At 36.1% G+C, this 72,089-nt stretch overlaps 6 protein-coding genes across 14 annotated transcripts in view; 3 read left to right on the top strand and 3 right to left on the bottom strand.

The window, feature by feature from the left end:
- LOC123309493 overlaps positions 1-8,811 on the top strand; it is a 16,000-nt gene extending 7,189 nt beyond the window's left edge. For all 3 annotated transcript variants that reach the window (XM_044892644.1, XM_044892645.1, XM_044892646.1), the window contains 2 exons: positions 2,860-3,247; positions 8,128-8,811. In XM_044892644.1, the coding sequence (XP_044748579.1) occupies positions 2,860-3,247; positions 8,128-8,504 (765 nt within the window). In that variant the 3' untranslated portion in view covers positions 8,505-8,811. The remainder of the gene's footprint in view (positions 1-2,859; positions 3,248-8,127) is intronic.
- A 7,925-nt stretch (positions 8,812-16,736) lies between these two features.
- Positions 16,737-18,106, top strand: LOC123310101 (anti-sigma-I factor RsgI2-like). Its single transcript, XM_044893483.1, has 2 exons — positions 16,737-17,026; positions 17,296-18,106. Exons 1-2 carry the CDS (start codon positions 17,015-17,017, stop codon positions 18,025-18,027), a joined length of 744 nt encoding a protein of 247 aa, XP_044749418.1. The 5' UTR covers positions 16,737-17,014; the 3' UTR covers positions 18,028-18,106.
- Positions 18,107-32,514: 14,408 nt separating this feature from the next.
- Positions 32,515-37,052, top strand: LOC123309124 (apoptosis-inducing factor 1, mitochondrial). Of its 2 annotated transcripts, XM_044892039.1 has the most exons (12): positions 32,515-32,759; positions 32,811-33,016; positions 33,067-33,143; positions 33,198-33,353; positions 33,411-33,480; positions 33,532-33,671; positions 33,866-33,996; positions 34,056-34,423; positions 35,034-35,152; positions 35,212-35,436; positions 36,180-36,485; positions 36,580-37,052. In XM_044892039.1, exons 2-12 carry the CDS (start codon positions 32,905-32,907, stop codon positions 36,850-36,852), a joined length of 1,977 nt encoding a protein of 658 aa, XP_044747974.1. In that variant the 5' UTR covers positions 32,515-32,759; positions 32,811-32,904; the 3' UTR covers positions 36,853-37,052. The 2 variants fall into 2 exon arrangements, with proteins under 2 accessions (XP_044747974.1, XP_044747973.1); XM_044892038.1 differs by having other exon boundaries at positions 32,515-33,016.
- Positions 37,053-45,016, bottom strand: LOC123309123 (protein broad-minded-like). 5 transcript variants are annotated; one of them, XM_044892035.1, is made up of 9 exons: positions 44,594-45,016; positions 42,548-44,520; positions 42,259-42,440; positions 42,056-42,200; positions 41,784-41,920; positions 40,683-40,850; positions 40,477-40,633; positions 39,406-39,618; positions 37,053-37,173 (listed from the first exon to the last, which is right to left on the bottom strand). In XM_044892035.1, the coding sequence occupies exons 2-9, from the start codon at positions 44,468-44,470 to the stop codon at positions 37,084-37,086; spliced, it is 3,015 nt and encodes a 1,004-aa protein (XP_044747970.1). In that variant the 5' UTR covers positions 44,471-44,520; positions 44,594-45,016; the 3' UTR covers positions 37,053-37,083. The 5 variants fall into 5 exon arrangements, with proteins under 5 accessions (XP_044747970.1, XP_044747972.1, XP_044747971.1 ...); XM_044892037.1 differs by having other exon boundaries at positions 42,548-43,398; positions 44,594-45,007; XM_044892036.1 differs by lacking the exon at positions 44,594-45,016 and having other exon boundaries at positions 42,548-43,398; positions 43,685-43,822.
- Positions 45,017-45,663: 647 nt separating this feature from the next.
- Positions 45,664-67,997, bottom strand: LOC123310200 (lipase 1-like). Of its 2 annotated transcripts, none has more exons than XM_044893634.1 (7): positions 67,841-67,997; positions 63,534-63,853; positions 61,458-61,704; positions 61,098-61,256; positions 60,924-61,011; positions 51,613-51,755; positions 45,664-46,002 (listed from the first exon to the last, which is right to left on the bottom strand). In XM_044893634.1, exons 1-7 carry the CDS (start codon positions 67,937-67,939, stop codon positions 45,856-45,858), a joined length of 1,203 nt encoding a protein of 400 aa, XP_044749569.1. In that variant the 5' UTR covers positions 67,940-67,997; the 3' UTR covers positions 45,664-45,855. The 2 variants fall into 2 exon arrangements, with proteins under 2 accessions (XP_044749569.1, XP_044749570.1); XM_044893635.1 differs by lacking the exon at positions 67,841-67,997 and adding an exon at positions 64,378-64,490.
- A 3,932-nt stretch (positions 67,998-71,929) lies between these two features.
- Positions 71,930-72,089, bottom strand: part of LOC123309608 (lipase 3-like) — a 7,839-nt gene continuing 7,679 nt past the window's right edge. Inside the window, exon 7 of the mRNA XM_044892804.1 lies at positions 71,930-72,089. This exon is cut by the window's right edge and continues 267 nt beyond it. The gene's annotated coding sequence lies outside the window, so the exon portion shown is untranslated.

The raw sequence follows: 72,089 nt of genomic DNA, 5'->3' as shown, positions 1-72,089 counted from the left end.
TCGTTCAGTTTTCTGTATGGACAATCAAGAACTACATCAGCTAAAAATTCCGGCAGAGCTAAATTAGATGAAAATTCGGGACGGATAGAGCTAACAGTTTTATGGCAACTTCAGCAATATTTAATCAAAGGAACGGTGTATTGAAAATACGTAATGTGAAGTGTGAGCATGAATTAAGAAACAGAAATACGTTAATCTGTTCGAGTCTGTTCTTCAAATATCCTTCACAAATATAGTGTAAATTGCGTTTCTGTCAACTGAATATATTGAATATTTCGCCAATCGACTGTGTTTTATTGAAATCATATTGAATTACCTTCCTCACAAATACAATGTGTCAAACAGAAATTATCATGAATAAAAATAGTAAGTACTCCTTCGAATCCTTCGATAGTGTTGAAATATCTGCAGATTCGTTTTCACAACGAAAATTCAAGTGTAAATCACAAATATTCGTCAATACGTCAATAGCTAAGAAAATAGTCCGAATCATTTTTTTTTTTTGAATTCTTTGATGGATCAGGAACACAGAGACTAATCTGTGATCGATATAAACGCGAAACAAAATAAAGCGAGAGAGTATCATTAGATTTTCTTTCATAGAACAAGGATAGAACATGGTGGCGCCGCCACGAAACGAATCTCTTATTTTCGATTTAGTCTAATGTCATTCCATTCAAAAATTGACGAGTGCTTACACCATGTTTTTAGACATCTTAATATGAATCATAATGTGATGCTAGAATGATATTCTGTATGCTCATGACGGAATCGAAAACGAATTGACGTTTATCCTTCAATCAAGCGTTGATTCCCGATCAAGCTTTTTGAAACCGGGGTAAGTCCATTCAGGAATGATTGACATTTCGGGTGGCTATGGAGAGTCAAAAATTTATGTTGGTAGTAGACCATAAGTTAAGATTTTTTGTGTTGCGGAATTCAGGTTCGTATTGTGAATAAATAGTGATCTATATTTTGAATGTTGATTGATATGCTCTGAATTTGAATATTTCTTCTTTCAAATATTTTCTAGGTTATATTTATATACTGAGACTACCGTATTTCCAGGGTGCCATGAATTGGTGTAGTAGTCTACAGAGAAAGTGAGGTTTGGCTCAGTCTTTGCGGCCAAGTGGCGCACCGTGATAAGAATTGAAATAATTTCTCAAAACGAAGCCCCGGTTCCATTTCAGACCCCATCCTCCGGTTGGAATATTTAAACTCTACACTGTACCGATGAGTGGACAATTATTCCGAAAACGGTCTACAGTTGCGTTTCCAGGATTAACTTAAATCTCGACTTAAACCAGAATTGAACAACCGAGCCTCAAATGCTACACTGTACTGATAGTTTGTCTATGGTACTGATGTACATATAAGCCTTCTCTTTCCCGAAGGGGTGGGAGTATAACCCTCCCCCGCACAAAATTTTTCGAATGAAACGAAAAGCAATAAAGACATGTTTGAATGGGGGCGATTTGGAGCCCCAGATATTTTTTTCAATCATAATTTGAAAAAGAGAAATCATCACGTGATAAACGGCCACGCGTCGAAATAATCCGCCAGCATTCCTATATTATAGAAACGATCGCATGCTCTGAGAGTGGTGTAAGTTTTCTCTGGTCATCGATCGTCACATGGGTGACATTTATTCTTCGTCACACAGATGACACTAGTGATGTTCGATGGTTTTCCATTCACATCGAATGGAAAAAATGAAATTGAGAAATGTCAGAAATTCCATCTTCTTCTTACGCAATTTTCTGGTATTTAGGGATCGTTGAAGTGGTCAAAAGTATATTTAAGGATTAATTCGGTCCTTCGTCACAAAACAACTCAACTCCGGTCCAATAAATGACAAACAGTTTTTGCACTCCAAAACGGCAAAAATAGCAGAAATTGAAATTTTTTCCGAAATCATTTTAAGCGACTTCCCGGTCTTGCATCTCGACATATGGGGCACCTACGTAAAGGCAGTGTCATGAACTCGGGAACTCGGGCTTCACCCTAGCTCACTCGAAGCCCTACGAGCTCATTTAGAGCGTTTTACCACCTACCTCTTTTGGTCCTTATTCTTTTATTATGTACATACTGATGATGATAATTTTACTGCTGCAAAATCAGGAAAAACATAAACTCTTCGCCACAGATTGGGGAAACAAAAATGTATCTGAAACTTCCTCAGTTATACGATTTAACGGGGAAGTTCTCCATCTGAACTTGTTTTTGTAATCTAAAGGTCCTTTTGTTCGCATAAAAAGTGTAGCACTTTTCTACACTCGATTTAAGTATTCGTTTGCTGATTGAATTTACACCAGTGTAGAGGAGGTGTAGTTTATCTACATCTCCTTCTGACTATGTGTAGATAAACTACACTTCCTCTATACTGGTGTAAATCAAATCGAGTGCAGAAAAGTGCTACACTTTTATGCAAACGAAAGGACCTTATAATAATTACTCCCTTCAGTGACAGTAACTTTGTTACACATTTTCATTGTGTTCGAAATCAAAGATTATAATCTTTGTTCGAAATTAAGGCCCTTCATTTCGTGGTTTCATCATAGATTCATAGATTAATTGAACAGAGATTTTTAAGTTAATCTATGCATAGATTAACTCTAATCTATGGATTCCATCAAATGGTGAAATGGTGGAGGCCGTCCCTTCATCCTCTTATTCTGAAGATCTTGGATGAGATATTCGATAACACTTTGGACAAGATTATATATAGATCTTGTCATCGAACCTCGAAACTTGCAAAATTTGCAAATTTTCAAGAAAATCAGAATTTTCAAAATTGGTGGAAATTGCCATGAAATATTCCTTTGGTGATCTAATCTCTTAACTTTTTTTTTACAGAATATCGGCATTGCGATCGTATACCTACTACAGATCTGCTCTGCCTTGAGATTCTCCAGGAGACCTTTACCTACTAGCTACCTCCTGTCCAATCAAGATCTTTCATTGAACTATGAAGACACCCTCAACTTCAATTTCCCCACTTACTCTTTTCCTGACCATAATTCGATAGAGAAACCAGTTGAAGAGCCTCAAGAGTATGTGCCACCTCAATCAATGGGATCTGCCACCATTCCCTTGATACCGCCACCAGCTATCCCCGTCAATGCTGCAGCTTCAAATGTTCCCAGCTCTAACGGAGCTGTCTACCTTGGATCTGGATCGATTGGAGTGGTACAGCTGAGCAACGGTGCTTATGCCCTAGGTTCAGGATCACTAGGATACTCTGGTAAATATTTCATTAACCTACGGCTATAAGAGTGGGCGCACACCGAAACGGTCTTCAACGGGACGGTTTTCGAATGTTGTCTTTTGCTGACACACACCCCATGAGACCGAACAGAGCATCGAAGAGGAGGGAGGAAAGATTTGATTCAAGGAATATTACGTCTTTGAAGAGTCGAAGAGTTTTTTGTTTAGTTTTCAAAAAATACAAACAATATATCTTCAGACACACTGTTTGAGAAGTTGTTGGGTTCTATAAATTCTATAAATGAAGTTAGGTCCACGGAGAACACATTATTTAAATTCCTGACAGAAATGAGAAAGCATAAAGGTGCCTTCAGATTACAATGACGTGTTGTGAGTCCAGATCACGTCAAAGTAATCTGTAAGCACCTTAAGGAATAAATTCAGAAATCACACAAATGACGCCGCGTTTGTTCGATTTTTTACTAAACCAAAGAACACCGGATGAATAGACTGGATACCAATTACAGAAAACCTCCGGAGCAAAAACTTTATATTGCATTAGAGTTAGGAAAATTAACTTAACCATTTTTTCTTTTTCATTACATTTATTTATTACTTAAAAAACCCAACACCTACACCTGTAATAGAAATCAAAATAAGTCAGAAGAGTTGTTTAATATTACTAAAGTAGGTACCTCTTGTCGAAAAAGAGATCTTAGATCGGCTTCGTTGTCGAGTCGAAGCGGTCTTTGTGTGCCTTACACACGGAAAAAAATTGTACAGACTCGAGCGTTTCAGATTAAGATATATGTGGTCAATTACATGTATATACCTATTCTCTCAATGTGACAATTTAAGCGTAACGAAAGTGTGTGGAAGGGCGCCAAACTTGTCACGTGTAGTCTCTCGAGCAAGGTGGTTTTTTTTTATTTTGAAGCTTATGATTCAAGAAAAACGGAAAAAATATAATCTGACAGTTTCAGCAAGTCGAAACAATAAAAATTGTCCATAAAGGTCACAAAATCAGTTTTTTTTTATTATCTCCTCTCCACCTCTCCTGGGCATTCATTATAAAAGTTGTATAGCATAACATTTCCTACGAATTTTGTCCGACCAATTTTTTCTGCTATTGAACGTTTTTGAGATATTTGACGATTAATGTACATTAGACTAGGTTTCCACATTGGCCTTGGCCTTTCGCATGTGTGGCTAAGCTCCTAGCCTTTATCACCCTCTAGCTCGAAAACGGTAAAAACATTCTTACCATTTTTAACTCTTCCGAACGGCCAGCCCCACCATAAACTGTCAGATTAACATGAATTAATTATCAGAGAAACGTAGAGCATATACAGTACCTTAATCTGACACTCTCGAGTATGTACACCTGACGATTTTTTTTTACATCTTTGAAAACCTGCAGACGCTTTCCCCACATCTGAAAGTGCATACATCATAGAATCTTTTTTTTTTTGCTTTCTACCATCTAATCTTCAAAATCCACTAGGTCTTCACGACGCTCGAGTAAATCCCGATTCAGCATCAAGAGCTCCCCAACTATTTTCTTGCACGAGTGTTACGAAAGGACCAGTACTTTGGATACAATGACAAATATTCATTTTAGTCACCATGGGAAGAATTTTAAGGACAATTTAGGTTCTTTTATCGGTGTCAGCATGAGGTTTTCGTTAGGATGCGTTGTTCAGAAGTTTATGAGAGAAAAACTCAAGAAAGTCCGACAATTTCGAGGTTTTTGGGCCATCACAAGTTGTGCTCAACCCTTGGAGAGGTACAAACTGAGATCACTCATTTTCAAAACTGTTGCATATTTCCAAACAATTATCCCATTTCTCTTCGAGGTATACTTCCTCATTCTGTTCTAATTTCAATAGTGAATTCAGAGGGAAATCCATAACCAGGGAAGATCACCCCTGGTTGTTGGGTATTAATCTTGCCCTAAACTGCTTGACTTCAGGAACACAAAAACTACACTTTCCACTATTTAAAATTTCGATCGAATTGAAAACTAGTTCACCAAGAATTTGAGCGACAACCTTACAATATAGTTTCTGAAATACTGGTTGCCAACCTTCATATCTTCGGTATTTACTATTTTGTGGATGAATCCTCGAAAAATATCGATTTTTGTTTCAAATCACGCTACTTTTCATGTATAGTTGAGGAGTATATCCTGCACGCTCTACGAGGGGTATCATGCACCAGTTTAGTTCTTCAAATGGTAACCCTAAAATTTTGTGTCCGAAATGGATAAACATCTGGTGGTGATGATTAGGTCATTGCAGGGGTTTTGCCAGAACTTCTTTAGTATAGGGAAATTGTTGAACTTTTTTAATTCGATTTTTCGAGTTTTTATGTACCTATTTTGATGTGAATAACGAACACTTCAGTAAAGATAGTACCATCCAAGAAGATATAGCACCAATTCGTCGGGAAGCTGATGATGTCAGTGGAGGCTTATGTCAAGCTGAGTTGAGAGAACTCTGAAGTTTAGGAAGAGACAAATTGGGTATAAACCTAAGAAATGAATAGATTTCTTGTGGAGGCTAACGACAATAATTTTCTAGTGATGAGAGTATTATGATAATCGGAATATCCGGTGCTTGTCGTTCTCAGGAACCTTGGACATGTTGGTAGATAATGTTCAAGAGTCTGTAAATATAGCCTTTATTGTTAAAACTTTCGGAGTTTATTCGGCCTTTCAGAACACAGTCAGTTCCTAAGAAGTCATAATAAATAAGCAGTGGCGGCGGAAGGCGTAGGCGACGTGGGCGACGGCCTACGGCCTCGCGGCTTGAGGGGCCTCGCGGGCCGAGGAGCCCCTCGCAACAGGTTTATGCAATAAAAACAGTGAACGTGTCTTAATCTGAGGGTTTTGGGTATATCCAGAAAATTGTTCTGCCATTTTCAAGTTCCACCAACATGTTTGTTATGAGACATATTCCTGTAGCAATCTAAACAAGTTAATTTAAAAGTTCCTCTACTTTACAACATTTGCGTACATTTTCAAACAGTATCAAAAAATATTGATTAGAGTCGAAGAGTTGATTAAAGAGAACCGTTTTGATCTTCAAAATTACTTCAGAAAGGAAGGAGTAGCCAAAAGGAAAAGAATGTTCTGTCATGAAAACAGCGATTAACATATACATTCACTCAAGAAACTCTATGAAATAGACCGACTTTTTAAAAAGCGCCTAGTGTAGAGGTACCGAGCAAAGATTATAAGTTTTGGTACCGAGTAATTGCCGGGCTAGGGCCCTCACTGCGAGTCGGTGGTCTGTTGGTTTTTATCAGCGCATCAAAGGTATTTATACGCGACAATTTCGCTCTGCATGAATTGCGCTTTGTTTTAGGTACTGCGAAATTTCGCTCGAAGCGAATAATTTTCGCCCGAATGACTTAACCCTCTAATGCCCAAGTTTTTTTTTCTCTTTTTAAAATTATTTCCGTATAGTTTCAAGTTAGCTTATGTATAATCTACATCGTTCTTCCGCAAATAGTTAACTGATTTACATTAACACCTATTCTCACAAAATGAACCTATACTGAAGGCGGACATGGGCAGTTGAACTAAACTGCTCACAGGGAATAATTTTGTATCCACTTATATGCAACCAGTCTCAAGGCGGAGTTGGGTATTAGAGGGTTAACTGTGGACGCTTACCTTGAGGATCCACTACACCGCTTGAGCTTGACGTCCAACAGCGGGTTTCACAAGACTTTAATTGGGTTATCAACAATTTGACATTAACTCAATTTTCAGAATGAATCCATGAAACCATGAAATTTTTTCATGCTTAAATAGGGATGTTAAAAAAAGCCATTGAGACTCACTAAATTGGCGTATATAGTTCATAATTCTATACGACTATGATATTAGGTACTTTCGTTTGCATAAAAAGTGTAGCACTTTTCTACACTCGAGTTGATTCACACCAGTGTAGAGGGGCTGTATTTTATCTACACCTAGTCAAAAGGAGGTGTAGATAAACTACACCTACTCTACACTGGTGTATATCCAATCAGCAAACGAATACTAAAATCGAGTGTAGAAAAGTGCTATACTTTTTATGCAAACGAAAGGACCTATACTGAATGCACATAACTGAATAAGGCTTAGTTCAGATGATAGCGCGTAAACGCACGATCCACAAACCGCGCGACTAAAGATACAGAGGAGTCAAATATAAATGTTCATATGCGCGTAGACTCCTCTGTATCTTTAGCAGTCCGGTTTCTGGTTCGAATCATCTGAACTAAGCCTTAAGATACAGTGGAGTCTACGCGCGATGTCGCGCGACCATATGAACATTTGTATATGACTCCTCTAAATCTTTAGTCGCGAGGTTTGTGGATCGCGCGTTTACGCACTATCATCTGAACTAAGCCTACTTAATACACTGAGGCCTAGTTCAAAGGATCGCGCGACTCCGGCAACCGTTTACGCGTAATTAATTACGCGCGACCATGTAAACGGTTGACCGAGTTCAACACAATCTTGCACTGTGTATGGATCCGATCACAAGTTGTTGCACGTTCATTTGAACTAGTCTTCAGTAGTTATTTCGAAATTTTTTAACTAAGCATGATCTAGCATCTCAGGTGGGCCATGACTTGATAATTAATTAGTTCAGTTATTAAGTGAGATAGGCTGAAAGTAGAAAATTATATATTTCTTAAATTTCATTTTTTATTATCAGTCGCTTTCTCATGAAAACGTCCTCTGGCGTCACCAGAGAGCCTCGCAAAATGTATCTTGCCCACATCAAATTAAGGTCTTGCGCCGCCACTGTAAATAAGTATCTTATACCAGGCTCATTACATGTGTATATGGGTCTCTGAAAGCATCAAGTCAAGAGTGGTGTCAATATATTCTAACTGTATAGCGCATATATTTTCCAGATGGCAGAAGTCAACCCAGGCCTTCATCTAAATTTCCGGTCTATCCTCCACTGCCAGCCAGCCCCAACTTGATCCCAGCAGCAGTTCCAAGTCAACCACAACCTGCTCCACCGTCTCCTCCCCATTCAAGGACTCAGAGATTTGAGTACACCTTTCCAGTAATGCACAATCACCTTCGGGATCCTAACACTTACGAAGTTCTTCGACCTGAAACTGTGTCGTTCGGCACGGCACCTAGGAGACCCCCAAGACCGCCAAGGATGCATTTTGCCACCCCCACATATCCTGTACAAGCACAAAATACTCAGTACACCCTAACAATTCCTCCAGGAATACCAGATTCTGATCCCAATCAACAATATGTCCTAGCCCATTAAGTCCCAAGTGTTCCTTTCCAAAGGCGTAATGCATAGGACTTGTAAAATCGTCAAATCACTGTGCTATCATAACATAATCCAAACATGAAACATTTAGGTCCGGTTGTACATTTCAAACCATAGCCGAGTTCAACATTGAACCTAGTTGAACCTGACAAAACTGTACGGAATTGTCGAAGTTGAGCTGATTGGTTCGAACTTAAGCTCACCTTGAACTTGAACTGTACAACTGGACCTTAGTTTAGTGACGTTTCAATAATAAGTAAAAGTCAAATATAATGAGTGAAACGTTATCACGATTTTTTGAGTGTCCGAAACAAACACCATATTTTATCTATTGCAAGTTGAATAATTGAAGTTACTTACACATACACTTACACTTACACATTACACTTACACATTGAAAGTATTTTGTTTTAATGAACTACGAAAATAATCGATTATTTTAGTAATTTTTCCTCGGTGAACCGGCCATACTAAATTTATGTATTTTTTCGCAATGGCAAAAATTAGTATTCATCGATTAGGTCAATGTATCCATAAATTTGTACCAATAAGATAGATCTAAGAGAGTAAGAGCTCCTACTAGTGTCAAACATAAATATATGTACTTTATTTAAATTTTTGAACTTATTTAGGAGGTATAGTTGAACTACATATCTGGATTTAGGTACAGCATACTACAAAACGATTACAGCAGGAAAACTGAAAGAAGGCGAATTTCAAAGCTTTCAATTAGGGACCTAGAAAAATTTAGACATGGAATTTTGTTTATTAATAAGGTAATTAGGTATTAATGATATTATAACTTGGAAACAAATAAAAAATATTTCAGTTTTTCAATATTTTCACAACTACAATACACTGCAGTAGTTTGGTTAATACTTCCAGATTCCAGACTCACCCTGTGCCTTTATATAAAAATGTTTCCTCTGTTTAATAACGCATACGTTTTGCTGAGGTTGTTCGATTTCACGTTTAATCTTCTTCTTTAAGTATACATTCCGTATGACGTAATCTCTTTCAAATTAAGTTTCTTAAATCGTCGTTCGTAATTGGCAGAGGAAAACTCAAATATCTGCTTGATTCAATGATCTGAGCTGAGATACGCGTGTGTCTAAGGTATACCTTCGACCTTCGATAAATTCCGAAAAAGAACTTGAAAATTCGTCAAGACCAAACGGTTGTTCTGAGGCCGATAAAATTTCCAGGTTGATTACTAGAAGAGTTGCTCTTTCACAATATGTATCAATTTCTGCTTTACGATATTTGCTTTTTTGGAATATCTATCACATTGAGATGGGGGTCAGTTAAAAATTCGTCGAGACCGAACGGCTGCACCGAAGTCAACAAAATTTCGAGATTTATTACTTGAAAAGTTGCTCTTTCAGAAAACCTTTTTTAAATTTTTCGAATGTTCAATTTCGACAAGCGTATATCCCAGAAAAATCATCATAGATCCAAATATGATTCTAAAAGAAAAACTGTTCTAGTGATAAATCTTGAAATTTCATCGATCAGTCTTGACGAATATTCAACTGACCCCATATTTTTGGGAATGAATGAATGAATGGTTTATGGGCAATCTTTTGATGGTCAATTTTCGACACGCGTATCTCTTTACATCTGTATCAAAACAATATACATATATATCGTTTAGATGGCGCAGTAATGAAGTTATATTTGGGAAGGAGATTGTCCTAAGTTCATGGATTTTTCTGCATCAAAAATTCTTCCTTCAAAGCAGGCGGTTACAGCTAGTATCGTGCAGACCGTTTAGTCTTGAAGAATTTTTAAGTAACCCCATCTTATTCGGAATTTTTCAAATGTTCATTTTCGACACTTTAGACCAGTTACATGCATAAAAAAAATATTGCGTTACCACATCAACGAACTCCATAGAAATACCAAACTCATTAGAAGTGTGAGTTTGGAGTTTGAGGTCAAAAAAGTAAACCTGACTTACGAGTAACGCAATAAATTAAAAGAAAGAAGATGTCCACCGAAATTGTGAAAATCGAAAAATTGGAGTATCGAGCCATCATCGAGTACCTGTTTTAAAAAGGGTTAAGCAGATTTACATAATATGCTTAATACCCTTGGTGATCAATGTCCTTCGTATGCGACCGTGAAAAATTGGACTACAAGCTTCAAAAGAGGTAAATTTTCCATTGAAGATGATGACCGACCGGGAAGGCCAGTTTCTGTGTCAATCCCCGTAAATATCGATGCAGTTCATGACATGATTTTATCAGACCGTCGAATTGAGCTAAAACGGATATCTGAAGCACTGAATATTTCATACGAACGCGTCCATCATATGGTTCACGTCAATTTGGACATGAGAAAAATTGCTGCAAAATGGATCCCCAAATGTTTGAATGTTGACAAAAAGCGAGCAAGGGTAGAAGCATCGCGTTCGATCTCTGCTCGATTTGAAAACAATGTAGACTTCTTAAACCGAATTGTTACTATAGATGAGACTTGGGTGCACTTCTACTATCCAAAAACAAAGCAACAAAATCGTTGGAATGGCGACACTCTGGTTCTCCAAGCCCTAAGAAGTTTCGTGTACAAAAATCTGCTGGAAAAGTTCTTGCTTCAGTTTTTTGGGATTGCTATGGAGTAATCAAGATTAATTTTTTGGATAAGGGTAGAACAATAACCGGAGATTACTATTCGACATTACTGAATACGGGAAAAAATTGAAGAGAAAAGACGCGGAAAGCTATCCAAAGATGTTTTGTTTTTGCAGGACAACGCCCCTGCATACAAATCTCATGTTGCGATGCAAAAAAATCGTAATTTAGGGTTTGAATTACTAGAACACCTCCCTTATTCACCAGAATTGGCTCCATCCGACTACTATCTCTTTCCTCAACTGAAAAAAAATTTAAAATGTCGTAAATTCTCTTCCAACGAGGAGGTAATAAAAGCTGTGAAGGTCTGGTTCGCAGAGCAAGAAGAAACTTTTTTTTTAGAGACGTTGCAGGTTCGCTGTAATAAATGTTTCCAATTAAGAGGAGAATATGTTGAGTAATAAAATGTTTTGACATTGAAATTTTCTTTGGTTCTATAGTACGCTAAAAATTTTTCAATATATCCTCGTAAATCTCAAGGGCATTGTCAGCCAATTGGCTTAGGAGGGATACTCACCGAAAAAACTCAAAAAGTTTTTCATTTCACAAATACAAAAAAAATTAAATAGTTTTTCATTTCACTAATACGAAAAAAAAACACATTAAAAAATATGAGCGAACAAAAAATTGTTAGGAGGGGTAATTCAATTCTCCCCCACCACGTGAAACTGCCACTGGCTTCTCTCAGAAAAATCCTCGTAGTGGAAAGAACATACATGTTATAAAGACAAACTCTTCTTAAAATACCCCTTTGAATTTCATGAACCTCAGTGCAACCGTTTTGGTCTTGACGATATTTTAAGTGACTCCAAGGTCAAGTTTGGACACGCATATCTCCCAGAAATATCATCCTACAGCTTAATGTGATACATATTCTGAAAGAGCAGCTCTTCTGGCGACTAATCTTCCAATTTCATGGACTTCAGTGCAACCGTTCGGTGTTGACGAATTTTCAAGTGACCCCATATTTTTCGGAATTTTTCGAAGATCAAATTTCGGCACAATTTCATCTCGTTGATTTCTGACAAAATTACTATCGATAGTATTACGAGCGTGGTCAAAGATTACAAGGTTAGATTAACTTCCTAATCTTTGGAGCATGGTATCACCCCCGAGAATTATTCTTTCTTTATGATCACAGATTCGTAGAACCTGAAATATATATTCATTCGAATGAGTTCACCGTTCACCCCACGCTCCACCACAACATAAACAAATACTCATTTGTTTCATCAACTCTTCATCATCTCTGATTAGGCAAATTCCAGAAGAATAACATCATCTCCCCATTAACATAATATATCAATACGAATATGTAATGGTAACCGTCGGCGTCTCAAGCTACTTCTATTGGAAAGTATAAGTAGTTTGTTATATCAATGCATGTGCTGTGCCGTCATCAATTAAACGAATTAAGTAGTTTGATCTCGGTCAATCTTCTGACCACCGGCAGTTAAACAACCAAGAAATCGAATCTTTATGTGGATATTGCCAAATAGCGATATGAAATTTCACCTCTTTCCGTAAACTTCATCCATATGAAATGTTAATTTCGATAAGTTGTCTTTAATGATTAATTCAAATTCGACAAAAATGGCTTGTTGTGAAACTGTGGTTTTTCCCAATCGCTAACGTGTTTATGAAATAAAAATTATGATTATTTTTCAAGGAAACGTCTCCTGGGACATGTAATCTGAACAGAATATTTCATTATGCACAATACTAGCTATAACCACCTGCTTTGCAGGAAGAATATTTCAGAAGAAAATTCATGAACTGACAATCTCTTTGGGAAGAAAACACAATTCACAAATATCTAACTCATTATTGCGCCATCTTAAGGATGGAAGGACCAATTGGTTTGACACTCCGACTGCAGATAAATCACGACTACCTGAAACGTAACAATCTAAATTTTTACTCATTCAACTCGCAATACTTTTTATTTGGATTAAAAAGTTAATCTTGGATTTCGCATCTTCCGACAGCCGATACACGCAGACGCAGAATCTATGCATGATCATGACTCGATCATGCGCGTCCCCCTCCTAACCTAGCATGAATTTATCCCCATAGACTCTGTTTACCCCGAAGCCGAAGCGATGGTGGAAAGTGGTGATATAACTTATTCTCTCTTGCCTGAATTTGCATTCCTTCAAGCTTCCATATCTCGTAAAATGTTAGTAAAAAAAATCATTTTTCATCAGCAATAAATGCCGCATAAGGGTCACATTCATTTTATATTAGCATTCATTCGAAAATGTTCAACTTTGACTTTCTTTCACAGCAGAAGTTGCCATTTTTTGTTTTTATTTGAAAGTATTATATCATTAGATGTTTAAGTTGAGATTGATATCTAGTTAGCCTAGACCAGTTCCATGCATAAAAAATATTGCGTTACCATAGCAATGAACAATAACTCATGAGAAGTGTCACTGAGAAGTTTGAGCTCAAAAAAGTAAACCATAGTTACACAATAAATTAAAACAAAGAAGATGTCCACCGAAATTGTGAAAATCTAAAAACTGGAATATCGAGCCATCATCAAGTACCTGTATTTAAAATAGTTATAGAGGTAGGCAGATTTACGAAGATATGGTCAATACCCTTGGTGATCAATGTCCTTTGTATGCGACAGTGAAAAATTGGACTGCAAGCTTCAAAAGAGGTAAATTTTCCATTGAAGATGATGACCGATGGGGAAAGCCAGTTTCTGTGTCAGTCCCCGAAAATATCGATGCAGTTCATGACATGATTTTATCAGACCGTCGAATTAGGATAAAACGGATATCTAAAGCACTGAATATTTCATACGAACGCGTTCATCGCATATAGTTTACGTCAATTTGGACATGAGAAAAATTGCTGCAAAATGGATCCCCAAATGTTTGAATGTTGACCAAAAGCGTGCAAGGGCAGAAGCATCGCGTTCGATCTGTGCTCGATTTGAAAACGATGTAGACTTCTTAAGCCATATTGTTATTATGGATGAGACTTGAGTACATTTCTACGACCCAGAAACGAATCGATGGAATAGCGAATATGTCTCCAAGACATAAGAAGTTTCGTGTCCAAAAATCTGCTGGAAAAGTTCTTGCTCCAGTTTTTTGGGATTGCCATGGAGTAATCATGATTGATTTTTTGGATAAGGGTAGAACAATAACCGGAGATTACTTCTCGACATTACCGACCACTCTACGGGAAAAAATTAAAGAGAAACGACGCGGAAAGCTATCCAAAAGTGTTTTGTTTTTGCAGGACAACGTTCCTGCACACAAATCTCATGTTGCCATGCAAAAAATTCGTGATTTAGGGTTTGAATTATTAGAACACTCCTTTATTCACCAGATTTGGCTCCATCCGACTATCATCTCTTTCCTCAACTGAAAAAAAGTTCAAAAGGTCGTAAATTTTCCCTCAACGAGGAGGTTATAAAAGCTGTGGAGGTCTGGAGACGTTGCAGGTTCACTGTAATAAATGTATTCAATTAAGAGGAGAATATGTTGAGTAATAAAATATTTTGACATTGAAATTTTGTTTGGTTCTATAGAGTAGGCTAAGAATTTTTCAATATATCCTTTAGTTTGGTAAGGAGGTTACATTTCACTGTGATCTTTTGGTCTATTGTGCCCCACTTCATAACTGTTCTCAGAACTGGCGCCCTCTACAGCTCACCCTGCATTTCTTTGTAGTTTAAGCAAATTAAAATAAACTTTTGAATAATAAAATGTTCTAACTCCCGCATTTTTTTTCGCCTTCGCACTCTGTATATTTTCAAAAATCATCAAAGAACAAAATATACTTAGAGTAGTCTAAGACCTAGGAAATAACCCTTAAAATTTTTGCCACAGGTTCACCAAACACTTTGTATGTATAAAAAATATACTAAGAATTTTTCAATATATCCTCGTATACTCGTGTTGACTTTCCGATAAACCATCCAATCAAAGCATCCATCGGTTTAATAGGTATCCATCATGATTTGAGCCTAGCCATGACGCTTGATCTACAGATTTCCAATTAATTCTACCGATCTACAGATGGATGATCAAATTCTACCTGAAATTATGATATATCATTGAATTCATTTCGGAAATGAAAAAAAATTTTATTGTTTTGTTTATAATATTATCAGTTTCGTCATTCGAAATATCAAATTGGTGAAAACTAAATTTTTTCAAACCACATTGAATGGTGGCTTGGCACAAAAAGGCCGAAATGTAGAAACATTGCTTGTTAGGTGACCAGTGACCCAATGAGCTGAGGAAGACCTCTTATAGGGGTTCTTACAACTATGAAGACGCCCCTGGAAACTCTCAATGTTTCTGCCATAAGCCCATAAACCTCTAAATATTAAATATATAATTATGATGAGAATGATTTAACATCTAACAGTGAAGCATTAACGTAATAACAATAATAAATAACTATTAATTTCTCATTCTCATCGATACGAACGAATTTATTTGTTCACTATCATATTAAAGTTTATTTGGATAATTTTTCCAATAGAAGTTTCATTTTTTTGCTACTTTTCCAGCTAATCATTATTAGCTATCATGGATTTATTCTGGACAATTGATTTCTTCCTAATCATCAAATATAAAACACTAAGGGTTATTTTCATGTCCAGAAGACATAGGTACAATTTATATTCATTCGTTATGGATCTTTTTTCTAACAATTTGAAATACATATTATTGAGTTTATAGGTTCAACCTCTGCTCTTCATATAAATTAATAAATAAATAAATATTATCAATACATTGACCGAGAACTGGAATTCACAACTACCTTTCTTTCCTCTGGGAGCACTGATTGCGAATTGCAAATGTTTTATTTCTCTAATTTTAAAGTCTGAGGGCATTGGCAAATTGTCCGATTGAACTATTACAATTGAAACTCTTTTCAAAATTTATCATTTTCCAGTTAATAAAAGTACCTATATCCTACATATTTTATTAAAATTAATTTTAGTTTGCTCCAAACGTAGGCTCTTTACAATTTCGGTATAGAATTTTATCCAATCTTACATAACAAAAGTAGAATTGAACACTTTATCGAGTTGAAAATTGCACAAAAAAGCTACTTAACTAATGAGGTGTTGAAAATTTTGTAATTTTAGGAATCCATTTTCTTCTAGACGTATTCATCAATCTTAATGAGTATTCCAGTTCAATAAATCCTATATTATGTTGTCCTGGATGTTGTCGTTCATATTCTTAAAGTTTCAATATCATATGAGCAGAGGTATGCTGAATTGAATTTCATTAAGTGTTAGACAAACTTCGATTCATAGAAAGAAAGTATCCATTGATAGATAATAATCAAATGTCACAAGGTCGGCACATCAATAGAATCCACAACTTTTCTAGAACAACATGCAAATTCGAGTTCGTAAAACGGATATCTTCTAATCATAAACTCCTGCCGGCATTCCGACAATCCCAAATGTCCAGCGAAACGAATTTCGATCTTGCACAGGATGTATTAACACTTTTGCATACGAAATTCCCAGTGAAAGTCGCTACATATATCTTAAGACCAATGGGCAGTCGATTGTCAATGGGAAATAATAAAGATAAATCAAGAAGTACTATCCATATGTATTTTCACAATAATATCATTTTTCTTGACCTACGTGCGAACCGTGATTACATAAAAAATGAAAGTAGTTAAGTGGACCATCTTTAACGAGAACTTTTTCGAAATACTGTCGCGACTCAACCAGATACTGACATTCAAATACTATTCACACTCTTCTTCCGCCCCCCTTCAAAGTGGTGTGTTACCGTTTTGGCGCATATAAAAACTCCAGAAGCACCATCAAACGGTATCAGTTTTCTGCTATCTCATCTTCAGCTAAGCATCATGAAAACCACTGTAAGTTTTACTTCTTCGAAGTTTTTTTTTCAATACTTCGAAATCTCGTGTGTGGAGAAGTGACTGTTAAAGTGCCTATCTGTTTATTTTCATGAAATTGCACTCGGCAAAAAATTGTCATACAGAAAAAAAAATTAATATCAAATTTGTCTCTTTAGTGACTTCGTCAAGAATATTACCACATAAACAATAACAAAATATAGGGATTGCCTAAATCGATCAGATTGATCTATAAAAATTTCAAAAATATTGATCACTATTTTTTTCAGGCCTTCATCCTTCTTCTGGGCATATCCGCCGCCCTTGCAGGAGAAAAGAAGACCACAAAGCGTGGTGTCTTTGGAGAATCTGTAGCCTTGGGTGTAGGGAGCGCCTTAGGTGGAGGCAGTATCATTTCGTCTAATTCCCTGGACTCTCATGCCTTATTATCAAGTGGACTCAGCTCTGGACTCAGTCTAGACGGTGGACTCAACAGTATCTCTCTTGGATCTGGACTGTCTGGACTTTCTGGACTCTCTGGAGTTTCTGGAATCTCTGGTCTTTCAAGCGGTGCTATCTTGAGCTCTGGTGGTGCTGCTGTTATCTCTCAACCATCCATCTCATTGGGACAGAATACTCACACCACCATCACTAGGAACATTGGAGTGCCAATTCCTCAACCTTACCCAGTCACCGTTACCAGAAACGTACCAGTACCTGTGCCACATGCTGTCCCAGTTCCAGTAGACCGTCCCTATCCCGTCCATGTCCCAAGACCTTACCCTGTTCATGTCGACAGGCCCGTTCCATACCCAGTTGACAAACCAGTGCCATACCCAGTAAAAGTTGCTGTCAAAGTACCAGTACCTCACCCAGTCCCATACCCAGTAGACAGGCCTTACCCAGTACCAGTCTACAAGAAAGTTGCAGTCCCTGTACCTCATCCAGTCTACATCAAGAAACAAGTACCTGTCGTAGTCAAGACCATCACTGAACCCCTTAACTACGGATATGGATGGTGATTGAGTTGACCACCTGTGATAAGGCTTTTTTTTCATTAAATTCATTTCCCTCATAAAATTGCTAGTCCATGTATATTAAGCAAAGTCATGAATAAACTATTTTTATATTATTACTCTGTTTTGATTTCCTGTTGATTTGAAGCACAACCCAGGTGACCATATCTCATAACAGTTATGAAGCAGAAATATATCCCACGCTCCTTGTTTTATAACAGATATATCACACTAAGAGTACAAATACAGAGCGCTTATGTAGCAGCTATGCTCCTATGTCCGCCTCAAACAAGGAACACATCTCCTTTCTGAAAGGAGCATAAATAGTTCAAACATGGATCATGCAAATATTTGTTTGATAGGAGATCTATATATATTACGTTCATGTGCTATGTTTATTATGTTTCATTTGTTATTGAAAATACTTTCCAAAAAGGCATGAAAAATTATGGAAATTAATATGAACTATTGCAATATTGAACTCGTATTTTGATTTTTCAAATAGTGTGTATTTATCGATCATTTTTGAAAATAAAATTGATTATTGTTCTCCAAGAAAAATTAGGGCATGTCTTTCTGGTCTTTGCACTTTCCTGCATTCCATAAAAAAATAATCAACAGTTCATTAATGCAGGAAAGTGCAAAGACCAGAAAGACATGCCCTAATTTTTCTTGGAGAACAATAATCAATTTTATTTTCAAAAATGATCGATAAATACACACTATTTTAAAAATCAAAATACGAGTTCAATATTGCAATAGTTTATATTAATTTCCATTATTTTTCATGCTTGAATAGAATACTATATGCATATATCATATCTTTCTGAAGAAAATTTTTAATATAAGATTTATTCATTTATTTCTACATATGAGGTACATGCAACACGTGAGGAAATAACTTATATCGAAATTTACACCAAACAGGACATTATTTATTCAAATATAATTTTTATATGCTGGATATAATAAAAACATAGCCTATTATGTGTTATAGGACTGCTATGAAAATACGAGAAATGATTTATTGACCTACAGTTCGATATCCATAGCACTTTAATTCTTTTCAGTAATTCACCATTTCACTGGAAAATCACTATGACACACAAATAACTTATCAAACGTTCAATATCTGCACTTATTAACTTTGAGTAATCCACTATTCAACTGACAAAACGTCTAAATGATAATAAATACATATCGAAACGACAGCAGTATCAATAGCATTTCTCACAATCCTCCATATTTGTTTACGTTTTACAGCGCCCTCGACGGTAGTTAAAACGCTTATGGTGTCATGTTATGTTCATGATCTCAAAATGATACATGGCAAATAAAGAACAATGTTACAAATATGTTACGTGGATATCAGGGAGCGGGAACATGAAATTTACAAAATGTGGATATAATTTTGATACAGCCCAGGTACATCTCAAATATCGCATCAGACACGTAATGGTTACAGAAAAATAACACATAACAAAGTTCTCCATTCGATCTCCCAAGAAAACATAACAGATATGTTACTGGTCACTTGGGAATTTAGATTTAATTTTGGGAAGCTAATAATATTGGGTTACCTAAATATATCGAAGTAAGAATTCTATTTTGAAAACAAACACAGTTTTGAAAATAAAAGTAATTGTTTTAAAGAAAGATTTGTTCTACACTACATTTACTTCCAAAGTCAGTGGAAACTGGAAACATCACAAAGAAAGTAACTCAAGGCATCATATAATGATAATTGAAATTTAATATGAAAAAATACTATGTGATTCAACTAAAACAAATAATACAATGTACTTAAAACGAATATCCTTTTTAATCCAAATTGTTTAGTTTCGCGAAATTTCATGTGATCATTGGTAAAAAGTTTTATAGAACCGACAATTTTTTCCAATCGAATCGAAATAACATTCACTAGTTAACAAACTTTTTCATAATATATGTAGGACCTACATGCCAGAGACAGAGTTTGTCAACTTGTGCTCCTTGAACGATTCAGAATTATTGATTCTAATTCAGAAGAAAATTTAATTTATGTCAAACGATTTTCGTGATTCTTTCAATGAAACTGTATAATTTTTTATTGAAATAGAGTAAATATCTAATAACCAGTCAATTGGAACTGATGAAACAGTGTGTCAATTTGAAAAGGTACTACCCTTAATATATCGGCCGATTCAAAATTAGAAAAAAAGCAAACGACCCTTAACTTTAATTTTTCGCCATACCATTCGTATCCTCACTTCTTCATCTCTACAACTCACAGACTAATCAAACAGTGTCAAATTGTTTTTAAACGATTTTTCTTCTATTCTTCTATAACTCGAAAAGTTGTCATTTTAGGTATAATGTTCATTTAGCAAACCCCACACACAGTTTTACGAAGAATTGAATGAAATACTGAAAAGCATAGGTTGGTTGTAATTTTGAAATGTTAAGTTTTGATTAATTCGATTCATCCAACGATCCAACTTGATGATCTTCTCACAAATATCCTGTATCTACATTTTTGTGCAAACAGAATGAAACCTCCATACCAGAAATATTCGAAAAACTGTGACCACCTTTTTAATAAGAATCCTAGTGAATCATTGAACGTCATTGAGTTTTTCAAACAAGGTGTATGATATATTGGCTCACTGTTGAAACTGTCATCAAATTAACTATCTATAAATGATACAAAGATATACTCTTCCAGTATAACCGGAGAAAGCAATTTTTTGGGGGAAAGTTCATTGTCGAAAATCCCAACATGCGAATTTTCAGAACAAAATAATGATTAGTTCGTCATAAACATCCAATACACCACCGCGGTGAATCACCCTGTATAAGTAGGTAATCTTCGATTTCAACTGAGCCATAACTTTTCCGTTTCTATTCTCAAGGTTGATCCTGAAAATGATGAAAAGATATTGACAATCTGACATGATTCCTTAATCATCATCAGTATTCCGGAGTGTTGAAATTAAAGAAAAACATATAAGAGTGGTTTCACTCCATTCGCATATTTATTTCGGACGTCTATATATAGCATTGAACAAATTATACCAGGAGAAAGAACATTTAATATATCGTTGTTGAATATTTAATGTACTCTCTGTCGCAGTAAACGAATCTCGTAATAATTCTTGAAATATATGGAGAATATTTTACATTCCTTTTACGAACATCTTAATCGTATCTATACCTACCATAAGTTCTCGCTGACTGCTTTCTTCGGTAGTTCTTTTTTTCTTTCTGTATCTTCATCGAACGAATATCAGCAGGACATCTAACTGATATTACCTATGTACATTCAAAATGAGAAAACTTTAATCGGATTAAAAAAATATGATATCCACTATTCCACTTTCTTGGAGTCCAGGCTCGTTAGTTATTTCATACATAAATTGAAACAATAAATTTCAAGAGGTCCAATGCATTACAACACGCGAATTATCAGAATGGGAAAGTGTAAATGGATTTCCAAAACACAACAGTGCAACAATTGTTCCCTAATTAAATGGGATCTATTGTGTGATAAAACAAATATATGGAATGGAACTAGGACAAATTTCTCAATGTGTCTTTAGAGTAATGAAAAAATTTTACCTTCGAACTGGTTTGGATTTGAAGAAGTAATTTTTAGGAGTTAATACAGCAAAGTTCGGAATTTGAAAATTAATTCCGATGAAATTTTCAATATTGAATAATTACAAGAAATAACCCAAATTAGATGTTGACAAATATATTTATATCCGGTTCATTCAATGTTTTTGTTTTATATTGAATGAGATTTTATAATATTAATAAGGGAAAAATTCAACTATTGTGTGGTATCGCTGAATTATTCGTTGAATACATGTTTATCAAACAAATTTATACTGCAGATTCATTCAGTTGGAGTTAGGTATACAGGGTATACCTAACACACAGAGTGACAATTTAAAAACTGGCCAGGACAATTATGTCGCGACAAGGATGTTTTCAGAGAAAATTACAAAGGAGGACATATTTTGAGCAGAATTGTAAGCCGAAATCTCCTCAACCCTAGGTGTAGGGGATATCACCCCTAAATTCTTGATAGGGAATAGGGGGTGAGATTTACCTCAATTGAAAGATCAATGGTCCCTCTACATGAATATGGTTTGCAAATTTTTATCGATTCCTTGAAGTAGTTACAGAGGTGACAATTTGAAAACTTGCCATGCCAATTGTATCTCGACAAGGATGTTTTCAAAGAAAAAGTCGGAACAGGTCAATTTTTGAAGGGAGGGAGACATATTTTGAGCAACATTGTAAGCCGAAATCTCCTCAAATTCAGGTGTAGGGGCCTATCACCCCTAATTCTTCATAGGGAATAGAGGGTGAGCTGAACCTCAATTGGAAGACAATATGTCCCTCTACATAATACTATTCTGTCCTCCAAAGCCAAATTTCCTCGTTTTGAGATATGTGGAGTTTTAATGAATTTTGAAACCTCACCTACGAATATTAAATTGGGATTTTTGTTAAAAAAGTCTTCATGCATTGCGGTGAATGAGAGAACCTCTATTTCGCTGAGGAAATGGATTAAATACAACTCGAAGTGTCCTTATATGAAGGAATAAGAAATTTAGTGAAATTTGTGATACTTCTTTTTGACTTAGGAGGGCAGTATTGTCTTCCAATTGAGGTATAGATCATCCTCTATTCCCTATTGAGATTTTAAGGGTGACAAACCCTACACCTAAGATATTGAGGAGATTTTGGCTTACAATTCTGCTAGAAACATGTCCCCCTCCGAATAAAAATTGACCTCTTCCGGCATTTTCTATGAAAACATTCTTGTCGAGACATAATTGGCCTGCCAAGTTTTCAAATTGTCAGCCCCTGTAACTATACTTCAAGGACTCAATAAAAATTTGCAAACCATACTAGTATTCATGTAGAGGGTCAAGAGATCTTTGAATTGAGGTAAAGCTCACCGCCTATTCCCTATTGAGAATTTAGGGTTGATCGCTCCTACACCCTACGAATGGAAATTGACCTGTTCCGGCATTTTCTCTGAACTGAAATCATCCTTGTCGTGACATAAATTGGACTGGCAAGTTTTCAAATTGTCACATGTATAGGCACGTACTAATTCAATCCATTATTGAATTATAGTAGAATCTATCTAATATTTTATCAAACTGGAATGAAAATTACAATTACATATTGTTTCGTGTTGTAGCATAAGGAAATTTTCTTGGAATTGAAAGAAATATTGTGTATCATTGAATGATCCTCGAATTTCGAACCAGATATGTTTCCATGACTCTGGTTCAACTTTCTTTTTTCAATTTCAAGTTTTGGGCAGTTTTTATTCACTTTAGTCATTATAGAATTCGTGTCGATATGCTGATTATAAAAAGTTTCGAGGATTAGGAAGATTTAAGCCAAGTAACTATCTGAAAATCTTGATTTTATCTTTCCCCTAATTGTTATTCAGCAGAAAGTCCCCGATTTTAATTGCATCGAGGCCTTTGGAATAATCATCATTTTGTTTAGAAATTGCATTCGTATTCAATTGGAGAAAATAGAAATCAAGGAAAGTGATCTGGACAAGTCCAGTATGTTAGATTAGATAATTTCAAAACAAGTTGTGATTCCAGCATATTTCTTTTATGTAACATCCTGAATGCACTGATATATTTGCTAATATGTCAACTAATTAAGCGTACCTCTTCTGTTTTTATGCGGATGTTGAGCATTTTAATCGTCCCGTGCAATGAAGGCGCGGCTCAACGCCATCCCTCTAGGTTTAGAATGAGATGAATAAAAATTACCTTTTCACAAAAGTATTGCTTTGAGGTAGGAAAATATTTTACCGAAAAATTGAACTGAAAGAGGTTTAGTATCCTTGCGAAGGGAGAAACTTTCGATGTAAAAAGTATAGCCCAAACTTAACACACCTAAGCAAGATTTTCATTCAAGAAATTTTTCGAAATAGGAATAGGTGTCATGTAATAACTCGCTGAAAAATGTTTTTGATTCTCTTATTACTGCTATACCTACTTATTTATGAAAATGGGCGTTTCGTTTAGATGATACGTATTTTCGAAATATACAGGCTGCGGCAGAGCAGATTGACGAGTTTCGAAGAGTCATTGCTCGGTGGGGGGCAGGTAGGTGCGGAAGGGCTCTTTGTGTTCCTTGGGGTCTGGTGGTCTGTAGTTTTTAGTCGGCACCAAGATTTGGAATTTGGATCGGGATGCATCGGGGCTCTGCCGTTCGTACGGTTTAAAAAAATAATTATTTGGCGATCCAAACCCAGAGGGCATTTCTACGCCATTCCTGTCAACGTTTCCGCCCCCTCTGAATTTGGGTTCGCCAACTTGAGGAAACAGGAAGTGCAATACGAGGGTATATGGACAACAGAGGACGGTAAAAATACAATGTGCATGCTATTCGCCAGACTTTCCAACTTTACGTTTCGATGTTAGAAAACTTCCTACACCCCGAGATGAACAAACCGGCTGAAAAACACAATTAAGATGTCATCTGACTCTAGCAGGATGGTGCTTCAGCACATAGAGCTCGAATTTCAGCTCCTACGTTCGTTAAGGAGAAGTAATCCGTCAAGAATTTCCATTCAACAACGGCATTCATTAGTTCTTGATTCGCGCTTTTAATTTTTTACGTAAAGCCTCGATTTTTTTTTAAATGGAGTTAAAGGACGTCACGAGATCACCCCACATTTTTTCCAATGTAGTTGGTTTTTATGAGAAAAAAAAGGTGAACTTTAGTGTCTATAAAACTTGTCTTCAACATATTTCGATAAAAATAGCGGCTTGGTGACATTTATATATTGCAAAAAATTTCATAGTGATATGGGCCGAAATTACGCTGAAATTCAGGAATAACTAAAAATTATTCAATATTACTAATATTACCTCTCACGTGGTAATTTCTACTTTTCAAATGACTCAGTTCGTAATTCAGGCTACGGCTCAAAGATGTCGAATCGTATGTTTACTACCTCCCATTAAGTCCTCGAATAAGACACCACTTTTTTCTTCTTTGGTCATCTGGGAAGAACATATATCCAACAACTATTTCGTTTACTGGAAAAATCAAGTAATAATAATAATATGTTTGGCCTGCATGTCAGATGGCATAGTAGATTGTCTGCCAGAGATAGCCATCGTAAGAACGTAGACAGTATAGCCAGCCGCGCCTGCTGTTCGCAGTCCCATTCCTTTACCTCTCTCTTTCACATCCTATACAGGGTGTTCCACAAGCTCTATGAAAAACTTTGACAGATGGTAGCTGTGCTTATTCTGAACTTTTTTTATCCTATGAATATATATCCGATTCGTTTTTGTTCAGAAGATACAAGCATTTGAAAAATCATATTTTTATGAACAAAAAAAAAATTTCGTTCCAAGTAACAGTCCCAGTTTGGTAATATCGGTCCAAGGAACAAACACAACAAAACTACTCTTTCACAACGTTTCGGCACTTTATTGTGCCTTCTTCAGGCTAAAAATGAAAAATTTCGTTTTACATTCAGTGACATACATACGACAGAAATGGCATACTATAAATAAGAACCTTATAAATATCAATCTTGCATGTAAAATTATTAAAAACACTTAACAAAGAAATAGAAATACCGAAAACAGTGAAAAAACGATGAAAAAGCACATCAGAGCGGACCAAGCAGGACAAAGGAAAAAAAGAGAAAAAATAAGATCACTCACTGTCAGAATATTAAAAATTTCAATATTTTCATCTACAGAAAATAGTCAATCGAAAATGGTAAAGGCAAAGATTATAGAGTAGAAAGATAGGAAACGCCCTCATATCGCTAGTACTAAAAACCGACTAAATTTTGGCCAGTGAAAACACATTTGACAATGAGATGGCACTGAAAACGTATTATCAATACAGAAAAACTGTTTAATAACAGTTTTCTGTTTTATAATTGAGGGGCGTGAAATTCGAATTCTATTCCTTGTATTGAATTTCAATATTGACCTTGTTGAGACCAGAAAACAAACATCCTGAGCAACAAAACTATAGGATGGTTTTGTTTTGTGACCAGGATGTTAGTTTTCATCTGAACATTGTTTGGAATCGATTGGTATCAATGAAATTTTTATTTGCAATATATAAAAAATTTACAAAAATTTGAAATTATGGACAACGAATAGAGCTTTGACTAGGATACAAGAGTACATGGTTATCTGCTATAGGTACGTCAAAGGTGTTTTTTCTGTGAAACCGTTTTCAATTAATAAACTGAGTTGAATTTGTATAATTTATATCAGAAATTGATATGAAACAATATTCAATTTACCGTCATAGAATACACATTTCCGTTACTTCCATATTATTTTCAGAACCACAATTGAAAAAAACTTTACAGAGGTATACAAGACCTGTATTCAAGCCCGTCAGTATAATTTCTTCATGCTTTTTTATGATTTCTTCATGGTATGGTCTCTTCATGGCACAAAATATACAAATTGATTGACGAATGAACAAAACACTCACAGAAGGTTTCATAAAACTTTGACTTTCCAAACAACAATTTGACAGTCACCCTATTCCCAAATCGAAATCCATAAAACTTTTGCATTTCTGAATATATTGAAGGCAATTGAGAATCTTTGAATGGACGTATAAAAGTCATAATTTCCCCTAAATAAACCTTTCAATTTACGTGGATGAACAGTTCTCAATCGACTTGCAGTAAAATGTTCATTGCACATGGTGTAGTGTTTGCAGGCCTTTACGCCCTGAAAATTTCATCCACTTCGTAGCACTGAAAATAAAAGTCAATGAATGACCGAGTCACATGTTACCAGTTTTAATACTTACATTCCAATTTTCCTTAGTAAAATTCGTTTTATTCGATCCACAGTACTTCACCATACAATAGTTTTCGAACGATATTCTGAGGTTTTCGCCAAGAAAGTAGACAAAAATTTCAATAATCAGCAACTAGAACGGGCTTGAAAAACAAAAGGCGATACGAGGTTGTCTATGGATACGAGAATCAAAACATTAAAAACCTGTTTGAACAAAATGGCCATCTGACTCTGACATCTCGCAAAATTTCTTATGTCCCTCGAATTAAAATTTTAACCAGCCTAAGGGCCTTAAAAACACATTTGAAACACAGATGGCGCTCACATCACATTAGTCGCTTCGTTTCCTATCTTTCTACTCTATAATCTTTGGGTAAAGGCAAAGATCAAAGAGCACAAAATCCATGAAAATCGAGATAAGGAGAAGCCTCGGAAACAAGTCGCTGCCTGGGGATCATTAGGGCATGTCTGGAGCCGGGGCTGGACATGACAGCATGCGGGACGTGAGTGGCAGGATTCTGAGGAAACTGGCTCCTGCTGCGAAAGAAACTACAGCTTCAAATCACCAACAGCAACCTACGAGTCCAATTCAATTGCCGAGTCGAACCGCTGAAGGGGCTACGCCGGATATTCAGTCAGTGCTCACCCAAGCGGGATTAGTATGAAAGCGCATATGAAGTAGACAGTACTTGAAAGGAAATCAAGAAAAAAAGGTTGTGGAAGTTGCCGAAAATCATGAATAGGAACTGGACACACACAGAACGAGAGACGAAGAATGCTACAGAGCTCACCACGACCTCTACACTCTGAAGCAGAAGTTGACCATGTATGAGGAAATATAAGAGCAATTATAGCCGGAAAAGAGCCAATAATTCTTTTCAGAAGTCGGGAAACTTTCTTCCGGTCACTCAGATCGTCTGATTTAGACTTACCGAAAATCCAGTTGGTATCTCAGAACGTTTAATGACCCTACGTTTTCCTGCAGCGAATAACACGTTTGTGAACATCATTGCAGTATACGCACCCACTTTGAACTCCTCTGACAACTTAAAGGACACTTTTTACGAAACACTCGTTGCTACATTAAGTAAAATCACAAAACGGGAACGAATTATTCTCCTTGGAGACTTCAACGCTAGAGTGGGCAGAGGTCAAGACTCAGAACTATGGCCGGGAATAATAGGGAAACACGGCACAGACAGCATCAATTCGAATGGAGAACGTCTGCTGGCTCTTTGTGCAGAACACAATCTGTGTATAACGAACACCTATTTTATTACGAGACCCAATTCAAGGGGGACCTGGCGCCACCCGCGCTCAGGGCATTGGCATACCCTCGACTATGTGATCGTGAGAAGGAAAGATCTGAAAGAGGTGTTGGTCACTAAACCCAGAGCAGATCTGGAGTGCTGGACTGATCATAGGCTGGTAATCTCGAGAATGAAAATCTCAATGCGCCCAAAATACCAACGCAAGCCGAAGTATCTAAGAGAGCGCCTTCAAATATCCAAACTACAAAACCCTTCTACACAGGACAGATTCACAGCTGCCGTCAAAGATAGCCTAACACCACCGGATTATAACGACGACATTGAGACTCATTGGCTCCGTTTCAAGTCATCCCTTACAAATACAGCGAAAGAAATACTGGGCACAGAACGCTCCCGAAAATCCCCAGACTGGTTTGCCGACAGCGAAACTCATATCGCACCCCTTTTGGACGCAAAACACAAAGCGATGAAAACCGCAATTAACAAGCCTGGCGATGTTGCAGCCCAAATAGGTTTCATAAACATAAAACGCGAGGTCCGTCAAAAAATAAGAAAAATCAAGGACAGCTGGTGGAAAGAAAAAGCTAGGGAAATACAAGCTTACGCCGATAACCATGACTACAGGCGTTTTTTCGAAGCTATTAAAACTGTTTACGGTCCAAGCAGAAAAGCTAGCTTTCCTATAAGAGATGCTCATGGAGCTATTCTAACTGATGATAGAAAAATTCTCGAAAGATGGAAGGAGCATTACTCACAGGTCTTGAATCAAAATAACGACTCGGATTTATCCATTTTAGACCTGCTTCCCGCGTATAGCCCGATGACATCGCTTGATGACGAAATTTCAATGTCGGAAATCATAAGCGCGATTAAAAATATGAAAAATGATAAGTCACCTGGTCTAGACGGCATTCCGGCGGAGATATTCAAAGCCTTGGATGAGGACATTGTCAATAGTCTCCTAATACTATTCCGCAAGATCTGGGAACAGGGAGATGTGCCACAAGACTTCAGAGACGCTTTAGTTATCAACCTCTATAAGAACAAAGGCGATACGTCGAATTGCAACAATTACAGGGGCATATCGTTGCTTAATGTGGCCAGTAAAATTTTCTCGAAGATTATGGCTAATCGTCTGGTTCCACTCTTAGAGAAGCTTTTACCTGAATCCCAGTGCGGCTTTCGACCAAATCGAGGTACGGTGGACCTAATTTTTACACTGCGACAGCTACAAGAAAAGGCCCGTGAACAACAATCAAGGATTTATACAGCCTTCATCGATTTAAGCAAGGCATTTGACTCGGTGAATCGGAGAGCGCTCTGGAAAATCATGGCACGTCTAGGAGTACCCGAAAAATTCCTGGCAGTGTGTAAAAGCCTTCATACCAACAACACCGCTAGAATACAGCATAATGGCTCTACAACCGACCATTTCTCAACCAACTCTGGAATAAAACAAGGCTGCGTATTAGCGCCTTTACTGTTCAATATTTTCGCCATAGCTGTATCGATAATTGCTGACATGAGCATGCCCGTAAGAGGTGTTGGGATAAGATTCAGATTTGATGGAGGCCTGTTTAACCTGAAGCGCCTCAGAGCAAAAACCCGTACCAAGTTTATCACGGAACTTCAATATGCAGACGACTGTTCACTCATCGCTAGCAGCTCAGAGGATCTACAGATAATGATGGACACCTATAAACATATATACGAAGCTTTAGGTCTTAGACTCAATATTGACAAGACCAAAATCCTGGTAAGTCCGCCAGAAAGCCTTCAAACAGATATCAGCCTGGACAATGAAACTCTAGAACAGGTCGAGCAGTTCAAATACTTGGGAAGCTTCATAAATACTAGGGCTAACCTTGACACGGAAATACACAACCGTATCAATTCGGCATCACGGGCATTCTGGAAGCTGAAGGACAGAGTGTTCCAAAATCACGACCTCAATCTGAAGACCAAGACAGCTGTTTACAGAGCAGTGGTCCTCCCAACGCTTCTTTACGGAAGCGAAAGCTGGACTCCCTACAGGCGACATATTAAACAGCTTGAACAGACGCAGCAACGTCATCTAAGACAGATAATGCACATCAGATGGTTCCACAAAGTTTCGAATGCAGAAGTCTTGCAGCGCGCGAGTTGTACAACAATTGAGACTCAAGTAACGAGGGCCCGACTCAGATGGAGCGGCCACATTCTGAGGATGCAAGACACAAGACTCCCCAAAATAGCTCTATACGGCGAACTCACTGAGGGAGCCCGGAAACCAGGAGGCCAGTATAAGCGGTTTAAGGATGCACTACATCAATCCCTAAAATCAGTTAATGCTAATCATAACTGGGAACAACTAGCGTTAGACAGGTCACAGTGGAGGTCTTTGGTCCACAGTTATAATGGAGAATCGAGAAGGATACAGCGGCGGCCAGATCTGGTTGGAGACTATCCATGCCCTGAGTGTGGAAGGATCTGCAGGTCACGGTTGGGTCTCTTTAGTCACAGGAGGGCACACAATCGCAACTAGCACTGAGAAGTTACAAGTCTGTTCGAATTTTTTTTTTTTTTTTTTTTTTCTTCTTCTTTTTGTAGATTTATTTCCGGTAACGGGATACAGCAATGAATGAATGAATGATGACTGATTTAGAAAATGCAAATATACCACCAAAGAAAACCATTGAAGAATTCTGGATCGAACAATTATCAACGAAACTTCAACACATAGATATAAGTTATCTCAACGCCCCCCAGCCCATACACCAGTATGGATTTTCTAGAACCAATCTGAGATCCATAATGGCGGTTTCCACAGCTGTGGACTGATCTATTGTAGCATACTGGCACAGCCGTCTATCCTTAAAGACGGCTGTGATAGGGGAGCGCTCTATAGAGCTAGACCTCTCCCTACAGTCCCATCCTACTCAAAAAGGAGATGATGTCGGAAGGGGAATGATTTTTAAGTTCCTCTAGGTCCATCTTCGGAGAACCAAAGACTTCAAGTATTACCCTCTCTGCCGCCAGGCAGTCACAGAGGATGTGCTCAATCGTTTCGTCCTCCTCTAAGCAGAGTCTGCAGAGCTGGTCATTGACGATGCTGAGTTTTTTAAGATGGGCTCTGACATTTTTTAAGGTTTAACTATGGCAAAATCAATTAGCTTCTCGATTGGGTGCGCCAATGACATGATCACAATTGAAAAAGTAAAATCAGCTATCAGAGGACTACACAACTGGAAAACTTCTGGACCTGATGGTTTGCAGAATTTCTGGATCAAGAAACTTTGGATTATGCATGGCAAATTAAACTTCGCAATAAATGATATCTTTAGAGATCCTGAAAGAATGCCAGTAGGTACCTACTTCTGACACATGGCACAACATACCTGTTACCTAAAGACTAAAGGAATACAAAAGACACAAAACCAAGTACTGATCAAAACATGATAAACATCACCTAACAGAGATGCCACGACACCTTGGGGGTCCAAGAATTCTGAATTTGTCAAACCGTATGTTTCAGAAAATTTAAGGACTTCGAGAATATTTCTGAACAAGGCTGGTGTTTGTCTATGGCTGCTTCATCAGAATTTCATCGAGTATTTTGTGATACTGATAATTCTACTCCGTTAAAATAGCAACAGGCGCACTTAGGAATCGGCGAACACTCTGCAGAAAGCAAAATATCGCCAAGGATACCTCGCTGGCGAACGATAGTCCTCCTTAGGGCTGTGCGTCCTGTGCGACAAGTGAAACCATCCGGCACATCACCGGGTATTACAAGAATAGAAATGATGTTGTTGCCAAGATTTTACATCAAGAATTAGCAATAAAATACCATCTTTTGAGCCCCAAAGAAAGTTCCTCATTACAATTACCATCTAGATTCTGTATCGAAAAAGTATCATCACAAGCTCTACTGGGATCGCACGGTTTTCACAGACCGGAAAATAACACACAATAGACCTGACCTCATATTACTGAAAAAGATGATTTTTTTTAAGATGGAGACGATAATTCGAAGAATGTCGTTCCATTAATGCGTGCTAGTCATAAATCAACGAAGGAATTCTTAGAGAGGCTTAAACATATGTATACGCAAACTGTAGCCCGGTTTCGGGATTATTGTCCCTCATCAGTACAGTGCAGTGTACAACACATCTCAACCGGAGGATGGTGTCTTTAAGCGGGTGGGCCCCTTTTCTCGCTGTTTGAATATCCGTGTTATGATGGGTACCATTCGTACCATATACATTACATCTTTCGAATAATGATTGAGTTTTCTCGAAACAAATACTCATCTGAATTGACTTTTTGAAATGTTGTCAATTTTTTCTCTTTGGTCAAACCACAGTAGATACTTCTTGTGTCAAAAAAATTAAAAATTCTATGTGCAAGCATTTTCTTTCTGTTTGAAAAATGAATGACGTATAGTCTATGAAATACAACTTTTTTCCTGGTTAATTTTTTTAATAAAATATTGTCGATTTTTCTGCTTAGTTTGTAAGCCACCAAATGAAATATTTATCTATTTAACAATACAGGAGAACTTTAGATTCGTTTAGAAAATCTATTGCATTTACGGACCATCGGCAAATTTGCTAAGTAACCTTAAAAACAAAAGCGTGAGGATGACATTTCTTAGCGAATGGTAGAAATAATTCGGATTAAAGTCTGTAATTTATGGCATTTATGTTTCTAGACGTATAAAATGCAATGTTTTCTTCTTACGAAAAGTTTGAAAAACTGTGAATTATAAACAGCCATTTCGTGACCGATATAAAAGCTCGTATAAAATGTTAAGTTTCAAACCCTTGTATAGTATCATTTCAAATTTAAATAGGGCAAAAACCCACAGATATGTCCTGAATAAAAGATTCATGGGTGTTTTTTCACCTAGGAATTTAAGTAAGTAAACTTTTTTTTTCCTTTTTGAATACTCCATCTTCTCGTTTTAGGGGAACATTACATAAATTGTAAAAGATACTACAGTTCGGAAGATAAAAAAGGACCACAAATTCCACCCAAATCTGAAGTGAGTTTAATCAAACTTTAGTACATGGAGAAACTAATCTGTTCATAATTTCAGAAAATTAAACCGCTCGAAGAATGTCACACACCAAACTTGATGTCAATGGATCCAAAACCAGAAAAGCCATTTCAAGAAGAATATGATAAACTTAAAAAAAGAAATATGAGAATATTTTATTTAGGCGTAGTTACCTTCATTGTTTCTGTGGCTGCAGTAAGTTGAATTTTGGGTAAATAATCGGGAGTAATTTAAGTCTTAGTATATTTTCAGACCTATGCAACTTTCCCAACTGAAAAAAAACCTAAACCAAAAGTGAAATCTGTCACCCACCATCCAAAAAGTAAGTTTATTAGTTATTGTTTTGCCTTATCTTACTAATTATTTCAACCAGGAAAGGACAAGAGACCCATTCCAAGAAATCCAGAACTGCCAAATGATATACCTAGGAAAGTTCCTTACCTTTTAATAGGAGGTGGTACAGCATCTTTTTCAGCATTTAGAGCGATTAAATCTTCTGATCCAAGGGCTCAAGTAAGATAAAACATGTTCAATTTTTAATTACTTTGATTAAATTAATTGAGGTATAGTGTCTGTAGTGTTTTTAGTACAATTTGACAATCATTAGCGTCTTGCCCAAAAAAAAATATTGGAAATAGCCTTTATCTAAATTAATGCTTGTTTTAACATTTTGTACTCCTTATTTATTTTTCTCTATATTATTACAGGTTCTTATGATAACAGATGAACCATACTTACCTTACATGAGACCTCCTCTTTCTAAAGAAATGTGGTTCAATGCAGACCAAGAGAAGGTTGAGAAACTTATATTTAAACAATGGAATGGCACTGAGAGAAGGTTGGAAATTTCATTTTTGCATACATTGAAATTACTTTGTTTATTCTTTTGTTTTTCAGTTTACTTTATGAACCAGAGGAATTTTACACTCCAATAAAAGAACTCGTTCATAATGAAAAAGGTGGCATTTCAGTTGCCTCTGGATATAAAGTTGTGGAAATTGACCCCTACTGTCATAAGGTCAAGTTGGAGAATGGCCTTGAAATTGAATACGATAAAGCCCTTCTTGCCACTGGCGCTAGGGCCAAGTCTATCCCTGTTTTTGATTCAGCAAAAACAGATACCCACATACGTAATCGGGTGAAAGAATTGAGGAATATTTATGATTTTGAGGATTTGCAAGAATCTTTTAAACAATCCTTAAGAGTTGCTATTATTGGTGGAGGGTTTTTAGGGAGTGAATTGGCTTGTGCTCTAGCAAGAATAGGTGAGTTTTTTGAACACCACATGGATTTTAGAGAAATGGGTAATTGTAAAGGATCAACTAGTGACCTCCAAGTTGCTTCAAGGCACAGAATGTGCATGCGGCAACAATGTCATTTCATGTTCATCTTGTTTTCGAAACAACTTTGATCAATTCAGTTTCTTCTTTCTCCAACACAAAATTATGAAATTTTAATACCACAGTTGCAATTATAGGTATATCCACGATCACATTGTGAATTATGAAATTATTATATACTACTATCATAATTTTCAAGTATATATTTTTTGATAGAATTTTTTGTATAATTTCATATAATTCATAAAGAGAGAAACATTTAGGTTTGATGGAATTTATATAAGTTTTTTTATGTTTGGTTGTTGGAGTTCAAGAAAAGAACTTGGCAAGAAAAACATTCGCTCAACTGCTTTCTCAAATTTATACAAATTTCACATAAAAAAAATAATATAGGCAATTAATTTTTTAATATGGCAATGTATCTACAGATTCAATGAAAACTTAACGACATCTCAAGGTCACTGGCAGATTCTGCAGGTTTACTGAACAATGTATTAGAAAGCCAGCTAGCACATAAATTTCTTATTTTTCTCAGGTTGTTATGACAAGAAAGTAGTTTACCAAGTTTTCAAAGAAAGTGGAAATTTGGGAAAGATATTACCAGAATATTTGAGTCGATGGACCACTGATAAAGTGACAGCAGAGGGAGTTGATGTTAGTTATAATTATGAACTATATAATTTATTCCACATCCTCATCCTCAAATATTATAGGTTAAACCTAATGCTGAAGTTATATCATGTAGCTATAATCACAAAGATAAAATGCTTCATCTCATCCTGAATACTGGAGAAACCTTGAAGGTAGATCAAGTAATCTTATGCACAGGGGTAGCTCCGGACACAAACCTTGCTATAAAGGCTGGATTGGAGATCGATCCAGATTTGGGAGGTTATTTAGTGAATTCTGAACTTCAAGCTCGTTCAGACTTGTATGTGGTAAGTGAATTAATTGACATAATATTGCTATACTTGCTTTAAAAATTATTGAGATCTCGAATGGCTGTGGTAAATCAAAATTATGTTGGTAATGATTTTAGTAAGATTTTGAGTTGTGGAATCACCGTCAGTATTGGGAATAAACACTAACCCATAGACCAATTTAATATAAGTCTATCTTGTCAAAGAATATCTTGAATTCTGATTTTGAGTATTTCTTCAGTTAAATAAACACTCCGTTTGAACAAGTGATGACTTTGGGGTGGACCATAATTCGGAGCTACGTTGCCAGATCGGACCTTTATTTCGGTATTTGAAGGATCATCAAACATTATTAAAAAATATTCCAATTAAATATCATTTGAAGTCGTAAATGTTTCATAAAAAATAAATAGTAAAAAATTAGGTTGTCTGTAAAAGGCGCAATAAACCAAAACTACCTAACAAATTGAAAATTCAGACTCAAATAGATTAATATATTCAATCTGGCGCAAAATTAAATAAAATCTGAGCTAAAGTTGATAATTTGTTTCTATTAACTGGTACATCAGTTCTAAATATATGTTTTTTGCGCAATCTGGCTGCAATGCACGAATGACACTATTCCCGCATGCGCAATTTGACGCTCAAAGCCCTCGCTTGTTTAACCAGCTTGCTAACCGAATAGATGAATTTTTGGAGCAATGTTCTTTATAAATCACAGTCCTCGGACTAATGTTACAAACCAAAAATTTGTTTTCAAGGCTGGTGACGCTGCATGTTTTTATGACCCCAAGTTTGGACGAAGACGTATAGAACATCATGATCATGCAGTTGTCACAGGTAGATTAGCTGGTGAGAACATGACTGGAGCACATAAGCCGTACATCCATCAGAGTATGTTCTGGTCAGATCTTGGTCCAGATATAGGTTTTGAAGCGATAGGTCTTGTTGATTCTAAACTACCTACAGTTGGAGTGTTTGCAAAGGCTAAAACAACAGATACACCAAAAGCACATATAACAGAGACAGATTCTGAAGCAGTGAGAACTAGGGTAGAAGTTCATCAGGTAAACAAATTTTAAATTGAAGTCCAGCTGGGAAGAAATGGCTGTGAATATAAAATTTGAAAATGATTTTATTTCACCTCTAATCTTATTTTAGGCGCCCCCCTCATGTGACGCCAGTATAGATAAAACAGAGAGAAGGGATATTGAAGTCAGTTCGAAAACTGAAAGGCACGACCTACCCACCACTGAAAACCCGGATGATTTTGGCAAGGGTGTCGTTTTCTATATGAGAAACGATAAAATAGTAGGGGTTGTTCTTTGGAATGTATTCAACCGCATACAAACCGCGAGGCAGATATTAAAGGAGGACAAGACCTATGATGATCTAAACGAAGTAGCAAAGTTGTTCAACATACATCAGGATTGAAAATAAACACTAAAAGCATAAACCTGTTCTTTCGTGCTTTCATTCTACCTCACAACAAAATCCGAGTGTTTATACAAAGAATTAATTAAACTTGGCATTGTATTATAAAAATCGTCTTTAAACTACAAAGGAACATTTAACAATTATACTGTATATAAAGTTTGAGTGTGATAAAATGGAATAAAGAGTTCTTGAGTAAATATTGTTCATCATAATTAATTTATTACTATTTCATAATTTTATAACATTCTTATATCTTGTTGACAATTCGTTTATCCTAGGTAAGTATGAGCTCAGTTTAAAGTCGTCTAACGAGATTATCTGAAACAAACTTGTTGTTAGAAGCTTTGAGGAAAAAAACTGTTGTTAACAACAGTTTTTTTCCTACAGTTAACTGTAGAGCAGGCAAACTTTACGAACACAGAATCTAAGAAACCAGGCTCTGCCTGCCCTACGGTAACCATAGATTTTTGTTTGACTGCAGGGTTATTCGCAGAGATGGTTTTAGGTTATTCAATAGAGAGATATGGAAGCATCCTTAACGTCATGCGGTAATAACGTCAAGCGCTAATAACGTTACGACGCATGCGTATTTCCATTTTCAGAATAGCGGGCGGTATTAACGTTACCGCATGCCGTAATTTACGGGTGGATAACGTTCAACGTTATCGTAATTTACGTTGTTTTCTTGCCTTGCGCATTACTATTTTTCCGTTTGTATTGACAGAAATAGGTTATGTTTTGAAACAGGGGCCTCTTAATCGACATTGAGACGAATTTTTTTTAAGAGAAAAGTAGCAGAAGAGACGGAATGAGTTCCTCAAGAATAATCTAATAACCAAAGTTAAAAGTGTATATCTTCAATTAATGGGTCACATGAAAGGAAGAGTCGAATGAAAATAGAAATTTCCATCCTAGTGTTTAATTCTGAGTACCTATTTCAATCCCATATTGATGATTATGAACTATGTATTATAACTTGTTTTCAATAGGAAATAAAAGGGTTCAATTCGAGCTTTTTTTTATTAAGACTAATAAAAGTCGAAACATCTAGATTGGACATTGGCTTATGGCTTGATAATAGTAAAGCAGTACATGTGTACTGCTTTACTAAAGTGTATGTACACGTTATCTCTACATATCCTCCAAGTGATATTCCAATTTTTTCTTGGTAACTATAGTGGCCACTTATAGGTTCATGTCCATAAATTTCAAAATTATGAAAGCATCACTGTGAACAGGTATTTTTCAATACAGTTTAATCCAACTCCACAAACAAAAATTCCTGTAGATATGCATCCATATAAACGCACATAATCCACAAAAACAGCATAAAATCAACCCAAAAAGCATTAGAAACCTATAACGACAACAAACTTGGACATTTACCGATCATCTGTTGCTTACGCTAATAACGTAAATTCGTATCTTCCATACGACTAAATTCCGAGCCAGATAGCGCAAGACGTTATTCCATTACCGCATAACGTTATTAGCGTACGTCGGCGTTTTACGCTTCTTCCATATCTCTCTAATAAGAGTTTTCACAAAATCATGAAGTGCGTGCATCTGGCGCTAGATCCACCCGCTTCTTTGTAAGAGGCGCCAGCTCATTCAGAGCATATAGGCGCTTGTTATGATCGAATATCCAAAAAAATGATCGAAATCTATTTCAGAGGACGTACATCTAGAATTCTTAAAAAAAAATTTTTTCCGTCTGTAATCTACCGTGGACAAGCTTCAAGTCGCAAGTTTGGAGCTATCGAATTAAATTTCGGCAGGATTATGCGGTCCAATGTGTTATGAAGTCTATCGAGTTGTGTGGAAATCGGAAAAACGATTATTGTGCTATTAACGTTTTTCAAAAAAAATGTGAGCTTGCTACAGTCACATCCTATGTAAAAGCGGTAATTTGCGAGTTTATCTTAGAAAAACTCGAGATTTCTACAGTGACTACATACACCCCCCCATGGGGTTATATAGTCACTGTAGAGATTTCTTCTACTGTGCGCCACCTGGTGTCGATGTTTATAACTACAGTTAGTACTCGGTTCTCCGTTTTCATCGAGAAACGGGGAAGATTTTTCATTTTTTAATAGGAGTTTTACGTCGGGCTTCTGGAGCTTGTAAATACTTTCTAACGAAGCCATTGTATAGAATCCACGATCTTCTGATCCACTTCGAAGTTAGATTTACTTTTAAAAATATTGTTTCTTGTGATGCAAAATGATTCATCCTCTGTTATTGGTTGCTCCCAATTAACCAAAAATTTCTGCCGACAGATGGTCGTATATTGAGCTGAATTAAGAGCATTTACTTTTCAGGAGCCACAGTTGCCACATGACCGATGTGCGTGAAAAAAAGCATGCCACCATTTACTTTACTGCTTTGAGAACGAGTGAAACAAAAACTAATATATTACCATTATATTTTTAACAACAGCAGCTCTAAGAATATATGAGATTGTACTTTTAATTTCAATTCAGGTCTAGAATTGATAATACCTATTGAGTGAAGGGGGCATAAAGTTGGTGGAAAAAACTGCATACTTACATTCAGGAGATTATTCATACTAGGGGTATGGGTCATCCTACAAATCCTGCTTTTGTTGTGTATAAACAAACACATCATATAATACACTGAATATTCTAGAGGACAGAGTACAGAAAAAATCAAGAAATTGCAAATTTCTCTAAAATCAAGTATGTTGAAGAAGCACTGACCCAGCCATTTTTTTACTATCATTTTGGAACTAAAGCTAGACATCTGAAAAAAAATTAAGATAATAAATAAACATGAAAATCTTTTTTAGACTATATACTGAATAATAACTGTCTATGTGACCTTAATTTACTCCACAAGCATCATATTCAAGTGAATAATATCCATAAGATGCAAGTTCTTGAACTATTGAGAAAAGATTATGTCAAAAAAACACCTCATTTTCAATAATATCTGTATCCATTTCAATATCTAAAAACTGGCTAAAGCAGCTTCTTACATTTCAGCAATCAATCAATCTCATCAATCAATCTGATTATCTCCCTTGTTCTGAGCCTGTATCTCTGTTGTGACAATGAAGTTTGACAGACCAGTGAACAATGGCTTATTAATCACAAGTGATTCATAAATCTCCAGGGTTGCGTTCACAAACTTACTCTGAGTAAGCTCTGATTACCCGAAGCGTTCACAAACGTACTTTTAGTTCCTCAATGTATGCTCTCTGAGCATGACCATACTCATACTCTACTCTCGGAGTAAGTTTATGAACACACCCCAGGAAAACGGATTTATAAGCACTTTATACATTGATTGGGGATACAAATAATTATTGATGCCATGCTTTGAAAAACATAATTTTTAGTGATTCAGTTTCAACAAGCCTCTCATTGAGCATAGCCCTCTTATTCCTCTATTTTGTCATTATTTCATCTTTGCAAATACATATATCACCAACTGAACCAGTCTGACCAGTTTCATCAAAAAATAAATATTCAAATTTATTGGTGACACTATCTTTATTATTATTATTTTACCTTTTGTTTCTGTATTACCTGTATTTCTGAAGTAAACAGTATGAACAATTTTTTTCCGCAAATCTCCAATTAAGTCTCTGATTCTTACCTTCAGAGCAGTATAAATTGTAGTATTCTCAGCCATCAGAACATCCAGGTGCTCATTGAAATTATCCAACCAAACACCTCCAAATTTTTTGCCATATTTATTCCAAATCAAGTTTATACAAGGAAGTTGTGACACATTAATGCATAAATTTTTGCACCTGAAGAAAACAAGTATAGAAAGAAATAATGAAATTCTGAAATATTCACCTTTCTAAATTTCCAGAACAAACTAAGAAACAAATAGCAATAAACCAATCAAAACCATCAAATTTCTCAGATTGTTCATCCAGAAAAGCACGACTCTGTTTAACTAAAAGGGCTAAATTGTCCTCATGTCTGTGACTTGGACTCAACAGATGATTTTGCAAACCATACCTTGAAACAATCAACTTTATAACGATTTCGTAAGTGAGAACAGAGCTATAGTTGAGGGCTTGAAAATATCGTTATATATACTGAATTGCACATGTAAATAATGATGGAAGGACCATTTCATCAACCAGTCTTATGCCTCTGAATTAATTATGATTATTACTATATCCCATAATCTTGACGCGATATTCCCATTCGTATCAATTATCCCTAATATTAAATGTAAAATAGTGAGAAATTTTAAATCTAAAACTGAACCATCTTCTCTGGGTTACTGGAATAAGTAGATCAGAGTAGAGAATGTAAAGTGCATTCAAAAATTTCAAGTAGGCTTTGAAATTAATAAGGTTGATTTTATTTCACCTTTAGCTTGAAACATCACCCGCAGTCTGAAAATATATGAGAATCTCATTGACAACAACGTTAACCTCGGTACTAATATTTGGCGTATAAACTTCTTTAAGAAAAATTCCTACGAAAAATTATGAGTTCACTGTAACTTAATAAAAAAATTATTATGTTCACTGTGTAGGGGCTAAACGTTATGCTCAAATACAGAATTATAAACCTTCAAAATTCCTTAGTATACATGATGAAGAATTTTTTGAACGAACGTTTTGTACAGAAATTCCAAATCACAGGAAAATGAATGTGACAAAAACCACCCCTTTTAAGAGACTTATCAAGTAATCAGACCAAAAAGTTGTGCCATAAATAAATCATAAATAATGGAAATAGCAAAACAAAAATCAAACAATAAGCCGACTATCCTCAATAATATGCCATAGCTCAAGACGGATCATTCGCAATTCATAATGATCCAAAAATTCTCAGGAAAAAATCATATTTGGTTCTTTAGATACTTCTAGTGGACACTTCGCGTGAAGACCCTGTACCTATAGTGAACTATAGCATCAACTCAAATTGAAAACTCACTTTACAATTATTCCAATTGCAATAAGATCTTCACTATGCAATGCAGGTAAAGGCTTTCCAGAATCAGGCCAAGACCTTGAAAACTTCTCTTTAGCACTTTTTGGACAATTAGTTATTATTTCAGACACCACACTGACCTGAGAATTTAAGTGTTATTATATGTGAAACATGAGATCTAGATATTGTTCTCTTGTTCACCATAAGAAAAGAGTTGCATATTTGATATGTGCAATTATAATTTGTGCTTTCGTAGAAAATTGAGCATTATATACTTTGTATCCTTCGGAACAGTATTTATAGAACAATGATTTCACTTGATGCATCCAACTTTGGTCATGTAAAGCTGACCGGGTATTTTGTAGAAATCTCTGCATTTCACAATTATGAATAGATTTCGACCCATAAATTTTCAATCCACTGAAAACACAATTTTATAAAAAGCTCGTATTATTTTCAGCAACAAATCAACATATACCTGAAATTATGAAGATCAATAGCTGAATCATTCAGGTCATTCAATAGATAACAAGGATATCCAATACAATCCATATATCTTATTAGGTTCTTACGAATTATGCTACATGCATCAGTGTAAGAAATTTCTTCATCACTATCAGAATCAGAATTAATTTCACCAAGCACTTTTGAAAGATTTTCCTAGAACCAGGATTGAATTAACACGAAATTAAGTTAGTGTGATTGTCATATTACTGATGTTCTACAAAGCACAAGAATTGTTGAATGAAGATGGAAATCATTCTTACCTTCAAACCACAACTTGCTTGAACCATCACCAATCCATCTAAATTAGAAATCAAAATCCGCATAAATAGCAATCCTATTAAAGTTTCAAGAGTATTCCTGACATTCTGAACAGAAAACTTCAACATAGTGGGAATTGCTATAACACCCTTCATCTTAAAATCCAAACTTTGACTTCCATATACTAACATCCTGATCAATTGTGTACTATGAGATATTCCATAAAGAAAATGCAACAATTCAACAAAAGTTTCTTCCTCAAGGTTATTCACTATAATTTCACTATAGTTTTTTTGACACCATACACTCAATAAAAAGCTGTGTGTAACCAAATGCAGTTGAACTTGCATTTTATCCTCAATTGAAATCTCATTTGAAAAATTATCAAAAATCATACAGCTGCCTACTTCTATTCTACTTGATATCACACTGTCTAGGATGTTAATTACGAAGGATTCACCTTTGAACAACTCCAAAAGATTTGTGTGGTATTTGAGGAAGAAGTTGTATATATTTAAAACTACCTCGATTTCTTTCTTGGTGGTTTCAAAATTATTAAGGGCTTTATAAAAGCTCGATAAGTTGACAATGAATTTTGAAGTCAAAGAATTGTAGAGAAAAACAGGATGAGCATTATAAATTTTTTCGCAACATTCCAACAACAGAATAGTATTATCATCCACTGAATGCTTCTTCTCACTAGTATTGATATAGTTCCTCATCATCATTATTGTTATATCAATAATTAACTGTGGCAAATTGACAAAGTTTCCATTGGTGTTCAATATGTTTCTCCTGGATTGTCCAAAATTAAATAGAGCCTTATACTTTCTTCTATTATACAAGTAGCCTTCTGTCAAAATTTTATCATTATTCTTCAGGGTGAATTGTATCAAATCGAAGAGATAAATATTTTGGCTGATCACTTTCAAAGAACTATCTTTTATTATATGCTCAAAAGGTTTGAATAATATTTCCATAATTTCATGATCAATGAATGAGTAGTTTGTTCGAAAAAACAGTAGAATAAAATTCTTTAAACTTTCCCTGACTTCAGAAGAAATGTGATTATTAATTGTATATATCACCAATGTAATAAGCTGTGTTAAATTATATGTCTTATTCCCTTGATTTCTCACCTCAAATTCCTTTATATCCTTATGAATACCACAAAAATATATCAAAAAATAGCAACTATGACTATGAACACTCCTTTCTAAATCATTGCTGAAATTAAAGAGGATATTGTCCAGAGGTTTAAGAAATTTTTTACAAACAAATATTAGAAGAGTTGGATATTTCTCTAATTTTTTCCAGATAAGGGGTTTCATGAAGGCTGATAAGCAAAGATATTTGAACCATTCTGCTTTTTCATCCATGAAGCTGATTAGATCTAAAATTGCTATTTGCTCATCTTCAATTGCTATTTCTGAACTGAACAAGTTGAAAAGGTTTTCAATAATATCTTCAATCTTCTTATCATTGCTAGTATGTATATTACTCAATAGGAAAAGTTCTGAGTTTAGAATAACTTTAATGCATAACATAGCTCTGCTGTTCAGTGGGGAATTTACTTCTACAAATTTATCCAACGAATGACCTTTTACTATTCTATTAGTGGCTTTCAAAAGACTCAAGTATCCTTCTATACAGCAATTTTGACTGATTGTCATTTTATAATGGATCTTTAAACTTTTCTGGAATAAATCGTAATCCAAACATGAGAAGCAATCCTGCAGTTTATTTGACATTTCTGGCCAATAACTATGTCTTGTATCAATATAGTTTATTTTAAGCAACTCATTTAACATCTCCAGAGTCAGAAATGGGGATTGACTACAATTTATCAGTAGCTCCTCATAATTATCGTCTTCATTTAGATTTTGCCAATTAATTTCATAGTCTTCATTTTGGAATCTATTCATACTGGAACTGTTGAGTGCGACATATTTGTTCAATAAGTAATCATTAAAGCCTGACAAATTCAAATCCTCTATCAATCTATTGGCAGAACAGGACTTATTTTTCAGTAAATATAAATTGATTACCTTGTCTTGAGCTACATCAATTTTCCCTTCTATTTCTTTCCATAATTCATCGTAGATTTCACATTCCTCCATAGTAACCAGACACTGTGTCTCTGATAGTAACGTATGAATTGTTGTCTGTACCTCTATAATGATTGTGTAAACTTTTAGATATATTCACAAAAATATCCAAGAACCGTAAAATAATCAATGATTGTCTAACTACAATTCCTTGTATCTCTTGTCGAAAACAATATCAAGTTTTCCTCATAATAAAATTAAAAAGAGTAGTGATCCGCGTAGAAAAATCAGTAGCAGTGCGAATCAAAATAAACAACAAACTGCTGTCAGTGCTGTCAGCTGTCAGTCGCTAGTGGTGTCTGCTGTCAATACAGAACACAGACATAAATGTCAATTGTGGAATGTAGTCAGTTCGAAAAATACACTCCGTTGCCTTTCTCTACTCCTCTCCTATCTTTTTCAGTAAACTCGACGAAAAGAACGATACGCTGGTCCAGTCGGCTAGTGTTTCTACTTGAACCAAGAAGATATATCTCCTTGACTTGAACACTGACATCACACCTCTAATGCCATTTTCTCTGAATAAGAGATATTTATTTCTGTGTTAATTCTCAACATACAATCCCATGTATAACCTGATAGCGTAAAATGATTAATAGGTCTTCAATAAAACTATAGTGGAACTGTTTGAACACATAATCTCAAATAATTATATCAATATTCGATATAAATAAATTTGCAAATTATTTCACTCAGATGTAAATAATCTTTATGGACAGGCAATGAGTCAGTTTTTTTCTTATGGTGATTCTGAATGAGTTTACTGTAATATCGATAGAATTTATGCTCTCGACGTTACTAAAGAGGGTTAAAATATCCCGTTGAGTTGAACGACGTATTAAAGACTTCCATTCCAATTCTGTGCAGAATTGCACTGGTTCATAATTGTCAACTACACTTAACTGCTGCACTACAACATCCAATTAAACATTATGTTTTTTCCATCGAACGAGAGAAATTTACTCTATGCGATAAATATAATAAATTCAACTCTTCCCTTGAACTCACTACGGAATAACCAACATAGACACAACGAATTGAATTCAAGTCAAATTTGTTGAAAATATGATGAAACTTTTTTCTTCAATTCTAAAAATCTAACATTATTAAAGAAATATAATATTGATGATTATAATAACACCTAAACACCTATTTGTATTAATATTCAATTAATCTTGCCATTTAAAAGAAAAACTTTCTTATTAGTACTTTTCCATTTCATTCAGGATGTAATCATATATCAGCGGTTTAACATGATTGCCCCAAAGAAAATCCAGATGCGTGAAATTTTCTACTGGAACCATACGTTTAGAAGCATTCGGAAGGAGGATGGCTAAGATTTCAGCATCCTGTTAAAATCAATCAAAATCAATACAATATCAATCAGAAACTAAATCTCGAATAATCGGTGTTACGGAATTTCTAGAAGCAATCATAAGACATTAAGCCAAAGCATTGTTCTTAATGCTTGTGAAATCCCTGAAGACCTCCCGAGAAATTAAGTGCTCGCGAATATATTTGAGGATTACTAAACACTAGGTTTTTCAGTTCAGGATTAAGCCGAGATTTAAGATGATCCTAGATTAACCTGACAGAAATGAACTGAAATGTCAAAATTAATCTAGGATCAACATCAATCCCGAACTGAAAACTGGGCCTAAGGCTGCTCGTAGACCGGTAATACGACTTTCGGAAACTTTTCGGTAGATAGCTCTCAAAATTTGCAAAAATCTTCAAATTCAAGCGCCCAGTAGGTACTAAATTTCTATTTGATCGGATCATTATTTTCAGACATTTTGGAAATTTTTTGTTTCCTCGGATCAAAGCGTGTTAAGTTCCTGAATAGACGTAATAGAAGTCATTTTCTTGTTTGTTACATTGAATAGGTATTAACATACATTATTTTTATACAGGTTGATTAAGAGTCAAAGAAAGTCAAAAGTTATAATCATTTTTTATGAGAAATTACGAGTATTTCTGCTGTAATAAAATTTTCATCATCGTGCTATTTTTTTCTTCGATATACATGTTTAAAAGTCGAATTAATTTTCATTGCTCAGCACAACTGTGAATACATGATCTTCATAAATAATTGCAACATCGCCTTATTGGGCGTCAATTTCGAAATTGTATGATATTTAATTCGAATCCTTCTAGCAAGGAACAGCCATGGACCTATAATACCAGGTTAGTATTATACATCTATGGGAACAGCACAGGGTTATTCAAGGTCAACTGCGATCAGTTACAAATTACAATAATTTATTAAGGTCCTGTATAAATAAGCTATCTGCTATCTGTACAATACTAAGGAAATTATAACAGTTGTCTTCGCAAGATTCGATCTGAAAAATATTCAGCAACGTTTTTTGAATTAATGGAGCGCATTCGCATTAACGACAACATTTTTTTTAATGCTGATCCCTTGAATTAGCTCTCTAGATAAAAGTGATTCAAAAGGAAACTTGAGATATTACTTGTATTGAAGATTAAGCAATACTTGCCATATAAAAATGTTGCTTGTCTACGAGATATAGGGTGTGGAAGTTTTTTTTTTACAAAAATTAAAAAATTGTTATCAGTTATAATAATTTTGGTAGAAACACCATAAAAATTGACACCCATAAGTTCGGTTGGTGAGAGATTAGAATATGTGAATCTTTTTGATGTAACAAAAGGAGGGCTCTAGGTATAGCCGATTACCTAACAAACTAAACATGTATTTCTTATTTGTCAAAATGGAACAAAGCTAAATAAAAAAACTCAAAGAAGATTTTTGTTGAAAAATTATTCTTACTCTATTCATAATATTCTTTACCGTTTTTGATATATTTTTGATCAAAGTTTTGCTTCATTTATTTTAGAGTGTATTGGAATTTATGCATCTTGAAATACTAAGTTAGCCGAGATGGCTTTTGTATTTCTGTCTAATCGTTGTATTCGCCTGTTTTAATCATTACTTTTAAATTCATTAAAAAAATCTTACTGTGTATGTTATAAACTAGCTACATTTTCATGAGGCAAGCTTCGTTTAGTCGTCATATAATTACGTTTAGTCTCTCCAATTTTAAATCACCTAGTATATTATGATTTCTATGTTGAATATTAATAATTCATTATACAGGGTGTCCCGTAAAGACCACGTCAAACGTAAACGGAGAGTAGATCAGAATGTGTTCTACCTGATGTGAAAAAGTCGTTCATATGAAAGTCTCACAGTTTTCGAGATATTTGATGTTTTATGGAAATGTTGAATTTTTTCACTTAAAATGCTTTCTCTCTTGCGGAAGCTACAATTAAATACTTTTCGAATCAGTTTTTTTTCCGTAAATTTTGTTGAATGATTACCTCAATTCATGCAATGAAAAATACCACAAAATATTATACAGGTATTCTGAAAAAAAAAATTAAAATTCATGTTTTGAAGGAAGTGTTTTTTTGTGCTGAATTCTATCTGACGTGGTATAAAAAAAGACACTAGACCTTTTCTGCATATTACGTTGAAAAGTTGCCCATTTTGTGAGGATTCCGAAAAGGTAAAATACAGGTGATAACCTTCGTCACGAAAAAAGATATTTGAATGTTTATCGAGAATGGAGCATTTCTGTGAAAAACTGATTTTGTCACCTTTTCCACAAATTCTTTCATTTTGCAGATTCTGCTGTAACATATTGAATAATTCTCTTGAAAAATGTCAGTTAGTCCTTAAATTACTTATAAAATGAAATTATTCATTAATTGCAATGATATAATGTAATAACGCACAGGACCTTCAACATCAACAAATCTATTGTAGAGAAACTTTATAAAAATATCTATAATAAAAATTCAGGATTCTTATCAGAGCAATAATGCTCAAAATGACCACCCCCTTCGCTAATACATGCCCATCATCTATTGAGAAATGCCTTTTTCAAACCATACAAACTTCTCCCCGCTATTTTGGCTGCTGAAATACGAATGCGGTGTGCTACATCTCTTATAGGATTCGAATAAATTTCCTTTTTTTTAAGAACCCCAGTAAAAAAATCCAGAGGATTTAAGTCTGGTGAATCATTGAATCGCATCACATCATATCGATGTTCGAGAGTTCTTTAGGCAAAGAAAAAGAAATAAAAAAACTCAGTCAGTGAATTAGCATCTTAAGCCATATTTTGGCGATTAAGCGTCTTAATCGATGTCTTAAAGCGTCTTTAAGCGTGACGTCATTAATTTTGTTGTCGCAAAAATAGAATATCGCTGATGGTTGAGTCATCTGTCGTTGTCATTAGACAGCGAATCGAATTGTGAATTTTTCAATTTCTGTTCTTTGGCTATTATTTGAAAAATATTTATTTATTCTAAATGATAATGCAGAAACTGCATTATTGGCAATAAAAGCACTCTTCCCTAGTAGGACTTCAAATCAAATTCGATATAAACAACATATTCTCTTTCCGCTTAAGACGACACAGGCCAGAGACAAGATTACTCTATGACACAGGCGCTCTCCACAGACCGCCAGGTTCCGCTTAAAGCGTCTTAAAGACTGACGTCATGACTTATTCGCTCGAATAGCACCGCTTAAAGACGCTTCACGCGTCTTAATCGCGAAAATATGGCTTTAATAACATTTTATTGATTTGTTGATTGATTATTTTCAGCGGGAAGTGCAAAATGAAAGTATTTATGGAAAAGGTGAAAAAATCAGTTTTTCATAGAAATGTTCCATTTTCGATAAACATTCAAATATCTTTTTTCGTGAAGAAGGTTTTCACCTGTATTTTACCATTTAGGAATCTTCACAAAATGGGCAACTTTTCAACGTAATATGCAGAAAAGGTCTAGTCTCTTTTTTTATACCACGTCAGATAGAATTCAGCACAAAAAACACTTCCTTCAGAACATGAATTTCAATTTTTTTTTCAGAATCCCTGTATAATATTTTGTGGTATTTTTCATTGTATGAATTGGAGTAATCATTCAACAAAATTTACGGAAAAAAAACTGATTCGAAAAGTATTTAATTGTTGCTTCCGCAAGAGAGAAAGCAGTTTAAGTGAAAAAATTCAACATTTTCATAAAACATCAAATATCTCGAAAACTGTGAGACTTTCATATGAAAGATTTTTTCACATCAGGTGGAGCACATTCTGATCTACTTTCCTTTTTCGTTTGACGTGGTCTTTACGGGACATCCTGTATATGATTATACTATACATTGATAGTGACATGAAATGGGAAACTCATTGCATATCCCTTAGTAAGCGTCTACATTCTGTCATATATTCATTAAATGTTTTGAGACATCGGTTGGATGAGTCAGTGTTGAGGGTTGTGTACTCGGCGAACTTTGAGTCACAGATGATGTATGGTGTTGTTTTCTGGGGGAGCAGTTCTCTAGCAAACAAAATCTTTATAGACCAAAAGTGGGCAATCAGAACAATTTGTGGAATGAAAGGGAGAGAAACCTGTCGTGGTGTTTTCAAGAGGCTGGGTCTCATGACCCTGTTTGGCCTGTATATTTACAAGTGCGTAATGTTCGTTTACCATCATACTGAATTTTTCATCAAGTTCAAAAATGAGAATAACACCAGAAAAATGGATAGCTATTTACTGCCAAAATGCCACCTGACATTGTCACAACATCAAGTAGAATTTATGTCCCTAAAGCTTTACAACAGATAACAGATTACCCAAACAGTACCGTATAGCAGGCAGTGAAAAGGTTTTTAGGAATGAAGTTCGGAAACTGATCATAGACTATGAACCCTACAACATTACAGAATTTTATGAATATTGTTCTTCAATTTAAATTTGTTCTTTCAGTTTGACTTATTTCCCTTTTATTGTTATACAATAATTGTGTGCAAATGAATAAACATTACTATTACTATATTTTTTGTTGTCTATTGCAAAGCATCATTATTGAAATTGGAAATAATTGCGGCTCAGCTTGAAACAAACAACTACGGACAGAATCATATTAATTTTTTGTAATTTTGAGATATAAAGTGACACTTTTTAAAACTCATTGACGTTTTGAATCGTTTTACTTTTCGTAAGCAGTTACAAAAAGTGAAATATTTCGCAACAGATGATGAAGCCATACTTGCTTCCATAGCAACGGTGTGAAAAATTGAATAATTTCCATCACTTAACGATTTTTAAGAAATCTTCAAGAAGAGCTTGTTTATACGTTTTTAGTACTTTTAATTTGAATTCATAGACATATCGAATAGGATATTTTGAATACAAAATCACAAAAAATATTGTGTGAAACACATTTAGAACCATTTACATTTTTCGTATTTCGGGTTCTTTTGCGCTCAGTACGAAAAATAATGCTTTTCCCATCTGGTACACAAATAAATAACTATTATTACATTCAAACATCGCTTGAGAAGGTTCAAGATGAAAGATTTGCCACGAAAAATTCAATAAATCAGGAATGAAATCTTCTCAGGACTTTGATTTCCTGAAAAAGTATCGCAATTGCGATATATTTGATGAGTTGAAAATATACTCAGATGTCAAAAAATATTGTAACGTTTGAATCCCTTGGCGCCAGAGGCGTATGCCTCTGGCGCCACTCGAAAACATCGCCTATATCGCTTTCGGTGCTGCGAGAATATTCTCGAACACGGACGTACCGACGCGCGGTGGACAGGTGGACTCGAGTTCCAGTTAGCGTTCTAAATAGAGAGCGTGAATTCCAAATAGTTGAAAAGTGCAAAGTAGTGAAAGTAAATTAGTGAGCGTTTAAATAAATTAGAAAAAAATTCTAAGTGTATTCATTGTGTGAATAAATGACACGTAATGAAAGAAAACAATTCGATGAAACCCTTTGTGAGATGTCACTATGGTGTACTGCGATTCACAAAAACATACAAATAACAAAAGTTTGTCTAGCTCTAGACATCATCTTCTTTTTTATAACTCAATACATATATGTATTAAGACAAAATTTCAAAACTCACCTTACGATCAACTAACTGATCTTTCATGGCATAATGTAGAGTCACGGGGGCTACTATATTAGATAAATTGTAATTTGGCGGAGTAGGTGCCCAATATTTTATCCAGTTGAATAAGAAACCATGATCGTACGGTCTTAAGAGACCTGAAAAATTCCACATTTTCAATGTACACTACGAATTGAATATTGTACATACTTGTTGTGTAAAAGGTATTATACAGGGTGTCTACTTTTAAAGTGGCAAAACTTCAAGGGGGGATCACACGATGGATTTGCAACAAAAAATGTCATATAACACACGAGATAATTCACGAGATAATTCAAGTTTTGTCATAAATTCAATCATTATTCAGTTTTCCTTGTGGCCTTGTCAAATTTGACCACATATTCGAAAAGGGCAATAAATTTGCTACGAGATAAGACAGTCTGTGTGCAGAAAAAAGTCTTATTGCGGGCGTGGTAAGGAGATGAATATCACGAGTCTGAAGTGAACAAAATAAGTCCTATTTTTCCAATGGTTTTATCGATGAAAAATTAATAATTATGCACATGTTTTCTTTTCAGTAAAAAATACCTAATAGTGTACTTTCAAATGGCATATCAACTTGTGTGCTAGCTGCTTATCCTCTGCCATAATATCATGGCTAACAAGATAACAACGAAAAAGTCAAAAAATATCAAATGTTCATTTATGGATATGCGAATGGAAATTCTCGCGCAGCGGTTCAAGAGTACGGTTTACGTTTTCCCAACAGACGACAACCAAATAGACAGATATTTGTATAATTTATTATTATTAACAGTTCTTTATTGGAACAATCCAAAAGGCCATCGACCGAAGTCCTTCAGCCAGTTTTGTAAACAAAATATGGTATGGTTAACAAATATTGAAAAAAATTAATTGCATACAAATGTAAAAAAAAAAATTTAATTTTTTATGAATAGTGAACTATGGTGTTGCGGACAACTTTTGGAGTTCTTCCCATATGGTGTTCGGCGGTGTCTTTCTGTTGGGTCTTCTGTTTGGATCTCTTTCAATGCAGTAGGTTTTCAATATATCAGTATTACTCTGCTTCACCGCGAATTTTTTCCAGAGATTTTTTATTCTTTCTTCAATTGGTATTATCTTAGTCACCTGGTATAACAGGCTGTTGGGAGGGTTATACAAGGAGTTCCTGGGGTGTCTCATTTTAGTGATTTCCCTGAGCGATGTGGTCTCTGCGGTACTAAGGATCTTCCTGTATAATTGTTCCGGCGATTAGGTGAAACAGGCTCATTCGGTGGTTTGCGAATCAGACAAGGAGATCTATTGAATGAATATTTTCGGATGCAATGGATTGGAAGGTACGGTCCGGTAAGATGGCCACCAAACAGCCACGACCTTAAGCCTTTGGATTTTTATGTCTTGAATACTTTGAAGGAGATAGTATATCGCATTCACGTTCAGACTCGAGAGGAGCTTATCGACAGAATAAAATTGTGTTGTGCAGAAATGCTTCAGAAACGCTATGAACTTCGCAGAGTTGTAGATTCAATAAGAAAACGAAGTGTCAAATGTATTGAACAGGGAGGTGGACATTTTGAAAAATTGTTATAAGTAGTAAAGTTCCGTTTTCTTTACATTTTTTCATAAAATCTATATTATTAAAATTAAGTTAATTTTTTCTGTTATTATTATGATTCAAGATAAATTGATAAAATAAATAAATAATAAATTTCCATGAGAATTATATTAAGATTCTATCTTGAAGAGCTTCAAAATAGAGCAAATTCAGGTTAGGAATTTTACGACTTTTTCGTTGTTATCTTGTTAGCCATGATATTTTGGCAGAGGATAAGCAGCTAGCACAAAAGTTGATATGCCATTTGAAAGTACACTAAATGAGGTATTTTTTACTGAAAAGAAAACATGTGCATACTAATTAATTTTTTATCGATAAAACCATTGGAAAAATAGGACTTATTTTGTTCACTTCAGACTCGTGATATTCATCTCCTTACCACGCCGGCAATAAGACTTTTTTCTGCACAAAGACACCCCCTTATCTCGTAGCAAATTTATTGCCCTTTCCTTTCCGAATATGTGGTCAAATTTGACGAGACCACAAGGAAAACTGAATAATGGTTAAGTTAATGAAAATTTTGAAATATTTCGTGAAATCAAGAAATGTTAAATTGAAAAATAACCGTCAACATTTCGACCATGATATATGACATTTTTAGTTGCCAATCACAATTCTGATCCCCCCTTAAAGTTTGGCCACTTCAAAAGTAGACACCCTGTATATCCCAGACCCTATTCTTTTCTAGAAAATATAAGTACTATCTAGGTACTTTCGATTTCTGTTCAAGAAGAATATCGAACACAGAAAAAAATCAATAATTTCCAGAGACTTTCTCTATGTTTTCATTTGCGAAGCATAGAACACACAGATTTGAATGCAGTCCTTCATATACAAGCATGAAATTGTACAATCATCTACCAGCCTCTGTGAAAAAATTGAATTCTAAACTGTTCAAGAATGTAATTAAGAACCTTCTTGTAAAAAAAGGTTTTTACTCTGTAGACGAATATTTGTACGACTCCTTAGTTTCTTAAGTTTTTAGCCTGACATGTCCTATACACTGTGTATCTAGTGTCTTAATGGATCAAATAAATTTATTATTATTATTATTATTATTATGACTTTAGCCTTGCGGCTTTCACACTCCTCTCCAGAGGAAAATTCACTTATCCCAGATATCTCAGATATCAAAAGGATTAAGCTCTGTTGGAGCCCTTTCCAGGTTTTCGGGCTCGTGGTGGTGGTCGGGTCCGGGTCGCTCCTCGCCTCCCTGCTGTAGGTTGAATTCCTGCTCCACCCGCACTTCCTGTCGGAGCAGACGGTGTTCCTCTGCATTCCCCATGTACTTGCGTACAGTTCTCGCCGTTCCGAGCAGTACCGCTTTCTGCATGACTCTATAGATATTTTCGTCCAACTGAAGTTTCCTCAAGTTCTCTAGTAGTTTCTTCGGTATCAGGCCTGTAGATGAAATGACAATAGGGATGGTCTTGATATCTTTCAGCTTCCACTGTCTTCTGGTTTGTTCCTCGAGATCTCTGTATTTTGAAATTTTTTCAGTGTGCCTATCTAGAAGATTGGTATTATTTGGAATTGCCACGTCTATGAATAGTGCTCTGTCCTCATCCTTATTGAGCAATATGAGGTCTGGTCTATTGTGGGTTATTTTTCGGTCTGTGAGAACCGTGCGATCCCAGTAGAGCTTGTGATGTTCGTTTTCCAGCACAACATCCGGATGGTAATTGTAATAAGGCACCTTTTCTTTTTCGAAGCTAGAAGTTGGTGTTTTAGTGCCAATTCTTGGTGAAGAATCTTGGCATCAGCATCATGTCTATTTTTGTACTCCGTGCCCGCCAACTTCTGACATCCGCCGGTGATGTGCTGGATAGTTTCATGTGTCGCACAGCCATAACGACAGCTATCGTCCGCCACTGAGGCATCCTTGGCGATGTACTTCATGTTATTTCTTGTTGGAATCACCTGATCCTGGATGGCGAGCATGAAGCCCTCTGTCTCAGGAAACAACCTTCCGGAAGTCAACCAGTAGTTCGACGCAGATATGTCGACGTAATCATGGTTGACCTCGTTCTGGTGCCTCCCATGCAAAGGTTTGCCAATCAGTTTCTGCATTTTACTTTCTGCAGAGTGTTCGACGGTTTCCAAGTGATCCTGTTGTAGCTTTAATGGTGTAGAACTATCAGCAACACAAACTACTCGATGGAGTTCTGACGAAGCTGCCTTGCTCAAGAAATATTTTCGAAGTCCTTCAATTTCCTGGGACATACGGTTGGACAAATCAACAATTCCTCTACCCCCAAGATGTCGTGGCAGCTCTGTCCGTTCTATTGAGCTTTTGGGGTGATGTTTATTGTGTTTAGTCAGCATCGTCCTTATTTTTCTCTGTAAAGCTGCTAAATCGGTGGTCGTCCAAGAGATAATACCAAATGAATAGCTCAGCGCCGAGCAAGCGTAGGTGTTAATCGCTTTTATCAGATTCTTGCTGTTAAGACCAGTTCTCATTATCCTCCTCAATCTTCGGGTGAACTCCTCCGTTAATTCTTTCTTCATCTGGGTCTGATTGATTTTTCTTGCCTGTTTTATGCCTAGATACTTGTATGTGTCTCCTTCCTTTAATGCTTCAATTTCTGCACCTTCCTTGAGTTTGAACGTACCATCTTCTATTTTCCCTCTCGTTATGTTAAGCAGTCGACATTTTTCTAGTCCAAACTTCATTTTGATGTTTTCCGAGAATCCTTCCACCATTTTCAGCATCAGTTGCATTTGTTTTTTGGTAGATGCGAAGAGTTTCAAGTAGTCCATGTAAAGGAGATGATTTAGTTTCATCATAGTTCTACTGCCGTTCTTGATGGAAAATCCGTAGTCCGTAGAATTCAATCTATGAGACAAGGGATTCAGGGCCATGCAGAACCACAGAGGGCTCAGCGAGTCTCCTTGGAAAATTCCGCGTCTTATTGGAATAGGTCCTGTTGTAATGGAGCAATCTGCTGCTTTCATTTGAAGACTAGTACGCCAGGTTGACATGGCGTTTTTCAGGAACTTAACAATATTGGGATCCACCTTGTAAATCTTCAAGATCGTCAAGAGCCATTCGTGAGGTATAGAATCGAATGCTTTTTTGTAGTCTATGTACGCAGCGTAAAGATTCCTTCGCTTGGAGAACGCTTGATTGCAGATAACTGAATCTATTATTAGTTGTTCTTTGCACCCTCGGCTGTCTTTGGTGCATCCTTTCTGTTGCATGGCGATGATGTTATTCCTTTCGCAATGGTTGTGAATTCGGTTTGAAATGCACGATGTGATTAATTTGTACATCGTTGGAAGACATGTGATTGGTCGGTACTTGGATGGGTCTTCTGTATTCCTTTGGTCTTTAGGTAACAAGTATGTTGTGCCATGTGTGAGGAATACTGGCATTCTTTCAGGATTTTCAATGACATCATTTATTGCGGAGGTCAATTTGTCATGCATGATCCAAAGTTTCTTGATCCAGAGGTTCTGTAATCCATCCGGCCCAGGTGCTTTCCAGTTGTGCAGTCCTCTGATAGCTGATTTTACTTCTTCAATTGTGATCATGTCATGCTGCATCGGCTCATATTTTATAGCTTCAGATTTTTCATCTTCAATCCATCCGGTATCTCCATTGAAGTGAGGTTTCGTTGATAATTGTTCGGTCCAGAATTGTTCAATGGCTTCCTTTGGTGGTAACTTTCCATTTTCTCCATCCGACGATGTGAGTGACCGGTAGAAAGATTCTTCCGACTTTTCGAATGAATTATTGTCTCTTTTCCGGCTATAATTGCTTTTATATCTCCTCAGGCGTTCTGCATACAGACTTAATTTTTGCTTCAGAGTGTCGAGGCAATGGTGAGCTGTAGCATTCTCCGTCTCTCGTTCTGTATGTGTCCTGTTTCTATCCATGATCTCTTTGACAGCTTTCACAACCTTTCTTCCTCGATTCCCGTTCAAGTACTCCGTCAGTCGTCCAATGTCTCTTCTTAGCCTTTCTGTTTTGTGTTGAAGACGTTTCTGCCATGCTGGCGCGTGTAATTTGTGTAATTTTGGACCATTGTTGTTCGTTCCGCGAATTTTTGCCCCTATGGTTTTGGCTGTCGTCAGCGCTGCACAGTAAAAAACTAGATGCAGATATTCCAATGAACTTCCGTTCTGTAGGTATTCAGGTAAAACGTCCTTATTCAAGATGTCGATTATAAGTGACAGCTTCTTGGATGTATTGAGTCGGGGAGGTGTTATTCGATGAAGAGGGTCTGTCCCTTCCAGTTCGGCGAAGTATCTCCTCATGTCAGAGTGAACTTGTCGGTGGAGCTCTTCCCTATCGTCCTGGAGTTCAGGCTCACTTGGGTTGCAAGATGGACTTTCAGTATCAATGTCTTCTAGGTGTTGTTGCCCAGGCATGTGAATTTCATCAGAGGTGTTGGTGTTATTCTCTATTGCTAGCGGACGCTGAAGTTCCCGTTTAATTGCTTCGATTCGGGCCGTTGGTATTAGTTGATTTCGCAGAATTACGCGGTACTGGTCTGCCACTCGTTGTTCAGTGACATTGAGATTTGGGTAGGCGTTGCAGAATTCCTCATGGAGCCTTTTCCTATAGTTGTTCGTGTTCTGCCCTAGTCCCGTGATGGAGTTATATATGCGCACAATAGTTTCATTCATGGACGTTGTCCACTTCATGCGCTTTCTAACTAACCCCGCTTGGGTGAGCACTGGCTGAATATCCTGCGCAGCACCTTCAGCGGTTCGAGTCGGCAATTGAATTGGACTCGTTGGTTGCTGTTGTTGCTTTGGAGCTGTAGCTTCTTTTGCAGCAGGAGCCCGCTTCCTCAACATCCTGCCACCGACGTCCCGCATGCTGTCATGTCCAGCGCCGGCTCCAGACATGCCCTGACGATCCCCAGGCAGCGACTTGTTTCCGAGGCTTCTCGTAATCACCATTTCCATGGGTTTGTGCTCCCCTTTCTCGGTTTGGGTGAGGGGTAGAGAAATGGGAGCAGAAAGAGCACCCCTATAAAGGATGTGAAAGAGAGAGGAAAAAGGAATGGGACTGCGGACAGCAGGCGTAGCTGGCTGCACCGTCTACGTCGTTACGATGGCTACCCGGCAGGCCATCTACCAGATAGCTGCCAGGCAGGCCAGACAATTATAATTAATATAATAATAATGACTTTAGCCTTGCGGCTTTCACACTCCTCTCCAGAGGAAAATTCACTTATCCCAGATATCTCAGATATCAAAAGGATTAAGCTCTGTTGGAGCCCTTTCCAGGTTTTCGGGCTCGTGGTGGTGGTCGGGTCCGGGTCGCTCCTCGCCTCCCTGCTGTAGGTTGGATTCCTGCTCCACCCGCACTTCCTGTCGGAGCAGACGGTGTTCCTCTGCATTCCCCATGTACTTGCGTACAGTTCTCGCCGTTCCGAGCAGTACCGCTTTCTGCATGACTCTATAGATATTTTCGTCCAACTGAAGTTTCCTCAAGTTCTCTAGTAGTTTCTTCGGTATCAGGCCTGTAGATGAAATGACAATAGGGATGGTCTTGATATCTTTCAGCTTCCACTGTCTTCTGGTTTGTTCCTCGAGATCTCTGTATTTTGAAATTTTTTCAGTGTGCCTATCTAGAAGATTGGTATTATTTGGAATTGCCACGTCTATGAATAGTGCTCTGTCCTCATCCTTATTGAGCAATATGAGGTCTGGTCTATTGTGGGTTATTTTTCGGTCTGTGAGAACCGTGCGATCCCAGTAGAGCTTGTGATGTTCGTTTTCCAGCACAGCATCCGGATGGTAATTGTAATAAGGCACCTTTTTCGAAGCTAGAAGTTGGTGTTTTAGTGCCAATTCTTGGTGAAGAATCTTGGCAACAGCATCATGTCTATTTTTGTACTCCGTGCCCGCGAACTTCTGACATCCGCCGGTGATGTGCTGGATAGTTTCATGTGTCGCACAGCCATAACGACAGCTATCGTCCGCCACTGAGGCATCCTTGGCGATGTACTTCATGTAATTTCTTGTTGGAATCACCTGATCCTGGATGGCGAGCATGAAGCCCTCTGTCTCAGGAAACAACCTTCCGGAAGTCAACCAGTAGTTCGACGCAGATATGTCGACGTAATCATGGTTGACCTCGTTCTGGTGCCTCCCATGCAAAGGTTTGCCAATCAGTTTCTGCATTTTACTTTCTGCAGAGTGTTCGACGGTTTCCAAGTGATCCTGTTGTAGCTTTAATGGTGTAGAACTATCAGCAACACAAACTACTCGATGGAGTTCTGACGAAGCTGCCTTGCTCAAGAAATATTTTCGAAGTCCTTCAATTTCCTGGGACATACGGTTGGACAAATCAACAATTCCTCTACCCCCAAGATGTCGTGGCAGCTCTGTCCGTTCTATTGAGCTTTTGGGGTGATGTTTATTGTGTTTAGTCAGCATCGTCCTTATTTTTCTCTGTAAAGCTGCTAAATCGGTGGTCGTCCAAGAGATAATACCAAATGAATAGCTCAGCGCCGAGCAAGCGTAGGTGTTAATCGCTTTTATCAGATTCTTGCTGTTAAGACCAGTTCTCATTATCCTCCTCAATCTTCGGGTGAACTCCTCCGTTAATTCTTTCTTCATCTGGGTCTGATTGATTTTTCTTGCCTGTTTTATGCCTAGATACTTGTATGTGTCTCCTTCCTTTAATGCCTCAATTTCTGCACCTTCCTTGAGTTTGAACGTACCATCTTCTATTTTCCCTCTCGTTATGTTAAGCAGTCGACATTTTTCTAGTCCAAACTTCATTTTGATGTCTTCCGAGAATCCTTCCACCATTTTCAGCATCAGTTGCATTTGTTTTTTGGTAGATGCGAAGAGTTTCAAGTCGTCCATGTAAAGGAGATGATTCAGTTTCATCATAGTTCTACTGCCGTTCTTGATGGAAAATCCGTAGTCCGTAGAATTCAATCTATGAGACAAGGGATTCAGGGCCATGCAGAACCACAGAGGGCTCAGCGAGTCTCCTTGGAAAATTCCGCGTCTTATTGGAATAGGTCCTGTTGTAATGGAGCAATCTGCTGCTTTCATTTGAAGACTAGTACGCCAGGTTGACATGGCGTTTTTCAGGAACTTAACAATATTGGGATCCACCTTGTAAATCTTCAAGATCGTCAAGAGCCATTCGTGAGGTATAGAATCGAATGCTTTTTTGTAGTCTATGTACGCAGCGTAAAGATTCCTTCGCTTGGAGAACGCTTGATTGCAGATAACTGAATCTATTATTAGTTGTTCTTTGCACCCTCGGCTGTCTTTGGTGCATCCTTTCTGTTGCATGGCGATGATGTTATTCCTTTCGCAATGGTTGTGAATTCGGTTTGAAATGCACGATGTGATTAATTTGTACATCGTTGGAAGACATGTGATTGGTCGGTACTTGGATGGGTCTTCTGTATTCCTTTGGTCTTTAGGTAACAAGTATGTTGTGCCATGTGTGAGGAATACTGGCATTCTTTCAGGATTTTCAATGATTTCAATAATTATTATTATTATTATTATTATGATAATTTTTTTCGGCGTCGGTTTTATACTGAACTTATAAGAAAGTTGAAATCTGTAGCATAAAGAACTTCATTAATTCAATAGTTCTCATACTATCGAAATTCAAATTATTATTATTATTATAATAAAATTATTTTATAATTATATAATTATATTATTATTAAAACAATTTTTATTCTCTTCGGAAACTTACCTCCGTTAGAAAACAATTGTAAGTAATGGAAAACTTGCTTTACAGAAAATCCTGAAGGGGAGTTTGAAACCATCACCGGTAGCAAAGTCTGAAATTATCAGAAATGATCGGTATGTAATTATTTGGATATGATTAATTAATTTACATTTTAATGACTTTATCACAATAACTCACCATATTGAATTCTGTTGGGGAGTATCCAACACCTAATACGTACAGTGCCTCACATAAACACGAAGTTACCATTCCTTTCAGACAGAATTTCTTCACCAAATTCAGGTATAAATCCATATGACCCAAGAATTCGTGAATATTGAAAAACAAGAATGCAAGCTAAAAGAGATTTAGAAGATTTTTTTTCCACATTTTAGGAATGTTCTGTTTTTGCGTTAAACCAAAAGTGGAGAATTATTGAAATGAAATATAATAATAATGAATAAATATAAGGCAAAAGTTCATACTCAGACTAAAATAATGTCATGTGCTCGAGCCATATTTAATTTGGCAATGATTTGAGAAATATAATTTCCTTACCTGGAGTTCGTTACGGTAATTTACTAAAGTTCTGTATTTAATGTCCATATTATTAGAAAACAAAGCTGTTGGAGCAAGCGCACTCATGTGCCGTATCTTTCCGTTATATTTTGGTAATAAGGAAGCCATTACAAAGAATGTAGTAGTACCTTGGGAATGTCCAATGTAGAATAGAGCATCTTGATTTGTAATATTCAAGATATAATCAATGGTGTTTGGCAAATCATATATTCCCATTTCATGCCAGCTGAAACAGGATGTTCTGAAATCGACAATTTGGAAAAGCATGGCTTGATTGCTTGATGGCCGCAGAACATAAACATCAACTACAAGCTATGAATATGGAGCAAATGGAGACATACTGCCATCTACACTCAAAAGTTAAGAAAGTGAATTGTGTTGGAATTGACATACATACTTTGTAGCCTCTATACTGGTATCGAATATAAGGTCCATAAATTCGTTCCATTTCCATATCATCTATCGAGGATAAATGATACCATGGTCAGCATATACTCTCCTACTACTCTTACTCCTTGATATGGAGTCGTGTTTGTGTTAATACTTCGATTGATGGTGGTTGGTTAGATCGATTTAGAGCGTGAAATTTGTTTGTTGATATTTATACATATGGATGTTATGTATCTGAATTAATTCCGTGAACTTAATCATTGTTGATGGGGCTGTTCCATTGAAGAAGGTATTGAGAACAATAATATAGCTAGGTACTTAGTGGACACCCGAGATTATCTAATTTAACGTATTATGAATGCTGCATCCGATCGCAAAGATATGTACACAAAGCAAAAAATGTTAAGAATCGAATGGTGATCATTTTGAAGTAATTACATGAAGAATTTTATGATTACCGAAACCTTAATAGTCTTTATTCTATAGGGAAGATCGGAAGATAATATGTTGAAAACAATTACAGACATATTTACGAGTAAGGGTGCGAATTTTTGGCCAACTCAGATAATGTTAAAACCAGCATCTGTTGAAAATTAACATTCAGCTCACAGAATATAACCACACATTTTATGGGGTGTTGTTCATTTTTAAACACGTTATAATCCGAAAAAAAATGAAATCGTATGAAAATATTCTTGCTTGTAAATGCACTCCTGTTTAGATTGTTCTTTTTAAATAATATATAGATATAGGATACAGGGTATTCTATTTGAAATTTGAAAACGAATGTATATGTTACGGGCAATGTAAATAATTGGGCATTGTTTATAATGCCCGGGCAATTTAAAAAGTGCCCAAAAGGATATGACAAAATGATAAATTATGTTGCAAATATTACATTGCCCGGTTATTATGTATAATGCTAAAAATCAGGTGGGCAATTTGAAAATTATATATTATTCATATTTCTTATAAAAAATAACAAATTTTTGCATACCTGACTGACAAAGTAACAAACAAAACATAACAAATAAAATTTCACATGCTGACAAACAAACCGGTGGGATGAAATAAGTACAAACAAAACGTGTAAGTCCAAATAAAACTAAAGTATTAGATATGTACGTACTTTCAAATTTATATTCACACAAAATGTCAATACGTAGCAATACAGGCCAATACAGGCTCTATTCATTAGAGCAGCTTCCACTTTGGTGACATTTCGAGTTACATAGCTTTTTTTCTTTACGACACTTGCGCTCGTCGGATTTACAGCTACCTTTACAGCCACATCGACTATAGCCTGTCTTGGATGACAATCTTGCACATTCTCTTGGTTAAATCTCTATCTGTGGAATATCTTCGCCATTCTTTTCACATAGGTTGTCCCTTTGGTGTCAATTAATCAAAGTGCCCAAAGAAATAATAGCGGTATTTATAATGACCGGGCAATGTGAGAAATTATTGAAAAGTAATTCAAATTTATCAAATTGCCCGATTTTAATGGTCATTATTCATAATAACCAAGCATTATGAATACTTACCTAAATAATTACATTGCCCGTAACATATATAATGATGGGATAAGCATCAGTTGAAAATCAGAAAAGGATGAAACTCCTACAGTCTACAGAAATAAACCATATCTTATAAAACACCATTTACCTAAAATCCCAAAATTTCTCCTTGTCAACATCAGGATCCAAACTGATATGTCGTCTTGAATGAGTGTTACCTCTACAATTCAACAGCCACACATCGTAACCTCTATCAGCTAATAAATAGCTAATACTTTTTTCTGGACCTCCATTGACAAAGTCTGTAGATTGGCTCAGCAATCCGTGAACCAACAAAACGGCTGGTCTACCAGAATATGAGATGTTTTGGCGGCCATGCGGCATTCTATGAAGGGTGAGGAGGTATCCATCCTTTGTTTGAACAATATGATTTTCGAAAGGATATCCATATTTGCTGAGAAGTTGAGTCTGTAAAAATAATTTCGGTATTCTGTAAAATCCACGATTCAATTTCCTCGAATTTATAAATAATAGTTCTATTTTAAATTGTGCTTATGTTAGTTATGTTGAAAAAGTGCTATGATGTTTCCCCATTTCATCCCATTTTTACGACGATTGTTGGAATGTTCTAACAAGAAGATTGTGATGCCAACTGTAAAAAATTCGTGAATAATTTAGACGAATTTTATTGTTGAGATTTTGAAGTATTATTCTATTTTTTACCTTTGTGTCCTAAGTCTTTTGCCACTGCTTTGCGATAATTCAGCTAACAAAAGGTCTAGGGTCGTATTTCAGTATCATTTTCAATTTTTTTTTTCAACTTTGTCATTTTGAAAGTTTTGTATAGGTGATTTTTGGTGAAACGCTACATTTTGACCAGTTCTGCCTTCTGTTGAAAAAGAGCCTCACCTTCAAATACATCCTGTATACATATGAAAAGTTGCGTGATGTAAAACACCTGTTCTAGCATTTTTCTAGAAAATAGTAAATACCTTAAGCTGCATCCACATTATGCTGATCGTCAAAATCATCAGCAAAGCGAACGAGAGAAGATGCATCTACATACAGTGCGGTCCAACGAAATCATAACACCTCCGTTTTCCGGCTTTAAAATGAAAATGAGAAAAGTGACCCGTCAATTTCTGATTCGAGGACGAACAACTTTTCCGCTCTTTGCATCCCCGCAACTGCAATCTCCTAAAGGGGGTAAGCGCAACGCCTTGATTTCGAATAGGGATGAGGGGTGTTGCGATACCTCATGTTGAATATCTTATCGGATACTATCTGATCCTGAAATTTTGCTTAAAAATTTCCATCGATAACGAAATTACAGGTAAAATAGTGGTTGAGTACTTACTTTTGTGATTAGGCCCGGTTGGCCAGTTCGGGATTTAAGTTAATCCTAGATTAATTTTGACACTTCCGTTCTGCTATCATCAGAGACAGTTTGTCTCTGCTATTGGGTTAATCTAGGATCGACTTGAATTTTGAAAATGCTACAAATGGGCACCATTCACTTCCATGTAGTAAAATAAGTTTTGCTGAAAACTTTCATGGATTTTCATCTGACTAATACCGACAGCTATACATGTTTACAATTTTGATAAGGTAAAATGGACACTCGTCCGAAAAACAGAAGTTTTGATTACCGTTAATCATTTCACTGACCACTTCACAGAACTGGAGTAGGCGATCGGGATCATCCTTATTCAGTTCCTGAACCAATCGTATCTTACATCTTACAAGGATGGAATATGGAATTTATGTTGTTTAAGGACTCCTTCTGATTTTCCTTAAAAAATTGTTTTCGTGGTATAGATTTTCGAAAAATGAAATTCTCTTATAGTTTTCCATTCGATTCTGGAAAAAAAGGTCTCCTGCAAAATTTCGATACAGTTGATACTTTTCTCGGAATAAGTAAACACTTACAAGCAGTTCTGATCACTGTTCATTCCATTTCATTATGCATGTATTTTAGCGGGAGGTAGTCATTCTATGGAACATAGTACCTATATACGATGAAATGGAATGAAGTGATCAGAACTGCTTGTAAGTTTTTAATTATTCCGAGGAAAGTATCGACTGTATCGAAATTTCGCAGGAAATTTTTTTTCTCCAGAATCGAATGGGAAACCATAAGAGAATTTTATTTTCCGAAAATCTACCCCATGATATTAATTTTTGAAGGAAAATTATATGGGGTTGTTATTTGCAACCCCTAATAATAAAGTTTAGAGATCCAAAAAAATTTGTGCGAGTAACATCTACTTACTGCTTCATGTTATATGTATATAGTTTTATGACTCAGTATTTTTCAGTACCCGTAAAAAAAATTCAAAACTGTCAACGCGTTATCGCCTTCCAAAGGCTGTTTCTTGGAAGGGAGTTCGATTTCGAAAAAAATTCATAGGAACTACCCCTGCTTATTTTCATCGAGGAATCATCTCCCTAAGTCCTTCGCATTTCTTTACAGATACCCTGTATATCTGTTTTGCCGAGCGGCACACAGTAGCATGTAGCATATAATGCTGATGCAGCTGAAGATACCTATGAATTTTGTACGTTATTTTTTATCCGTGATTCCTGATCATGATATTTATGTTAGGTATATACAGGGTTCTGCACTAGTGCGTTAGGCTTCCATAGCTGCCAAACCAAACGTTTTAGAAATTTAGTTGAAAAGCATTCCCTTTATACTTCCAATTCTGCATCTCAGGAAATTATTTCCAAATATACAGGCTGTTCCCAAATAAAATTATTCAATGAGTGATTCTTTAAATGGAACACCTCTTATATTTTTGCATATTTTCAAATAGGCAAATTCTTAAGTTAAAAGAAATCCTGATCAAATTCATGTTTCTATTGCTTCTGGAAATCGGTGAAGGGCTTTTACCGAACTACTGTTTCGATGAAAATTTGCAGTTTTTTCTGAATAAGATCCGTACCGTTGGAAAAATATCCCTAATATTTTGCACCATGGTAGAGGTTATGAAGAGCATTGAAAATATGCGAAAATATAAGGGGTGTTCCTAGAGTCCGACCGAACTTTCGGTTTCGTTTTCGGTTTCGGCCTAGTTTCGGCCAAAAAAACAGGTTTCGGCTCAGTTTCGTTTTCGGCCAAAATCCAGCCGAAACTACAGCCGTAACCGAAACTGAGTTCGGTGCAGCTGCGCTGCTAAGGGTTATCCATAGAATTGTTACTCTTTCGTTATTCATCGCGTATGCGCTCATTGTAATTGTCCTCGCTGGATGATATCGAATCATTTGCGTGACTGGTCTTGGCTTGGCGCAGCGAACTTTGCATTAGTGCTGTTTGCTGTTAAATTTCGGTACGGCTATCATGACCTATAAATTACAACATTATCTCGAAACGATAGAAGAAGACGAAGACAAAAGTCTTATTTTCTATTGGTTCCATTCACATCATGTATATGAAATAAAATCTACAATATCATTCACGTTGTCGTCAATAGCGGATTTGCAACCCGCTAGGCACTTAGCCCTGTTGAATTTAGTCAAATTGTTTTCACCTACTCTGTTTTTGTCACGAACAGCCGCCCTATCGGGCCTACTTTTGGCCTTAAGGCAAATCCGCCACTGGTTGTCGTTAAATAACGTTGAATAAAGATCTCTACAGCTTTTTTGATCGGCATTCTGAGTTAACTTTGGCTCATTGACAAGATAGTCATCAAAATGAGCAAAATTTGGAAGATATTCTCTTTTCCTAAAGTTGAAAGAATATTCTCGTACAATTAAAAATATTGAGAAAAAATATTTCTGTTTGCATTCTTCATTTCATGTTTTCCACTAGTGTGGTAATTCGAAGTTTAATGAAATTGGAAAGATATGGAAGGAATTACTCATTTCATTTCGACATTTTTTTAAAACCACAAATTATTCACTGGATTCAAAAAATAATTATATGCTTATTTATTTATATTGATTATCAGTTTTAAGATCAGATTATCGATATTATTATTATGTAACTGAAAAATAATGACTGATTATGATGAATTTTCTTCCACGGAAAGATGGCATTATTGAAGTTTCGGTTTCGGTTTCGTTTTCGGCCGAAACTGAGACCGCAGCCGAAATTCGGTTTCGGTTTCGGTTTCGGCCGTAAAAACTAGTTTCGGTCGGACCCTAGGTGTTCCATTTAAAAAATCACTCATTTGTTGAATAATTTTATTTGGGAACACCCTTTATATTAGAAAATAATTGAGATACCGAGTTGAAAGTACAAAGGAAATGCTTTTCAACTAAATTTCTAAAACGTCTGGTTTGGCAGCTATGGAAGCCTAACGCACTATTGCAGGACCCTGTAAATTTAATCAACACAGCAATTTTTCGATCCGTTTTTCGGGCAATTTTTTTGAGGAGAATATATTGTGATTGTGAACTCTCCTTAGTGTTATAGAAAAAGTCTGTACCTATATAAAAATTTTAAAAACTTACAATATTGAGTCCTGTATCAGGATGAATGTAGTAAGACTCGGTAGTACTGAAAACTAGTACGAGGAAAAGAGTACCTAGGAAGAAATAGCGGGAAAACATATCTAATTACAATTGAGTACCACTTCTTGAATGAGGAAATGCAATAGTTAGAGTGTATCTTATATTTCATTTCAATTATCTGGAATGTTTGATTGTTATGTTATCAGATTTCGTATCATGAATGGAATTGAAATAACTTTTTTATTATTTTTTTATTGCTCCAACTAGCGATTTCACAAAATTAGATTTCAAACCACGTCACCTATTTTGCTATCACAATAGCATCTTAGTAGGTAGGTGAAGATAAGAAGTTTACCTTCAACCACCTGAAGATGCTATTGTGATAGTGAAATAGGTGTCGTGGTTTAAAAACTTATTTTGTGAAAATCGTATAATCTGTTTTAAATTCAATTATGGATTTTCATCAAGTATCGGCCACATCAATTCAACAAAAGAAAATATTTCTCAATTTTTTACAGTGTGGCTCATTCCGATCAGCCAAATAATACCATCAGTTTATGGTTTTGTCCAATGCTGAGACAGGTTGAATTTTATTTGGAGAGGGACATCTTTTGATTGAAAATCCCGGAGTATGGCAACACTTTCAAGAATCTTATCGAAATAAGTATTAAGTGGCACATTTTTTCAGAGCTCATAAAGTTTCATTTACGGAAATGCAGTCAAATTTAGAAAGCATTTTGCGTCCGCACCCGCTTACTGCATTCTTGCTTTCAAAAATAGCATAAATTCAATACTGAATTGGTAATAGGTAGGTACCATGATACATTAAAATATTCGCTATTATTTAGGGATAGGTACCAAGACACATTATTTGCTTATGCTTCTTTGGATTTACAAAATGAAGGGCGAGTTATCTTTTTCCGCACTATTTTTTTTTTGTTACCAGTGTTTGAGTCGGTATAAACTAAATTTCGTAAGAGCTCCTACATGACAGATGTGTTATAATTATAATTAGCTATAATCCTCATTACTCCCATAATTTTCTCGTTTAAAACATTCACAAGCTTGCAATGTTAAGGCATTCTGTAACCATCAGGTGAACAGGAGTTTCTGCTCCTTACCACAGAATCTATACTCATAATCAGCTTCTGATAAGAATATTCTCAGCATATGCTTTCCTAAGATAACAATGTCCTGCGAAGAACACTGATGCTAAAATTCCAATTGACTAAAATTGACTTCATTTACTTTAGATATTGGTAGTTGATTCGACCGTGTCCCATAAAGACGCCTGCTGCACAAGCTTGCAAATTTTGGTATTCGAGATACTCTATTAAAGTGGATTGACTCATTTCTTAGCTCAGAAAAGTTTCGTATAAAGGACGGGCACTTTCTATCCTCCATATCCTCCATTGATGTTGCCAAATGGTGTCCTGTCCAGTACTGTCGTTCTGTGCTTGGAACACTTCTAATCTATATTAATTTTATTGGTCTTCCTTCATCTCTGTATGATCGTGCTTCGCCAATGACGTTCTACTCGGATTCGTCAAAAGTCGATCAGTTGCAGTTGCATTGAGGCTTTAAAGCAGATAGTCATGTGAGTGGTTACTACCTCTGAATGTTCGAAAGTGCAAGCTACTCCATCTTGGCAAGAACAATCCCCAACATCGCTATTTTTTGACAGGGTGAAGATCGAATCTCTTAGACACTACTGTGATCTAGATGTGACTATTTCCCATTGTTTGAATTAGTGTATTCATGTTCAGAACGTCTGTGCCCAAGGCCGAAACCATGGTCAGCATCTGCTTTTCTTCGGTGGAGCGTACTCCATTTGGGGCCTTGACGATGGCAAATTGGCTAGTTCAATTCAGATCGTAACACTTGTTGATATTCATATCGTCGGGTGGTATGCATTTGAATTTATCCTTCTTATTGTATTCATTGCCTTCCTGTTAATAGGCGTGATCATTCTTTATTATTATACCGCTGGAATCATTTCTGCCGTGATCTGAACGCGTCCCAGACTTCTCGATTCGTCATACGTCCGTTGTTCGCAAAGCGAATCGGCGTACTGAACACAGATTACAGAGTAGAACTGGCGTACTGAATTAGAGAAAATATGGGACATATGCTATTGTCTTCGTCTTGGTTTCTATCTGGAGGGGATTGAATCGGACACCGTTTCATATTGGGTGGCGCTCTGGGTAAATAATACCCAGTACAACATGCCAATATTGAATAAAGTTCCATCAATTCCAAACGTTCTCCACCGAGGAAAAATGCTATGTTGCTCTGATGAGGCCAAATGAGGCCGAAACCATGGTCAGCATCTGCTTTTCTTCGGTGGAGCGTACTGCATTTGGGGCCTTAATTGACGATGGCAAATTGGCTAGTTCAATTCAAATCGTAGCACTTGTTGATATTCATATCGTCGGGTGGTATGCATCTGAATTTATTCTTCTTATTTTTATGTTATTGAACATCTTGTCGACTCTACCAGTAACCACGTGCACCCCGGAAAGGTCATTTTCCACACTTAGGCGCCTAAAAACCTACCTACGGAATTCTTGTGGGCAAGAGAGGCTAACCGGGTTGGCCCTAATGGCAATTCACAGAGATATCATCATCCCAACTAATGATGTTATAACAGAATTTGCCCAAGAGAAATCTAGAAGGCTTGATTTTGTATTGTGAATTCACGGAACTGAAAATTTGAGGTTTTTAGTTTCAAGTACAAATATATGTTAGTACAGTTTTTTCAGTGGGGGGAATTTCCCGTGCCAATGTGATGTTAATAAATTAAATTTGAACTAGCACGTCTTTATTATTGAGACCCCCTCCCCGAAACAAAAATCTGTGCACGTCCTTGGGAAAAGTTCTGAGTTTAGAATAACTTTAATACATAACATAACTCTGCTGTTCAGTGGGGAATTCACTTCTTCAAATTTATCCAACGAATGACCTTTTACTATTCTATAAGTGGCTTTCAAAAGACTTAAGTATCCTTCTATACAGCAATTTTGCACAATTACCGCAATTTTGACTGATTGTCATTTTATAATGGATCTTTAAACTTTTTTGGAATAAATTGTAATCCGAACATGAGGAGCAATTCTGCAGTTTATTTGACATTTCTGGCCAACAACTATGTCTTGTATCAATATAGATTATTTTAAGCAACTCATTTAACATCTCCAGAGTCAGAAATGGGGATTGACTGCAATTTATCAGTAGCTCCTCATAATTATCGTCTTCATTTAGATTTTGCCAATTAATTTCATAGTCTTCATTTTGGAATCTATTCACACTGGAACTGTTAAGTGCGACATATTTGTTTAAGTTCAATAAGTAATCATTAAAGCCTGACAAATTCAAATCCTCTATCAATCTATTGGCAGAACAGGACTTATTTTTCATTAAATATAAATTGATTACCTTGTCTTGAGCTACTCTCTATTTCTTTCCATTCTATTTCACATTCCTCCATAGTAACATATGAATTGTTGTCTGTCTACCTCTATAATGATTGTGTAAACATTTAGATATATTCACAAAAATATCCAAGAACCGTAAAATAATCAATGATTGTCTAACTACAATTGCTTGTATCTCTTGTCGAAAACAATATCAAGTTTTCCTCAGAATAAAATTAAAAAGAGTAGTGATCAGTGGTGTCTGCTGTCAATGCAGAATACAGACAGTGCCTGTGGAATGTAGTCAAGTTCGAAAAATACACTACGTTGCCTTTCTCTACTCCTATCGTTCTTTTAGGTAATCTTTTTCAGTAAACTAGACTAAAAGAACGATAGGCTAGTCGGCTAGTGTTTCTACTGAGAGACAAACTTTCTCTATGTTTCTACTTGAACACTGACGTATCACACCACAGAACACTAATATACACACCTAAGATGTCTAAAACACAGTTTTAGACATCTAAAACTGTGTTTTAGACATCTTATACACACCTCTAATGCCATTTTCTGTGAATAAGAGATTTTCAATGATTTCTGTGTTAACTCTCAACATATAATCCCATGTATAACCTGATAGCGTAAAATGATTAGTAGGTCTTCAATAAAACTACAGTGGAACTGTTTAAACACATAATCTTAAATAATTATATAAAATTCAATATAAATGAATGTACAAATTATTTCACTTAGATGTAAATAATCTAACCAACATAGACACAACACAACGAATTAAATTCAAGTCAAATTTGTTGAAAAAATGATGAATGACTTTTTTC

The sequence above is a fragment of the Coccinella septempunctata genome, chromosome 3 (assembly GCF_907165205.1).
Source record: "Coccinella septempunctata chromosome 3, icCocSept1.1, whole genome shotgun sequence".
Classification (NCBI taxonomy): Eukaryota; Metazoa; Arthropoda; class Insecta; order Coleoptera; family Coccinellidae; genus Coccinella; species Coccinella septempunctata.
This window is presented reverse-complemented; position numbering and strand designations above follow the sequence as displayed.

Coding starts and splice junctions, on each gene's coding strand:
- LOC123309124 (XM_044892039.1), top strand. CDS start 32,905: ATGTTAAGTTTCAAACCCTTGTATAGTATCATTTCAAATTTAAATAGG. Junction 33,144..33,197: donor AAATTCCACCCAAATCTGAA/GTGAGTTTAATC, acceptor TCATAATTTCAG/AAAATTAAACCGCTCGAAGA. Junction 33,354..33,410: donor TCATTGTTTCTGTGGCTGCA/GTAAGTTGAATT, acceptor GTATATTTTCAG/ACCTATGCAACTTTCCCAAC.
- LOC123309123 (XM_044892033.1), bottom strand. CDS start 44,665: ATGGAGGAATGTGAAATCTACGATGAATTATGGAAAGAAATAGAAGGG. Junction 42,201..42,258: donor ATTGATCTTCATAATTTCAG/GTATATGTTGAT, acceptor TTGTGTTTTCAG/TGGATTGAAAATTTATGGGT. Junction 39,619..40,476: donor CAATTTATACTGCTCTGAAG/GTAAGAATCAGA, acceptor ATTTTTTTTCAG/ATGTCTAGCTTTAGTTCCAA.
- LOC123310200 (XM_044893634.1), bottom strand. CDS start 67,939: ATGTTTTCCCGCTATTTCTTCCTAGGTACTCTTTTCCTCGTACTAGTT. Junction 61,257..61,457: donor ATTACCGTAACGAACTCCAG/GTAAGGAAATTA, acceptor AATCTCTTTTAG/CTTGCATTCTTGTTTTTCAA. Junction 61,012..61,097: donor CCCCAACAGAATTCAATATG/GTGAGTTATTGT, acceptor TGATAATTTCAG/ACTTTGCTACCGGTGATGGT.